This window comes from Pleurodeles waltl, chromosome 7 (assembly GCF_031143425.1).
Source record: "Pleurodeles waltl isolate 20211129_DDA chromosome 7, aPleWal1.hap1.20221129, whole genome shotgun sequence".
Taxonomy (NCBI): Eukaryota; Metazoa; Chordata; class Amphibia; order Caudata; family Salamandridae; genus Pleurodeles; species Pleurodeles waltl.
The window spans coordinates 697405243-697477331 of record NC_090446.1 but is presented as its reverse complement, the minus strand read 5'-3'; the positions used below and the strand labels follow the sequence as shown (position 1 = coordinate 697477331).

Here is a 72089-nt window from a genome sequence, read left to right as displayed (position 1 = left end):
GGAAAGAGAAGAAATCTCTATTTCCAGCGGGTGGGAGCACTTTGGCAGCTCCCATCTGCTAGAACCTGAGTGTTTTCTTTTGCTTGATGGGAGCTGTCAAAGCTTCTGCCAAGAAAAAGCAAACAGCTTTGTCCCAAAGGTGGGCACCCTGGGACATAGCAGGAGCCAGCCCTGAGGGGTTGGTGGTCCCCAGGGCCATTACTAGTTCCAATGGGGGGGGCCGTGTGGCCCCCTCCCTTACTTTTTAGGGCCGGCCCCGGAGCGATGGTTGTCCCCAGGGCCGTACATGGCCCAGGAGTTGGGCAGCGCTGCCCCTCTCCCATTGTTTTAAAAGTATTTGGCCCCAGGGAGGTGGTGGTCTCTGGGTCCCTGGGGGGTCCACAGGACCCTCCATTACAGTTTTTTTAGCCCTGGGGAGGTGGTGGTCCCAGGGGCTTACAGAGCCTAAGGAGAGTGGCCCCGTGCGCTCCCCACCTTTTTTTAAAAATAAAGTCCATTGGAGGTGGTGGTCGCCGGGGCTCCAAGAGCCTCAGAAGGAGGGCCCTGTGTGCCTGCCTCCATTTTCTAAACAATGTCCCCGGGACCTGGCCCACAGGGAGCTTAAGTAAAAGAAGCATTGGAGACCGCTCTTGTTTTTTTAAAAATTTTGCTGCAAATTTCACAAATTCATAGCAGAACTTTTTTTTTAAATGCTTTTTTGCCCTGCCAGGGTCCCTCTTTGACCCCTAGACCTAGGCTAGATGGTCACAGTACCAGGCCATGAAAATAAAGAAGGAGGGGGCTGTGTGGTCCCGTCTCATAGCCATTAATGGCCCTGGTGACCCCATCTCCCAGGGCCAGCTCCAGCTATGTCCCGCAGGACATAGAGGTTCCCCTACCCGCACTGGTGCAGGCAGGAAAATCTGTGTTTGCTCTTACTTGGCAGGAGCAATTTCAAAGCTCCCACCAAACAAGAACAAACACTAAGTTTGCTTCCAATAGGCAAGAACATGAAAAATGCTCCCACTCACTGGGAGCAGACTTTTCATCTGTTTCCCTGCGTGCACTGAAGTGGGCAGGGAAACAGATGTAAACATTGTCCCTGCATTTTTTGTGGCTCCCTGTGGGCGAGAGCAATGGTGACTGCTGCCGAAGGCATGGATACAGCAGGGGGCGCAGGGGCATTGGGCTCAACCTCAATAAAGATGCTGTGTGTGCCCTGGGTGGGTTCCAGGGCACCCAACCGTTCCTGGCTGTGCACTGGGGGATGGGGTCGCCGGAGGGGGAAACTGGCCTAGGGAGGGGGGCTGCATGCCCTCCTCCCCTTCATAATATGGCCAGGCCCCAGGAGATGGGGTCCCCAGGGCCAACATTGCCCGGGAAGGAGGACTGCATGCCGTGTGGGGTTGGCTGTATGCAGGGGGCTTGGCTGCGTGCCATGTGGGATTGGCTGTATGCAGGGGGCTGGCTACAGGGCATAACTATATCTATACCTCGGGCCCTTAGGTAACTATAACTTGTGCCCTTGCCATGCGCTGCTATTACCCCACATATTACATTGATCATGACATCTTCCATGAAATCATTCATAGTATCACTACAACATTTAAGTGAAATTATGTATGAGAAAGCTGTGCATGGCAGGGGCGCGAGTTATAGTTACCTTAGGGTATGAGTTATAGTTACTTGAGATGACTATAACTGCTAAAATTCTGTGGTTGTGTCTGTGTAAAATCTGAACCATACTATTACATCCCTGTAACCTTTGTTTTATTTAGTTAATATATATGTATCTATATATGTATATATATACATAAATATATATATATATATATATACATATATATATATATATATATATATATATATAACACCTACTAGGGGTCGCCAATTAACGTCTTCGAGGAAATTGTTTACATAAATTGCGTCCCAAGCATGTCTTGTTATTTAGTGTTTGGAAACAGACTTATGTCAGGGGTCCGAGCAGATCTGTATAAATGCACCTCACTTAGACAGATCGTCAGAGGGATTCTGAGCGGATGCCATCGCTGCTATCGATGCTGCATGTCACCTTGACGCTGACCCAGCCTTAGTGTCCCGAAGGAGTCTGAATTAAAGACCTCATTCCAAGGTAACGAGGGCTGGGGGCTCTTCTCATGGACATGGCATTGGCAGATTATGCTTAACACACTCTATAAGGTTAGAGATTAAGTTCACATTATTAGGGCATATTTTACATCTCATGTTATTTCATGTTATTGTAAGATGGTTGGGGTCTTTGTATTAATGACTCTTGTCTTCACCATTCTGTTTCTTGCACTGTTCATTATCCTAATCATTGCAACCCATGCAACTTATCGTAGATTGCAGTTTTGTTAAATAAAACCTATTGAAAACTTTACTGCAACTTCTTCATTGCCTGTGTTTGATTGAGACATGTTGTTAATGTGAGAAAAGGGTAATTTTCAGTTTAACCACAACACTCCCTGAGATGTCACACTCTTGAGTCCATGCGTAAATGCTGCCACAAATCACCTTTTACTCTTTAGGTTTTAGGTGAAGTGCTGCTTGTGAGCTGGGAGGTTTGAGACGACAGTTGCGACTTGTTGTAGGACTGGCTTAGTCATCTACAAACATAAGGACTGTCATCCTTAAACCAGCAGTCTCCCCTAGAGCAAGAGTCAAACTACGACAGGATTACCACACCCCGGGGCTATGCTTGTTGGAGCGGAGCCACGCGGCCCTCCTCGTACAGCCACTGATGGCACTGGAGACCTCCACCCTCCTGCAGCCGGCTCCTGCTATGTCTTGGGGTGCCTACCCCGGGACATAGCTGTTTGCTTTTGCTTGGTGGGAGCTTTGACAGCTCCTGCCAAGCGAAAGCAAAGCATGGTTTCTGCAAAAGAGAGCTGTCAAACAGCTCTCCCTTGCAGAAAGCGGAGTTTTCATCTGTCTCCCCTGCACGCAAATATGCGTGCAGGGAAGACAGATGAAAACATTGCTCCCACAAGCAGAGAGCTGCTACTTAAAGTAGCTCCCTGCCTGTGGGAGCAATGCCGGCTCCCACAGGACGTGGGGAGCCGGCTAGGACCATGGGGGCATTGAGGCTCTCCCTCTGTCCTGTAACACTGTCTCTCTCTCTTAGAGAGCAAGAGATAGTCTTTGCAATTGTCTTTCCATGCAAAGACTATAACAAAAGTTACCCGTGGCATAAATGTTAAGGTCACAGACTCACACTGAAAGTTGAGGGTTCTAGGCTGGGTGTGTTTGTGGTCATTCCCATATTTGAATGCATTTTAAACTTTAAAAGTTTAAGGTTCATACTGAAAGGTGATCTCACTCATTTTAATTGACAAATACATTTTTCTGTTGTATTGGTCCAGAAAATCTTATTCTGAGGATATCATTCACCAGAGCCTAAGAATACTCCCTCTCTCTCTCCCTCTCAATTTCTTTCTCTCTCTCTCAATGTCTCTTTTTCTGTCTCTTTCTCCCACTCCCACTCCCTCTCACACCCTCACGCACCCACTCAGACTCTCACACACCCAGTCAAAGGCCTATTGAAACCCTCATGCACCTACTCACAGACTCACTGACACTCACACACCCAGTCAAAGATCCATTGAGACCCACATGCACCCACTTATAGTCTCACACACACATTGACACCCCCACTAAGACACTGATGCACCCACTCTCACACCCAGACAGACACTCTCACAGCCACTGTCACCCCCAGATACACCCTCTCACACCTATTGTCACACCCAGAGAGACAGGCCGCGGCCAACTCCCACTGCACACGACCAAAGGGCTGGTTGGCTGCAGCGTCTGGCAGGCCTTACAGCCAACCGCTGCTGATGCGGTGGTTGGATGAACTTATGTTAATGAAAATTATTTTATGTTAGAAAAACCACAGAAATTCACTGAAAAAAACAAAGACTTCAGGGACGTGATAGTTAGGAAACAGAATTTTTAGAAAAATAGAAATTCACTTAAAACACCAAAGGTTACATGGACGTTATAGTTAGGCTCACATTTTAAATGCACAAAACCACAGAAATTCACTTGTTATAGTTATATTTATCTCAAGTAACTGTACCTCATGCTCTAAGGTAACTATAACACTTGCCCTCACCATGCACTGCTAATTACCCCACAAATTACGGCACTCATGACATCTTTGATAACATCACTGATAATATCAATGTAATATTTGCAGTAAAAAACTGTGCATGTTCTTGTTTATATGTGGACCACGGGGGGAGTCTGAAGGCCCTGCCTCCCCTGCATTAATTTACCGTTTGTCCCCAGAGAGGTGGTGGTCCCTAGGGCTGTGGGGGGCCACAAGCCCCCCCCCCCTTTATTAGTTAATTAGCCTCAGGGAGGTGGCCGTCCCTGTAGCATGAATAAACCCAGGAGGGGGTCCTTGTGTGTCCCCTCCTTATGTTTTTACATGCCCCCGGGACCTGGCCGTTCAAATAACTATAACTCATGTCCTAAAGTAACTATAACTTGTGCCTTCCCTATGCACAGTTTTTTCTTCGATAATTTGACTGCTAATGTGTCATTTATATTTTAAATGACATTACAGAAATTACCATGAGTGCTGTAATATCTGGGGTAATTAGCAGTGCATGGCAAGAGTGCAAGTTTGTTACCTTAGGGCACGAGTTATAGTCACTTAAAATAACTCTAACTATAACTGCTGAACTTCTATGGTTTTTACGAGTAAATTCAGAACCTAACTGTAATGTCCCTGTAACCTTTGATTTTTTCAGTGAATTTCAGTTTTTTTAATTCTATTTCATAACTATGTGAAGGTATTTTAATTACTATACGTTAATCCAACCACCGCCACACACGGCCTTCAGCCATTCGTGGTGGGGGTTCACCGCAGGGCCTGGCCTGTGGCCAGGCCCTTATGCCAACCCCTATAACAACCCAACCCTGCGTAGCACACGGCCTATGGCTGTGTGCAGAGGGAGTTGACCACAGGGCCTGACCTGTGGCCAGGCCCCGTGGCTCCTCCCTATAATCACCCAACCCGGCATTGTTTCTTGCCCCTTGTTTCTGCCTTTCTTGCCCTCTGTTTGTGCGTCTCTGTCCTTTTTTGCCCTTTGTTTCGGATTCTCTGCCCATTTTTTGACCTCTGTTTCTGCCTTTCTGCTCATTTCTTACCTTATCTTTCTATCTCTCTGCCAGTTTGTTGCCATCTCTTTCTGCCTCTCTGTCCATTTTCCTGCTCATTTCTAGCCCTCTGTTTGTGCCTCTCTGCTGATTTCTTTCCCTCTGTTTGTGTCTCTCTGTCCGTATTCTGCTTGTTTCTTTCCCTCTGTTTTTGCCTTTCCCCTCGTTTTAGGATCATTTTTTGCACTTTGTTTCTGTGTTTCTACTTGTTTGTTGCCTTCTGTTCATGCCTTTCTGCTCATTTCTTGACTGTTTTTTTGTTCCTTTCTGCTTCTTTCTTAACGTTTGGTTTTGCCTTTCTGTCATTTTTTTGCGTTTTGTTCCTACCTTTCTTCTCGTTTTTTTTTGGGGGGGGACCGGGGGGGGAGCCTGAAGGCCATGCAGGCCCCCGCATGAATTTACTGTTTAGCCCTGGGAGGTGGCAGACCCTGGGCTGCGGAGGGGTGCAGGCGGCCCCCCGCCTTAATTAGTTAATGAGCCCTGGTAAGATGGCAGTCCCTGGGGCATGGATAAGCCCAGGATGGGGTTCCTGTGAAGCCACTCTTAATTTTTTTTATGCCCCCCGGAGCTGGCCCACCCAGGGGCTTTCTGAAAAGAAGCGCACAAGCCCGCACTTTTTATTTTTATTTTCACTGTAGACTCGCTACCCTGTCACAAATTCACTGTAAAAAAAAATTTAGTGGTAGGTTTTTGCCCTGTGTGGGTCCCTCTTGTACCCCAACGCCTATCAGAGCTAAGGCGTCCCGCTGTCCCTACCCTGGCCCCTTTACTCAATTTTTACCCATGAACTCATGAATAAATCAATGTGTGTGGATCTCTGAGTGAGTGTATGTTTATTATAAATTGGGGTCTGGATCCCCAAATCCTCCCTGAATTCACCCGAATCTACCTGCATCAGTGAGGATCGGGGGAGGGTCTGAGGAGGATCTGCAGCTCCTTGTGTGTTTAAAAAAAAGGTTTTGGGAAAATTTCTTGCCCATGGGGGTCCCTCACCGATCCCTCCATTAGTCCTAATGGGTCAGAGAACCTCTACCCTGACCCTTTCTATCACTTTTTATCTTTATTTTCCACACTGGGACCGAGTTTCGATAAACAAAATGGCAGCCGCAACCTTCCTCTCAGGTTGCGGCCAGTCAATCACATCACTGCTGTTGGCACGTGGATTCACAAATCCGAAGAGGATCCACTTCCCTATATAAACAAATTTGAATTTTCTTTATTATCTCAAAAACCGCTGAATGGATTTCACCAGTTCACAAAAAGGTTGCTTTCTGGACCAAGCATTAGCTTTCTGCCAAATTTGGTGTAAATCCATCTAGCAGTTCGGCTGCTATTCCTGTTAAAAATCCCTATAGAAATTAGCATGAAGAAAACACGTTTTGGGACCCGCAAAATGCGGTCGCAAATGGTGTCGCAGTTACCATCCACTTCAAGTGGATGGTAACCCACTCGCAAATTGGAAGGGGTCCCCATGGGACTCCTTCCACTTTGTGAATGGACCCACAAATATTTTTTCAGGGTAGGTAGTGGTCCAAGGGACCACTACCTGCCCTGAAAAAAAACAAAACTAAAGGTTTTCCTTTAAGGAAAACGGGCTACACTTAAAAAAAAAAAAAAACTGCTTTATTGAAAGCAGTCACGAACATGGAGGTCTGCTGACGACAGCAGGCCTCCATGTTTGCGAGTGCCTAGACTCGGTATGGGGCCGCAATTTGCGACCCACCTCATTAATATTAATGAGGTGGGTCTTTGCGACCCCATACCGACTCGCAGAAGGTGTCTGAGACACCTTTCTGCATAACATTTTGCGAGTTTCAAATTGCGAGTTGCTAGTACTCGCAATTTGCAAGTCGCAAAATGTTATTTTGCTACATCTGGCCCTAGGTCCTAACTATAACTACCTAATGGTGACCGCCAATAAGTAATATATGTGTGTATATATATATATATATATATATATATATATATATATCAAACAAAACCCTTTCAGGGATAGAGCGACGCATAAATTATGCAAAAAACAAAGGAGAACTCTGGGAAGTTCCCAATTTTGGGTGGAGAGCTGCTCTAGTAAGGAGCACCCTGCAACACCAGCGACACTCTAGATTTGCTCACCTCAAATGTCTGCTTATCTAGCAAAGTCTTTAAGCATAGGATTAGCACAGTGCTATCCTCGCCGAGCTAGATAGTGACAAAGTCTTTTGCCATTTGTACAGCAAAATCTTTAAGCATAGGATTGACATAGTGTCATCCTTGCCGAGCTGTAAAATGACAAAAGCCATTTACCACTCCAGGCACAGTATTACAGCTTTGGACTGGTTTTTTGCATATATATATATATATATATATACAAATATATATATATATATATATACTCAAAATATGTAGATGTATAGTTAACAATAGTAGATCTATATTGCCTATACATACTTTCAAGCTAACAATATTAAATCTCTATTACCTATACATGTTGTCAAGCCACACATATCTGGAGTAAAGAATAATATATATATATATATATATATATATATATATATATATATATATATATATATATATATACATACATACATATGTACTTATGCTTACCTTGGTGTTTAATGTATTTAGTTAATCAGAAATGAACGTAATGAATGAATAATTACCTTGACAATAAAGTTTTATTAGATATTCTCACTGCTGGTATTAATAGAAATTCTGGCTTTGTAGGTTGATATAGAAAACTTGTTAATGAAGTAGAACTCCATCAAAAGCACTAAATACCAAGCGCCTACAGACAGTTCAGCATGGGGGGCTCCTTCACTATGGCGTACACGTGTCACCTTCCCTCCCCCCCACCAGCAGCAGCTGGAGCTGCAAACCTTTAAAAAAGAAAACGATAATGAACAGTGTTTATTGTCGTTTTATTTTTAAATGGGCGGGGCTATGGGGGTGACGAGCAGTGAAGGGAGTGCGCAGAGCACTCCCCTCAGTGCGCATGTATGTTTGGCCGCATGTATGTTTGGCCGGCTGTCTTGGGCCGGCCAAACACACATGTGCACAAGGGCTCTCTCCAACTTAGCACTGTGTTGTCGGGTTGGAGAGAGTAAGCCCAGGCTCCCAGTGTGCGTTGGAGTGCCAAGCCAGGGTGCGCCAGCCAATCATAACGCTGCTCTGAGCAGCGTCATGATTGGCGCAGGCCAGGCCGGGAGCCTGTGCCTGGAGTGCGGCTGCGGCGAGCTTAAGGTAAGTCTAATTTTTTTAATATACATTTTTTTTTGTGATTTGCTCCCCCTCCCCTCCTCTGCCCCGCCACTTTGCCCAGTCGCCAGCCGTGACTGCAGTCCAGGCAAAATGTGTGCGTAAATAGCCAGCTCTTTTACCCTCGTCCATTGTATGTGGTACAATACAAAGGCATCATGGTTACACGTCATATCATGCACATATACGTGCTGCTAAGACCTCTCAGGGGCTATCCATCGCTTTGTTAAGCGGAACTTCGGGATTCTGTTTTCTGCCGCTCACTGGGATGGGCCCTTCAGGGTCTTCGCCTACCTATTCCTACCTCACACCTGGAAGAGTAGTAATTAAAGGAAATTCTGTGTCGTAGTTATCGTTGGTGCAGCAGGGGCGGTGGCACCAGTGCCCAGAGCCCTGAGGGGCCCTTTGAACCAATTTTAATTGTTATATTTTACCATCCCATCACTCATCAAAGTGGCCGTAATCCTTGCTTGCACCAGGGCCCGTAGCATTTTTGCTTAACTACTGATTCTGTGTGCGTGATTACAGGCAGGGGGAAACCTGTGTTCCACAACAATACTGCATTGACACTACAGGACTATGCGGCCAGTAGGAAGTGTGCACAGATGCGATCTGGGCCTAGCATGCCACGAAATGCCCCCATAGGCCAGTCTGTCTGTGTGCAGATTCCCCGGCGACACGTTTTGTGTTTTGTTGTCTCACTCGTTCGATTCCAAAGCGCACCGGATGGAGGAAAACAGGAGACGGATTTGTTGACCCATTGTGGCCGCTGAATGGAGCGCTTGCTTTTTCCAGCAGGGAGCTGGGCTCCACGGGGCACAGAGAAAGCTGGTATTGTGTCATAACTTGGCAAGACCAAGCGCGCTCCTATGCCCAAAGATGCCTATGAAAAAAAGAAAAGGCCGTGTCAGACAAAATCAACAGGGTGGCACAAAAGCTCGGACGGAAAAAGAATTCGAAGTGCGCTCTCCGACTGTTTGTCAAAAAAATTTTTTTCGCCTTCAAAATAAAGGCATGTACAAATTCAGCCATAGCAAAGAGAGAGAGAGAAAGGAAAACCGCTGAACCGGCTACCCTGTCAGACCAGACAGAGTGCAGAAAGTCAGTGGGTTTTTGTCAATGTGCCAACTCCTTGATTGTGTGTGAGAGACTAAGGGGAGGTAGGCCGCGTGCGTGTTTGTGTCGTGGAAGTGAGACCTCAGGGGGAATGATTCCGCTGTTCTGTGGACTTGAGGCTGGTGGGAATGGAGCTGCAATTAAGTGGCTTGGTTGTGGCTAATGGTGGGGCTGTCGAGTGGTGCGACTACGGGGAGGGTAGTGGTGTGGTGTGGGGAATTGTACTGCTAACTAGTGGTATAGCTTTAGGGAATGGTAGCGTTGTGGAATGGTGTGGCAGTGAGAGATATTAGTGCTGTACATTAGTGGCTGTGTGGAAAGGCACTTCTGTGGTGTGGTGGTGGGAAAGGGTAATACTGTGAGAAGTGGCGTGGCTGTGGAGAATGGCAGTGCTCTTGGACTGGTGCTGCTGTGAGAAATGATTATGGTGCTGAAAGACAGCATCAAAACCTAAGGCACCCAGAAAAATCAAGGGAGGTGAAGTACATGTGACACACGGAGATGTTGTGGCCTAGTGGTAAACTGTTTGCCTATCAAAGGATCCTGCATCCCAAACTCAACCAATAGTGTACTTCCAGAGGAGTCTCTTTATCTTCCAATGCCCAACATCTGTTTTCTTTCGGCTGACCCCTGCACAAAATGGAATAATCACTTATGTTTATTATTTCCTACATATCACATATGGCTTAGAAGCAGGGATGAATAGAATGTGATGATTCACTTAATTATCGACCCACATCTTAAAAGTTATCAAAATATTTTATGTTAGAAAAAATAAAAATGTTGTTCACAAGACATAATCAAGCGTTTCCCTAATTTCACAATTCATCGTAGTCTTATTCTCGAAGAAACCAGTATACAACGTGGCCGTCTGGAAAAACAATCACAAAAGTCAATTTCTCAGTGGCCAAGTCACACAACAAATAAGTCACACAGCTGAGGAAGAACCTGGAATGTCTAAGGCTCATCCAGAAGATCAAAGGTCTCACTTACAAAGCTTGCTATAGACAAAATGGTGTTTACGGCTGCCCCCACAACATTTGGACAAGAGCTATTTTTCCCCAATGATGGTTGGATAACTCCTTATTTATGATGTGTAATTCAAGTTCTCCATGGTCCACACTGCCCCACAATCAAAGGAGAAACACCATGTGTGGGAGATCTCTGAGTAAAGTGTGGCATGAGTGGAACATTGTAGGATGCAGTGCAGAATCCACAAGAGCAAAGGCTCCTGAGTTACTTGAACATCATTCGCAAAGCCAAAAAACAATATGCAGCCTCCATCACTGAGGCAAAAACCAAAGAAATATATTGATGAGGTGGAGTCCATCAAGAATGAAGTATGCGCTGCCCAAATTCTGGTGAAGAACTGTTAACATTCTTCAAAAGTCAAAAAATCCATGACATTTGGAAAAACTAAGGTGAACTCCTCAACATCTTCACCACACCAGATTTATTACCTACATTTGAAACTTCCTCTACAAATATTCCTCACAGGTAACGGCATGGGTTTAAGGGGAAATCATATTTATCAGGGCAAATTTACTGTTCACCCTTCTGCAAGGACTACATAACTTTCCTTGGAAGGAAATAATGTGGGTGCTGAATATGTTGTCAGGGACTTAAAGGCTGCTAAGATAAACCTAATGCTGAAACGACTCAAGAAGACTCCCAAAGTGCTGCTTAAATTCTTCATCCCCCTTTGCCCCAAGAAGATTCTGAAAGAACAGGCCAGACAAGAGCAAAAAGCTTCATGGCAGCTCACTCAAGCCATCCCATCTTCAGGTGGGTTCTAGACCAATAAGAGGCACTAATAGCATCCTGGTGGATATCAGCAAAGATCTTGTTGCCTCCGAAGACATGGTCCTGATTCTGCTTGACCTTTTGGTGAACCATGATACAGTAGACAACAACATACTTCTGTACCTCCCATAGAAGCCGCCAAGTAGTGCAATCAAGAATTGCCATTATGCACATCATTCCTAGAGCTAGAAAAATTGACATACGTAAAATGGACCAGTTCTAGCACCTTTCTGCACTGCTGAAAGGAAATTCCAGGTTTCCTCAATGCTACTACTGTGTCATAAATGACTGTTTACAAGCATGTCTCTACTGTAGCGGCAAGATGAGCAGGAGAATATACAGTGCTCCTCAACAAAACTGATGCACAATTTATTGGAAACTACCACAATACCAAAGAAAATGAAGTGAACTAAATGCTTGCCACTCTGATTGAGCCATGCTTCCGAAACGACTATCTTTTCAAAGACGTGTTATTTGCTCCTACATCTCAAATCCATTTTTCTGTAAAGAGGAATCTTAATGATTTTTTTTGGGTGAAGAACCTCTGTGTTCGATTCTTCCTCCACACTCTCTTGGCTGCTGAAATTGTTGCTTCTGAGGTTCTCGTTTATTTCACGCCTCATTCTATACTTTACATGCTCCTGACACCTTGAAGTCAAGTGTGATTCCAAGTGTCATGGACCCTAACTTTCAAGGCCTAAGCATTGCTGTTACAATTTTGCTACCAACTGTACAACTTTCATAATCCATTTAGGGGCATTTTTAGAAGAAAGTGGTGCATCAGTTCTGATGCGCCAGTTTTCTTGTGTTGCCTTTGCCCCACCTGACACCATGGTTGCGCCGTATTTACAATACGGTGCACCATGGCAATCGTTAGGACAATAACATTAATGTTGCTTTTCTGCACTTAAGTCAAACATTTTGGCGCTAGTGCAGCAAAGCACGGGTATGCCCATTGATTAAAATGAGTGCATCATTTTAACACCTGCTCTGAGCAGGCGTTTAAAATTATGGAAAAAAATGGCGCAGTGAAATGCTGTAAATTTCACTGCGCCATTTTTTCGGGCCCCCCTGCGTCGGGACGCCCACCTTGCATACATTATGCCTGATGCAGTCATAATGTGAGTCAAGGGGTTGCAAAGTGGCGCAATGCAAGCATTTTGCCATTTTGTAAATACAAAAGTCACCTTAGCGTAAAAATAATTATGTAATGGTGGCGTAAGGGGCTTGTAGATATGCCCCTTCATATTTAAATGAGAAAACACTAATGGAAAAATTGTGTCCCATGTGTTGAAGTTATCAGGCAAGCCTATGTATGTCTCTGTGTCGTAATCTATTTGCTAGTCATTTTTTGAGCCTTTTTCCTCACTCCTTGCCACTCCCCAACGTTGTTGCATCCTCTCACAACCTTTGTCCAATTCAATTACCCAGGTCCTTTCTTTCCTTTTCTGTCTCTTCTTTCATCTCTGCCATTGCTCCTCCTAAATAGAAAAAAGACTACAGCAACCGACTTTCATATCCAGTTTACTTTTTCAAGTTGCCTATACCTTTTTCCTCCAAATTAAATATCAACTCCGTTTTAATTGTGGATCTGGCTATATTTCATTTTTTTTTTATTCCACCTGCCCTCTCCTCGGATCTCAATATTGGGTCCGAGCAAATGTATTGTACATTTATAGTGTTTTAATGACAATTTGACTTTCTGACAATTACTTATCTCATCTCAATATGCACTCAAGAGCATCTCCTAATTTGAATTCAGTAAGATAATGACTCAGCAGGCGAAAATATCCACCTTCTGTGCAGGGTTCTTGCATTTTTAAAAGAACAGTGCCAGTATTCTGATGGACTAATGTCATCCTTAAGTTGGCTATAACATGTGCTTCTCAGTAAAGCTGTTTTAGTTTGATGGCCCAGTAAGGTTGCTTCTGTACAGTACTTCTGAACTTTAATTAGGGGTGGGAGACCACAACATCCTGTTAATTGGACAGCATTTATTATTTGTTTAATATCATGAATGCTTACTGTCCGATCAAAGGGTACGACATGCAGATTAAAATACAAATTCAAAATGAGCAGTGATCAACACTGTGGTGTTATTTTGGAGTAGCTAGGGATATTTAATTCTGCCCTTAACGAGCTGCTTCCAACTACGGTTACTGCTTCCAACATGGTGATTAAGTCAATCTGATTAGTAATGTTTTAATATGAATACTCTTTGTTTTTGCCGGGTTTAGTAGATGTGTGTTTAGGCTTATTTGCAGAAGTAGCTTATTTTAGCCTTAAGTTTAAAAGATAGTTTTAAAATAATCGGAATGGTCCTCTACTGGGACAACTTTCATGTGATGTCAATTGTTGAGACGTCATCAGATGATCAAAGATCTTGTTCTGAAGCTTCCTATAATGTCATTTCTGGTCAAAAGGTATATGATGCTACTTAGGCTAGATGTATGTTTTTGTTCAAATTTGCTATGTTACAGCTGAACAGGAAGCAAAAGATTCCCATGTTTAGGAGAAAGTAATATGGAAAAGCATTTGAAAAAAAGAGGAACCGGTGGAGTAAGATAAAAATGAGCTGTAATACGTGATGAATAAGGAAGTTTAAAGATTAGACAAATAGGTGAGCTAAGCATTCATTGAAGAGGGTCTCTGGAGTTTGTGAGAAGCTGCAACACATGCAATGAGAAAGACTGAAGATGTGAAAAAGCCATGGTGAGAATGAGTGATTGGCTGTGTTGAAAAGAAGAAAAGAATAGTCTTTGCATGATGCTTTCGAAATGTATAATCAAAAAGAAAGAACGAGGTACTGCAAGCAGAGGGAGACACAGGAAAAGAAGAGGGAGGAACGAAGATGGAGACACGAATGGAGCACCTTGGAAGTGAGCTGCAATGAAACAGTTTCAGTTTAAAGCAGCAAAGATGTGGGTAGCGGAGTGAATCCGGGAATTCAATGCAAAAAGACAGAAATAAGAGAAAGACCAGAAATATAGAGAGAATTGGGAATAATCTGCATAGCAGTTTGTGAGATGCTGATGTAGATGTTCAGTAGATGAGGGCGATGGCAGAACCGTGGGGATCACATACTGGAGAGGAAAGGATGAAGATTTTCACAGGTGATGAGCTGGACTAGAGAGGTCAGATGGAAGCCACGAGAGGAGAGAAACTGACAGGGCAAAGGAAGGCAACCGAGGAAGAATATTAGGATGGTCTATAGCACCGGTACTCAAAGTACGGCCCGCGGGCCGCCAGCGGCCCCACGGACCTAACTTGGCGGCCCGCGACCGCGAGACGCACACCAAACGCAATAAACAATGGCCGCCGTATGTAAACATAGAGGAGGGCCGCGGGAGCATGCTCCCGCGGCCCTCCTCTATGTTTACATACGGCGGCCATTGTTTATTGCGTTGCCCTGACGATCTGTGGAAGCCAAAGCCCCATAAAAGTCAGCGCTTGCAGCTAACTTTTACGGGGCTTTGGTCGTCTGCCTGCTGTCACCGGCTCCACGTCTGCTGCCCGCCTGCCTGCCTGCTGTTCCAGATTTGTGGCATCTTTACAGTGCTTTGAGTCAGGTAAGGCTCTTTGGTTATTTATTTATTTGTTTTTAATGTAGTGTGTGTTACTGGGGTAGGCGTGAGAGCAGATGGCGCTGTGTGTGTGCGCTGTGTGTGTGTGTTACTGGGGTAGGGGTGAGAGCAGATGGCGCTGTGTGCAGATGGCGCTGTGTGTGTTACTGGGGTAGGCGTGAGAGCAGATGGCGCTGTGTGTGTGCGCGCTGTGTGTGTTACTGGGGTGGGGTGAGAGCAGATGGCGCTGTGTGTGTGTGTTACTGGGGTAGGGGTGAGAGCAGATGGCGCTGTATGTGTGCGCGCTGTGTGTGTTACTGGGGTAGTGGCATTGTTTTGAAAAAGGGGGTGGGGTGGTTGTTCCCCCTCTAAGCCCCGCCCCCTCTAAGCCCCGCCCCCCGCTGTCACTTCAGTGCGGCCCTCGGCCGCAAACCATACTGCAATTTTGGCCCCCGAGAAAAAGTTTGTGAGTACCCATGGTCTATAGTGTCAAAAGCAGACCAAAGGTCCAAGAGGCTCAGGCGAGAGGACAATCTTTTGTGGTAAAGGGCAGTGAGGTGGTTAATGACAACAAGAAGGAAATAAATTATTACTGACCCCTGCTTTGTGGCTGAGGTAAACTGCCTCTGTGCACCAGAGTAGCCACTACATGCATATGGAAAAATGTCACATATGAGTCGCATATTTGGCATATCATGTTCGTTTTATGAAATTTAAAGATAGGTGACCCAAAGTAAGTATGGCACAGTTAGCTTTTTCATGTAGCATGTTGCTTTTCTTTCCACGCTGAAAAGATGGCATGTATCTATTCACACGTTTGGCTAGACATGAACAAAAAGGAATCACGGAATTGAGAGTCAACACCCATGATAAAATGAGGGTGCCTAAATAGGTGTCCTTAATACGATCTAAGAACTTGCTAGAACATATAGGAGATTTAACTATATGCTTGTTTCGTTTTAGATTATTATCTATTTAAAGGGTTGAAATATCTCTATTAATAAATTTACTTTTTTTTAATAGTCTTTATTGTTCAGAAAAATAACATAATAGTTGCCTTTGATCAATGCTTAAATTGTAAAAATCCTATTAAAGTATGTGTGAGTATGTATAGATACAAGACTTTTCCCGGATGAAGAGGGCGAGGTCTCTAATTGCATTTGCTAATGGTTCGTACAGAAAATATGATGTATAAATATCAGTGAGTTGCATTATCTGAGAAAGAAATATCCTTTTAACCACTGAATTAAACAGTTCGGATGTAAGGAGCCCTGGGTGAGATTCAGCCTGTACTGGAGTGGAATACACTAGTATTCCATTGTGTATACCAGCATTTCCCATCCCATCTCAGTAGGTTGGTCCATTTTTGATGTGGCCATTCTAGAACTCCTTGTCAAACTACTAATGGGACAGTATATGTACTACTCTGTATAGCTGCTGCCATTTTAAAGGGGCAGTACTTGTATTAGTCTTCGGGGCTGCATTCCTTTTAATGGACAGTACCACGACTTCTCAGCACGACTGCAACACTAATCGAACTGTACCTTAAGACTTCTTTCTTATACTGAAATACTTGTATTGGGCAGAGGCAGCACTTCTCGTCGGGAACGATGTGGTGTTGGTGGGGCAGAATTTTTATTTTTCTGTAGGGATGCTGTATTTTTGCCTAACCAAACTGTCAGTGGGACAATACCTTTAGTACTCTTCTTGTCTGCTACACTCTTAATGGACAGTACCATCACTTCATGACTGCCACAGCAGCCACAGTAACAGGACAGTACCTGAACTTTTTGTGATACTGCTGTACTCTTAATGGACAGTGCCATCTCGACTGACACTGTAGCTGGACAGTATGTGAACAGCTTTATATATACAGCGAACCAACGGGGCGCATGTTACTCGGGGATGGGGCGCCGGCAACTTCCGTTTCCTCTCCGAGTCGGACCAGGCAGGGCCTGTTCTGCTCTCTGCAGCCGCTCCAGCCAGTGTTCGACAACGACATCAATCAATACGCACTTTCAGTTGAAATGCCGAGAAACTTAGTGGGGAGGTAGGCCCGGCAGACAGGCGGGTGGGTGAAGGGACACATTACGCGGGAGAAACAATGACCCGAGGGGGGGAAACACATTGGTTAAGGGGCGCCTGGCTTTGCATGCGAGTGTCAGAGCAGGAAGTGTGATCTTAAAGGCAGCCGGAAACACGGCGAGCTCGTCACTCATCTCCTGCTCAGCAGGTACAGATGTACTCGTAATTACCCCTTCCCCGGAGGGCTGCAGGCGCAGGTGGGCCGGGCCGCGCGCTGCTGCCAGAGAGAGGCCGTAAGAGGGGCGTGTGGAGACAATCGGAATGTCACTTACTGAGGAAAACACAATAAAACGCGGAGCTCTCTTCCTGCTCGCGAGAGCTATATATTATGAAAATTACACTCCCCGGATGAAGTTTGTGGGGGAGGGGATGTACATATTGTTTTAGGGAAGTTTCGAAGGATGAAGAGACCCGCCGGGCTGCCTCGAAAACAGGCTGACTTTTGCCAGAGATGGCTAGTGACACAGACAGAGGGCTAGACTGATGGGTCATTTATACACACACTGAAGTTACCCCAAGATTGCTTCTGAACCCTTGAAAGTGATTAGTCCAGAGTGACTGGATGAAAAGTGAACCAGAAGACGACAAACGCAGAATGCTGAGGATCACAAACCCTTTTTGAAGCTGAGTTTTGGGAGCTCTGCACGTTTTATTTTTTCTGTATTATGAACAATGTATTTCTTTTGATTTCTTTTTCTAAATAGATGACGCTGTTTCAAAGTGTTTTCAAGATTAAACGGGTAACCTACGAAAAGACGTAAGCGACAGTGACTCCACGTATCTGTAAGGGCAGTCAAGTAGCCATTAAGAGATTTTATTACAAGCACGGAGGCTCCTATTATGCTTATTTTCTCTTGCTTTAATTCAAATAGCAGCCAAGAAACTACAAATCCCAGCAAACCCCGCTGGGAAACTACAAATAAATGAGTATGTCATACAGTATGTCATACAGAATGTAACCAATCAGATGCATAGAAGGGTATAAACATATTGGCTGATAGCAACAAGTCCTCTTTTCTTGCTGCTAGCAGTCAAAATAAGTACTATCTTTTACTCATTCACTAAAGTTTGTGTTGGTTATATATATTACCCTTTTTCTATTGTTACTCTGTGTTTCTATGCTTAATGTATGCTTTTTTAACTTGTTATAACCTTTTTCGGTTTCGCTTTTGTTAAATTTGCCGAATATTTCAATCTTTCGTATCGCGCCCCAACGTTCTATCCTGAACGCCTGGGGCGCGCGCGCGCGCGCGAGCTCTAATCCGCAGCGTTCTTCTGAACGCGAGCGGACGGAGTTTCACAGCTTCTGACAGCTCGTTCACTGAACGCGCGTCAGATCAGCTGTTCCCTCAGCTGACGCCTGCCGGCTGCTCTCCGCGGCTTTGTTTACCAACGGACACTCCTTCGGCAGCGCGCTTTTCGTCCTTTCGGCATTTCTTCCGTTTTCTCCTGGTTTTGTCAACACGCTAATATATAAATTATCGTATATAATCTACTGGGGGCTTCACAGACTTCGTTTTGGCAGTATACTCGCCCCTTATTTCAGGGTTATATTTTTTTCATTTAGTCAGATAATTTAATTACCCTGGTCAAGAGGAAATTCTTAATTTATTCATTTTAATATTCCATATATAACAATTTTTTCTGGGAATATGGAGAATTTTTCTGAAGAAGACGACGCTCAGCAATTCAAAGATGACTTGGACTCTTTTATTAAAGATTCTGTCCAGAAAGCGGTATCTTCTTCAATTTCTGGGTTTTCTAAAACATTTGAGGCTTCTATCAGGAAGTTAATCTCTTCTGCCTCGCCTTCTAAATCCAAAAAAAGAAAGGCAGACAAGGCTCAGGAGGAATCCGACTCTCCGGCAAAAAAGGTACCTAACCAGTCCCCTAGCACTTCCTTTCCTATACAGATCACTAATCTGGGAGACACTGATGATGATATGGGTGATTCAGATTCGGATAAAGATTCGGATAAGGAGGATCCAGACATAATGATCTGGCCAGGGCCTATGGAGAAGAGGCGTAAAACTTCTCTGAGTAAACTGGGAGAGTCTTCCTCTCAAACAAAATTGAAGAATACTTTATTGGATTTCGCGGGTCAACCAATGTTTGACCCATCCCTTATCCGTCACCCAAATTCCACTGAATGGACTCCCTGTGATCATGTCTCAGAATACGTACTGAAGAATTTACGTCAACCACTAGATAAATTAGTACGCAACAGACTTAAATCTGAGTGCCCCAGACCTTCCCTGCCAAACAACATCACCAATACTCCGGCCATTGATCCAAACATGATAATGTTTTTCACAAAATTTGGGAAAGATCCCAAAAAAGGTGTGGACAGAGCTTGGACCAACTGTCAGGACAGGTTGCTCGACATCTCTGGTCCGCTCACTAGAATTTTGGATCTAGCAGAAGAGGCTAGAATGGAGAGTAAAAAAGTGGATCCGGTTGTACTCTCAAATTGGGCCCAACGGGCGATATGTCTTCTTGGAAATGCTAACGCCTCTATGGCACAGGAAAGACGGAAAAGTCTACTCCTCAAAATCGACCCTAAACTTAATTCGCTCGCAACCAAGGAGACGGGTCCAGAAGCCAATGGTTTGCTGTTTGGAGACTCTTTCCTCAAAGAACTCAGCAAATATGTTCAAACTTTCACCTCAATGGACAAGGCGCAGTCTTCCATGAACAAAATCTTTCACTCCCGTGTTTTTGGAAGAGCCGGCAAAGGCAGGAGCCGCTTTGCCGGCCGTTACACCCAGAGGGGTGCGGTCAATCAGACCAGAGGCTCCTCTTCGTACCCTCAGGAGTACAAGCCACAGTTCTATCCACAAAGGTATCGCTCCTTCAGACGTGGCTTCAGATCCAGAGGCTCCCAAAACGCAGGTAAGCGTTCCTCCTTATGGCTCATTGTTGGTGGGAGGCCGGACAGCTATGTTTGTGACAAATTGGCGGTCCTTAACCGCAGATCCTTGGGTCCTTCAGACAATTTCAGGTTATCATATAGAACTCTATTCAATTCCTTTCCAACATCGTCCTCCAAAACCCTTAAAGTTTTCCGAACAACAAAACACTCTTCTTTCACGCGAGGTCCATTCCTTGATTCTCAAGCAGGCGATAGAGCCATGCGTCCCTCACCCTTCAGGCTTTACAAGCACTCTGTTTCTGGTGCAAAAGAAGAACAAGAAATTTCGTCCTGTGATAAACCTCAAGTTTTTCAACAAATTTGTCGTCTATCACCATTTCAAGATGGAAACTATTCTCCATCTTCGAGATTCGTTGTTAACAAACGATTGGATGGTCCGACTAGACTTACAAGATGCATATCTTTCCATTCCCATCCATCACTACTTCAGAAAGTTCCTACAATTCCAGTGGAACGGCCAATTTTATCGATTTACATGTCTTCCATTTGGTCTCTCCTCGGCTCCTTGGTGCTTTACCAAGGTGTTGAAGCCAGTCATAACTCATTTACGAGCTCAGGGAGTCAGAATTATCGTCTACTTAGACGACTTCCTTATCCTACACCAGGACAGGTCCACTCTCATACAGCATGTAAACATGTTAGTTTCTCTCCTTCAGGGATTAGGTTTTCTAATAAACAACGACAAATCCAACCTCATTCCATCTCATCACATGGAATTTTTGGGTTTCCTTATAAACTCTACCAAGGCTACTCTTCATCTTCCGGCCCAGAAAATTTCCCATATCAAGAAGGAAATACACTTGGTCCTCAGCAAATCACAACTTACGATCAAGAGTCTCGCCCGGATAATCGGTCTTTTAGCTTCATCCATTCAAGCTATTTTTCCAGGTCCCCTTCATTATCGAGCACTCCAGAGATTAAAAATCCGGCATCTCAGAGAAGGCTTTACTTACGAAGACCTAATTTTGCTGGATCACGAATCCCGGATCGAACTTCAATGGTGGCTCGATCATCTAGATGCTTGGAATGGCCGGGCAATATTCTCTACAGCACCAGATCTTGTTTTAGAATCCGATGCAAGTCGGACTGGTTGGGGCGCAAGATGCGCTCAGTTCTCGACTGGAGGTTTATGGTCAAGAGAGGAGTCATATCTGCACATAAATTGTTTAGAGATTCTTGCAGGTTCCTTTGCGATCCAAACCTTCGCCAAAGACAGGGTAAGCTGTTCTATTCTCCTCCGGATGGACAACCTTTCCGCGGTTCGTTACATAAATCATCTCGGGGGTACTCGGTCAAAACCCCTTGCCGAATTGGCAAAGAGTCTATGGGAATTCTGTCTCCAAAATCAAATTTCGCTCCGTGCAGAGTACCTTCCAGGAGAGATGAACACAATCGCAGATTGGTGTTCAAGATACCTTCAAGATTCCAGCGATTGGCATCTTCACCCCTCAATATTCAACGTTCTTTCTTCCAAATTCGGTCCCTTCTCGGTCGATCTTTTTGCTTCCCGTTTAAACACCCAGATCCCTCGGTTCTACAGCTGGCGACCAGACCCCCAAGCTTTCGCCACCAATGCTTTCCAACAGGACTGGTCCAATCAAACCAACTATGCTTTTCCTCCTTTCATAATGATTTCCAGAGTTTTGGCGCAGGTTCGACGTCAATCCACCAGAGTACTCTTGATTACCCCTCTCTGGCAGGGTCAGCCTTGGTTCCCGTTAGCTCTCGAACTTCTTATAGATCTCCCCGTTCTTCTTCCAAATTTTCCATCTCTGCTATTGAACCCTCAAGGTCATCCCCACGACCTGATACTCAGTCAATCCCTCCAGTTAGTTGCTTGGATGGTTTCGGGTCTGCCTGGAGAACCCCAGGAATTTCGCAGGAAGCTGCAAGCTTCATACGACAAGCCTGGGCTCCTGGCACAACCAAAGCTTACAAGTCAGCATGGTCAGCCTGGCATAATTGGTGTTTGCTCAGGGGTGCTAATCCCACTTCAGCGGATATAGTCCTAGTTGTTAATTTCTTAGCCTCTTTGGCAGCTCAAGGAAAGGCCTACAGAACGGTCAACATGTACAGGTCGGCAATTTCCGCGGAACATGACAGAGTAAACAATAAACCTGTCGGTGAACATCCTCTGATTTGCCGTTTATTGAAAGGAATCCGTTTCACTAAACCCCCTTTACCGAAGTACAATTACATGTGGGATGTTAATGTAATTTTACAATTTTTCTTATCTCAACCGTCCAATTCCCTTCTATCTCTAAAGTTGCTTTCTGCCAAATTAACCATGCTTCTTTGTTTGGTTTCCCTAAAACGTATTTCTGATGTTAGAGCTTTAGATGTCACCTCAGTCCAGTATACTCCTCAAGGTGTTTTCTTTCAGGTACAAAGACGAACAAAAACTAATTTAATGTCTGTGTTTTATCCTTATTTTCCTGAACATGTTAACTTATGTGTCGGAAATTGTTTGAAGGAATACATTTCTAGAACTAAGGATTTGAGGAAGTCCTCTGAAGCTCAACTCCTCGTCTCTTTCAGACCCCCTCATAAACCTGTAACCTCCACTACTTTAGCACGATGGGTGAAATGGATGATGGAATTAGCTGGCATTAACACTTCCACTTTTGGTGCCCATTCTACCAGAGGAGCTATGGCTTCCAAAGCTTTTTGGACAGGTTTGAGCTTGGGGGACATTCTCAAATCCGCTGATTGGTCTAATGTCTCAACCTTTAGAACCTTTTATTGCAAACCTGTGTCTCATGTAGCTAATTCAATAATTTCTATGCTTTGAACTAAGCATAATAGGAGCCTCCGTGCTTGTAATAAAATGGAGATTTTCTTAGCTTTAGTGAAAGAAAGTCTTGATTTTATTAAAACACGGAGGCGAGTATTATCCCACCGCTTTGGGTCTATTATTAACCCTCCCTTTACTCTCATTAGGTACAACTTCCACCACCAACCAGTCAGCCTAGGATCCTTTCCGCATCTTTCCAGGATAATCTGCAGGCTGCAACTTCCTCGACTCAAGAAACGTCTCTATTTCAAGACCTCTTCTTTCCCAAGTTGGATCAAAAGACTATTCATGTTATTTATCGTTTTGAGGCTCTATTTTCAGTTATATTGGCATGTATTATTTTGCTGTTGATAATACCTTTATTCAGAGTGTCTTAACTGCTCTGCAAGAAAAGAGGACTTGTTGCTATCAGCCAATATGTTTATACCCTTCTATGCATCTGATTGGTTACATTCTGTATGACATACTGTATGACATACTCATTTATTTGTAGTTTCCCAGCGGGGTTTGCTGGGATTTGTAGTTTCTTGGCTGCTATTTGAATTAAAGCAAGAGAAGATAAGCATAATACTCGCCTCCGTGTTTTAATAAAATCAAGACTTTCTTTCACTAAAGCTAAGAAAATCTCCATTTTCAGTTAGTCCTATTCGTCCTACAAACTGCACTAAACATACTGGGACTTTTAGGCTCCTGCTTATACGAAGGGCCACTGCCATTATGTGGCACTAATTTATGCGGCTTGGTTAACTAAATGATGTGGTAAGAAAAATCCAATTATGCAGCATAATGTGATACATTTTTTGTTAGTATTGCTTCATTATTCTGTAACGTTTACACATGGTAATAGTGACTGGGGAGAGGTTTCCCCTCTTGAGCTTAAGTACCAAATATTTGAATAAACAACTGAAAGATAACCAGTTAATGTTTGCGAATGGTTTCCACTGTGCATGACCAGGTTGCCAGGTGTTTTGTAACTTTTGATCCATTTGAGCTAGAAACAAAACTTCTTTTTTGTTAAAATCTGCAGATTATGCAGCAGGTGATGGATAATCTTATAGCTATGCGAAAAATGCCAAAGCAGCAGAATCACATAATTTCAGTGGCCTCGCTTATGTGCAAAAGATAAACTACAAATCCCAGCATGCTTGCTTAATGGTGTCAGATGAAGACTCAGGATTGAATAATAGCCTCCCTTGTGGCATAGGTCAGTTGAGAGTTGTATGTGTGACACAGATAGTGTTGGATTTTAAGCACTGATACTGACCGATCAACAATCATCCCTAGTATTCTCAAGAAAAGGTATATCAAGACATTTGCCTGTAACACTGGCAGTAAGATGAACCTCTTTTACTGTAGGCCTGTATGTTTTGATGAGAAATGTACCACCCCCTTGTAGAGATTGTGTGCATTTATCTGCATTTTCCTTTATATTTTAATCAAAGTTTCCACTGGGGCTGTTTTCAGGTTTGTTGTACCTTACACCAGAAGCTCGATCTTTGGCTGGACAAAACTTTGCTCCCAAGACCGGAAATCAAGGTGACACCATGCTACATATTAATCTCCCACTCACTCATCAGCTGAAGGAAAAAAAATCCTCACTGCCCTTGAGGTCAATATCCAGGAGGTGACGAGTCCAGTGATTGGTGCTGATTATGCATTGGATAGCAGAGATAACCCAGAGCTCCGGAGAGATTACAGGTGTAATGAGTCATTTATTGCAAGGAAGAGTCCTGCTCACCTCCTACATTGCTTGTCATGCTTCCTTAATTAGAGAAGACACCAAGTTCATCGAGTTCAGTGTCCTTTCGGTTGCCAGAAACTTAGCTGTTATTTGGTGGCCGATCCATAGGAAAGTATAAAAAATTAAAAAATAACCCTTGCCTTTCTTCTGCCAAACTTTGAAGTCAAAACATGTCTTCTGGGCTAGAAATACCACAGCCTGAAGTAGCAGAGAGGAAACATAGGGGCAGATTTATGAAAAGTGGCGCTGCGCCTAGTGGAGTGCCAATTTTCTTGTGCCCCCTTAGTGCCCCCCTAATGCCACCATGTGTGTGCCGTATTTAATATTTGGTGCACCATGGTGGTAATTAGGGCACTAGCATCAAAATGTTTGATGCTACTTAGGCGCTTTGCAGGATTAGCCTAAAAACAATTGACACTAATCCTGCAAAGCACCCAGAGGCCCATTGAAACCAATGGGAGCCTCCTTTTAACGCCAGAAAAAATGATGCAAAGAGATCTCTTAGAGCCATTTTTTTGGTCCCCCTAACGCCAGAACCCCGACCCCCTGTATACATTTATACATTATGCCTGGCACAGGCAGAATAAGACCAAAGGATTACAAAGTAGCGCAGTGCAAACATTGTGCCACTTTGTAAATCTGGTGGCACGTTTTAGTCCATCTAACGCCACATTAGCATAAAAAAATTACGCTAATGTGTCATTAAATGGCGCTAGGCCCTCTTCGATCTGGGCCATAGTGTTCACCATCTTCATGGCTTTTGAAAGTCTCATCGGACAGGCTTAAAAATGAAGGGTAAAATAGGTGTCACTGCCCAGAAGGACCACTTCCTACAAGAAAGATTTTCTTCTTGCAGTGAATAAACCACTCTCTTTACAGGCTTTTCAGAGGCAGGCTCATTCTGTCTCTTCTGCCTGTGTATGGATCACATATTTAGACTCAATTTTGCCAGTGTCCATACACGTCCTTGCACTCCTTTTATAAAAAAAAGGAGCTAACTGGTTGAGCCTTTCATCATGCCTTAAATCTTCCATTTGTCAACTAGCTGTGTTCACTATTTTTCAAAGTATCTGCAGCAAACTAATAATAATTTCACATTTTACAGCCATGAAATCAACATACTATAACTATGCCCTTCATCTGGGTATTGTGTCATTGATGAATGTCTTCACAAGACCGATTATCAATGCATCTGCAATGTTAACTTGTAAGTGTTAAGCTTTGCAAGCTTTTGTTTCGGACTGTGGACTCCGATATTGCTTGTACTCCATGAGAGGGAACAGACCTTCGTGGCTTGCTGGATCATCTAGTACTCAAATTAGTTTGTTCTTAGACTGTGTTTTTTTGCAACACAAATGCATCATCATGTATCTATCCACAACAAATCTCAGCTGTAACTGGCCTGTCCACCAAACATACCATACTTCACAACCAGCTACACAAGTAGGCATTAAAACTAGTTCAAGCCACAGAAATAGTCATGCCTGTATGGCTGGAGCTTTGAAGTTCACCATTTAAATCACAACAAAGATGGCACAAATGTTTGTGGAAGCCTACCAATCTGCTTTGTCCGAAACTGTCTCACGAAAACAAGTCTTATCTGAGGGCTTAAGGCCATTTTCTGCAGAGCAACACCAAAAGACAATTGAAACAGCCTAATGTATTCCAAATAAAGACTTGTCAGTGTTTAACTCAAGAAATATTTGTATGTTTTGAATATGGTTTCTTTTAAGTGGTACAGATGGACCTTTGGTAACTAAAGTGCTCAGTCTTTCAAGAGAACCACATAAGGTTCCGGTAACGGCATGGCAAATGTTCCTAACTTATCTGCTGACTTCTGAGGCCCTATGTAGGGCCCCACCAGTTGTATCACTTGGCGCCAATGAGACTGGTGAACTGAGTCACACAAAGCTATCTGAAAAAGTCCACAAAGTAGGTACCACAAAAGCCACAAAAAAGCATCAGTGACTAGAAACTGTCACAGAGGCTGGTCCAGCTAACCACCTGGAGCCAGCTCGCCCTACAGAATATCACCTCCATCACGAACTCGGTCCAAATCAGGATCACCAATCGACCCATTCCCTCACTACATCTTCAATCTAGGCGAAACCAGAGTCAGCTGTGTACTCACCACCTTGTTCAACACCTCAGTTGCCACGCCACCTTCCTCGAGGAATGAAAACAGCCAGAAGTCAGCACCCTACTAAAGAAACTATGGGCAGACCTGAGCAAATGACACAACTACCAACCGATTTCTCTGCTCCTGGCCAAAGTATTAGAAAAAACCATCAACCAACGAGTCTCCTCACATCTGGAACAGCACCTCCTATTCAACTCCTCCCAATGCAGATTTTGCATCAGCCACACCACTGAGACAGCCCTCATTGCAGCTACTGATGTCATCTGAGCCCTACTTGACTGAGGAGACTGTAACTCTGATCAAGCTAGACCTCTCAGCAGCCTTTGATATGGTCTTCCACCACATAGTCATCACAAGGCTGCAAAAAATAGGCATCAAAGAAGCTGCTCTCAGGTGGATTGCCTCTTTCTTCACCGGAAAAACGCAAAAGGTACGCCTTCTCCCCCTTCACCTCCAAACCCAAGGAAATCATCTGTGGATTACCACAAGGATACTGATTCAGCCCCACCCTCTTCAGCACTTATATGACACCTCTGCCCAGCATCGTTAAAACCCATGGACTCAACATTATATCCTACACTGACAACATGTAACTCATCCTCCCCATCTCCGAAGGCACCACCAATTCCAAAGACTAACTTGCACAACTGCATGACAGATGTCTCCAAGTGGGTGGACCTGCCTGAAACTCAGCACGGGTAAGATAGAGGTAAAGATATTCAGGAACAAAAGCTCCCCATAGAACACATCCTGGTGGCCGTCAGAACTCAGACCTACTCCTACCCCCACCAGCCACGCTAGGAACCTAGGCTTCATTCTAGGCAAGCTAATCATGATGACCCAGGTCATCTCCGTCTCCTCCTCCTGCTTCTTCATCTTCTGCATGCTTTGTAGGATATTCCAATGGCTACCCTAAAGCTCAAGACTCACCATTACCCAGGCCCTCAACTACAGCCAGCAATGCTCTCTACGTAGGGATTGCAGCGCACCTCCTCTGGTGACTACAGACCATACAGAACGCCATAGCCAGACTCATCCTGGATCTCTCTAGATAAACCAACTACCTTAGAAAACTGCACTGGATAAACAGAAAAGATGGCAGTTAAACTTCCTGACCCACGCATACACGGCCCAGCTAATCAACTTGACCCCGCCAGCGCCTGGATACTGTCACGGATGTCAAAAAGTGCTCTACAAATCTACTGATTTATTCTGGATTTGGCAGCAAATTTCCTTTGGTGGTGTGGGTCCGCTCTGCCAAGGGGCCAATAAAAATTCTCTTTGTTTTTCATTTGTGCCCCATAGCCTGTAAGACACCTCAATTAACAGGTCACAATAAATTTAATCACTCCTAGTCAGGGCTCAGCTAGCTTTAAAGTATACAGAGAAAAACCCACGGATATACAAAACAAACGCATCAAGCCTCCCAACTATTTTATGGCAAAGAAGGTTAATAGTGATGCAGGGTACTGTCATTTAAATATCGTTTCAAAATTATTGATTGACACAAATATATTCTCAACAGTATTGTGATGTCAAACATAACAGAATATTGAAGGGAAGAATATTGTTTTTTAAAGTATGATATACCTTTTTAAAATATAGATGTACTTACTATCATATTTTAATTATTTAGCTTTGGTTTATTAGTTCTTTTATGTTACAATTTTTTTTAGTGTAGTTTTGTTTTTCCTAATTTGGGAATATATTTAGGTTATATTATTTATTTTTTGCGAGGTTGTTGGGTTTGTAGGAGAATAGGGTGGGAAGTTAAAAAAAAAAAATTCAATTGATTACAACATTTTTTTATTCGTTTTAATTTGTTCATTTGATTATTAAGTATGCATGTTTTAAATTATTTAATAGGTAATTTCAAAATGTGGTAATCATTTCCTTTCCCAATTGTTGGTTGGTTAATTAGACGATTTGGTGAATTATTTGATTTGTTTTTAATAATTGGGAATTCATTTATTACACTGTTAGCTTTTTTGTATAGTAATTCATTTTATGGTAGTATTATTTTCGAAACCAATGTGTAGTTATTATTTTATTATTAATTGAATGGGTTTTTGTGGTTGTTGGAATTTTAGGGCGATAGATTGGGAAGTGTTTCAAACCTATTTTTTTTCCAATTTATATCTTCTTAATATACTTTTATGCAGAATTGTATATGTTTAGTGTTTTTATTTATTTATACGAATTAAATGTATAATATTAAAAATACATTTTATGTGTATGTGGAAATATATTGTATTGCTCTTTATCTCATATACGTGTATTTCATTTATTATTATTTCAGGATTGGGAAAAGGTAACCCAAGTTTACAAAAGAGAAAAATTACCCCGACTGTTGCTTACGCAAGAGTTGGAATAGTTCTAACCCTTTCACAGGCCAGCACTTTCCCTATGTTCCTTAAGCACTTTCCCTATGTTCCTTAAATTGGAGCAGGAACAGTAAATCTAACCCCTCCAAAGTCCAACACTTTCTCTACTGTTATTTACCTTTGAGTGGGAAAAGAAAATTTGACCCTTCTAAAGTCCAACACTTTCCCGACTGTTGCACAGATTGGAGTAGGAATAGTAAATGTAGCCTTTTCCAGACTGAAGCTCAGGTTGGAGTGGGAATAGTAAATCCGACTCTCCAAAGTCCAATACTTTCTCTAGTAAATTTGATGCCTCCAAGTCTAACTTTTATATCTAAGTTTATTTAAATGTTTTTTTTAGTTAATTTAAAAGGGTAGTTAAATGTAATTAATTATACTTTGTAGTAATATTATTTTAATAATTATATTCTATAGTTTTTCTTTGTGATTAATCAACTATTACTAGTATTGTTTCTTACAGTTTATGTTCAAATATAAGACTCAAACCCCATAGTAAACTTAATATTTTTTTTAAAATGCTTGTCCTGAAGACGGTGGCAGTAAAGGAACAGTGGCTACCAAAATGTGCTTTGACCATTCTTGCATATGATTCATTGTCTGATAATCAACTGTGTGCTATACATTTGGAATATGCACAGCAAACCACTGTTGAGCAGTGTATCTGAAATCTGTGACCCTTGGGTTTTTATATAGAGTATGATAGGGTGTGAATGAGTGCACAAATTCCATGAGGGCACGTGATATCACAGATATGTGAACAAACTGACTTTTGGAAATAAATAATGAAATACTGTACGAATAATACAATTTCAATATAAAAATGTATATCAAGCTGTATTCCAGATTCCACATGATTTTTCATTTTTTTTTGTTTGAGAATAAATTGAATATTGTTATTCTGTTGAGTAATGTGTTGTTATAGATGGTGTACTGATGGTGTTGTGTACAGATCGTGTACTTAAATAAAAGTAACATAGGCTGAATGGGAGGTTTCTTCTTTTTTTCATGGTTCAGTTACTCCACTCCCGAACTTATACACTTGTTGGGGTTACCTTCTGGTCATATACACTGGCTTGAAATGTTTTCCTTCTACAACAGGTGCCCTACAAAGTTAATGACTAGGTGTAATATATGCCTATCTCTTTTACCTGTGCGGTTATGCAGTCTGTTGGTTGTACTGCGAAGTTTTCTAGGGTCAGCTCATCATACGTGATGATCTCATTCTATCTGACAATTCACTTTCCATAGTTCTACAAAACCCACATGCCACATTATTTTTTGCTTAATAGTATCCATTCCATTGTAATGCAACTTCACTACCAACCTCAGCCTAGTCGAACTGGTAAAATGTGACAGAATTGAACACTGCCTTGATTTTTTGGCTGCGTATGCCGGTGGCTGTTTCCTCTACGATTGTGGCGCAGGGTCACCTGGCAGTAAGTGACAGTGAAGTCTAGTATCTCTTGAAAGCTAGGAGAGCTCTACAGTGGTCCACTGACTGAGTGATTTGTTAATGAAACATCGCCAAAGCATGCCATTTACAGAAAGCTTCATAGCATTGCAGGGATTCTAACCCAAAGACCTTCTGATGCTCATTCCGGTTTGCAACATCTTGTACTGTTCAGCTGTTAGCTGACGCTCACTGAAAGAGTAAGCAGGAGAGGCTCGTGGGGCTTTGAAATGGCAGTGCGATGCGTGCGGGGGAATTAATATATTTTTAAAAAAATACATTTACCTTGTCTCGCTGCTGCTGCAACTACCACACCGCTCCTCTCCTGCAGGCACAGGCTCCCAGCCTGCCCTGCGGCCAATTCTGCCGCTGCTCAGAGCAGGGATAGGATTGTCTGAGAGCGCCCAGCCAGACTGGGAGCCTGTGCCTGCTCTCTCCAGTCCGGCAACACAGTGTTGTGCTGGAGATAGCACAGTGTGCATGTGTGTTTGGCCGGCCCGAGAAAGCCAGTCAAACATACATGCGCACTGAAGGGAGTGCTCTGTGCACTCCCCTCCATGGCTATCATCCCCAATGCCCGCCCCTTTTACTACAAAACGATAATAAACATAGTTTATTATCGTTTTGTAGTAAAAGGTTTGCAGCTGCTGCTGGCGGGGGAAATGCTCCTCCACCATAGCGGAGGAGCCACCACTGAGAATAAGTAGTAGTTACTGGAACTACGAAGTCTGGGGCTGCGCTGGAAGTCAGAGAAAAGGGGTATGATGGAGTGGTGATTTTCCTTTGACATGTCACTTGACTGGCGATTTTCCTATGGCATGTCACTTGCAACATTCCACTTGATTCCACATCTCTGCAGTCTCTTATACTGAATTAGTACATCGTTGCTCGTCAGGACCGGACTGGCCATTCTGCCACTGTGTATTTATTTGGCAGGCTGCAATCTAGGGGAGCTGCTTTTACAGCTTGATGAGCTGTCATGACCCAAACATGAACCCATTGGTATCCTTTTTGTTACACTTTCCTGCTGTGTGGGGATGGCTTATACATTTTTGCTATAGCTGGTTTTGGTTTGCAGTCCAGTGCAATTGATTGTGTTACTTAAGGTGAGGTTTTTCTTTCTGCCACTTTATTGTATAGCTACTGTCTCACTTTATTAATGCGTTGAGAATCTTACTTCCTGTAGTTCTTAGCCCTCTATATTCTGTTTCACCTTTACCATGTTCAACAATGAGCTTTATTGTTCACTGCGTCTATTGTATACAACCTTCTGCTTATTTACTGTCCAAACTTCCTATCAGCCGCCACACAAGAACTATGGACATTGTCGTCTGAAATATTTTTGCTATTTGTCAAATTGTTTTTCTTTTGGTTTGGGCTTGGCAGCTCCTCCAAAAAATAAGTTTTACAAAATAATGATAAAACAAACTCTGATAAGGTCAAAAGATCGAAGCCAAGGGCAGACTTACTGCCTTTGCCGGTGCTTGTTTAATGTTTTAATCAGTGCTTGAAATACAAGTTTGACACAGTGGATAGACAAGTGTTTGTTGTTTAATGCACTAAGCTGCTGCCTTTTAAGTCTAAAGATTTTCTCGCTTCCATGTTCTTCTAACTACTCTTCTGCCTGTTCAACCTGCTCCATCCTCAAGTGTTCATTCGTCTATGTTGGTGTCTGATTGTCAGTAGCGGCTGGTGTCAGTGCTGAGTGGGGTGGGGGGGAGATATGGACGACACGAACAAAAAACAAACGGAGAAAACAAACCAAACATAAAAAACTTACCTGCTCCACTCCACTGCAGGCACAGGCTCCGAGACTGCCCTGCGGCCAATCCTGATGCTGCTCTCATGCTACCGGCAGCATGAGAGCAGTATCAGGATTGCCCGGAGGCCCCTCTATTTGGGAGCCTGTACTTGCTATCTCCAACCCAGCTAGCCAGCTCCGGTTGGAGACAGCTCAGTGCGCAGGTAGGTTTAGCCGTCTTGAGACAGCCGGCCAAACCCACATGCGCACTGATACAGTGCCAACCCTTCCCCTACATCCCCTCACTGCGATCGCCCCACCCCCAAGACTCCCACAGCCAAACTTGGAAAATAAAACTATGATAAACCTTTTTTTATTATCCTTTTCGTTTTTAAACTTAGGAGGCTGCTGGCAAGGGGGTGATGCTCCGCCATAGCGGAGGAGCCGCTGAATGTTCTCATTCTTCTTTCGCTTTACCGCTATGCACCTCATTGGTGAGGCCTTTTCAGGGCTACTGTTCCCAACTATAGAGGCCACACGTCCATAGACATGAAGACTTAATAAACATAGTGACGAAAATAATAGATCGGTTAGACCACCAACTTTTCTTACCAAATTCAAGCATATGCACACTGCAGGAAAGCAGGTACGTGGAAAACTATATGTTCAGATTTCCAGAGAAAACAAAGTGTACAAGAAGCCAATATTTCTGTTGGCCAGAGTACTGCTAAAAGTGTTACAATGACAAATGAAAGAGGGAGGCTCAAGAGTAATAGAAGAAAAAGCAAGCAGTGACAAACCAAATAGGTTTGGCCTTGAAAAACCTACAATATTGTTTCATTTTTGCAAACGTGCGGTAAACATTATACAAGTAAGCTTAATAACAAGTACAAAATATGCCACAGTAAAATGGTGGCATGCATGTGTTTGCAAGCAAATAATAATAAAATAAATAAATAATGAATAAAAAAAGACCATTGGGAAAAAAAAGACAAAGCAGAAAACGCCCAACCGCACCTGAAAATAAAGTAGACTCTTTTCTAGATGGGTGTGCACAAATGCACAAGCAAAACGCATTCCCTCGCTGTGAAGAGAGCCAGTAGGCGATGTGTGCTGTCCCTTGGCCACATGCCGTGGTGAGCAGAATCAAAATGTGAATGACATTTGATCAGACCAAGAGAGTGCTGACTGGAAGCCCTGTATATACACAACCGTATGTATGTATTTTATTAGGAATGTTATAGTAAACATGAAGCAACACACCTGCCTCTGGCCACACCTAACTACATGCTGTGATTGTGTGGTATAGTACAACAGCAGAAGTAACAGATTAGGGCCCTGATTTATACTTTTTGGTGCAAAACTGCACTAACGCAGTTTTGCACCAAAAAGTTTAGCACTGGCTTGTACCATTTCGGTGCACCAGCCGGGCACCATATTTATTGAATGGTGCAAGCCGGTGCAAAGGGTAGGCTAGCATTAAAATAATTACGTTAGTCAGGTGGGGCTGGCGGTGTGGAAGAAGGGGGTTTTGCACCAAAAAATGACGCTCAGCAGGTTAGAGTGAAAAAAAAAAGACTCTAACCTGCCTAGTCATTTTCTGAGGCAAAGCCATCCATACTACATGACTTAGAAAAGAAAGGAGTCATTCCCACCACCCCAATGGCCAGCACAGGGGACCAGGGTCCCCTGGGCATGGCCACTGCACCCAGTTCCATGTGGGGGGGGGGCATTTCAGGGCCCCCAATGGCACTTTAAGAAAAAAAAAATACTTATCTGTACCTACACCTATGCCTACCTGGGATGGGGTCCCTCATCCTCCGCTGTCCCTCTGGTGTGGGTGGAGGTGTCCCTGGGGCCTGGGGAGGGCACCTGTGGGCTTATTCCATGGTTTTCCACCATGGAAATAGGCCCACAGGTCCCCTAACGCCCACCCTGACCCAGCCTTTAAAAAATGGTGCAAATCAAGTGGGAGGATAAATAGGGCGCTAGGGCCTTAGTCATTTTTTGCCCGGGTACGCCTACCTTGCATCTAATTGATGCATGGTAGTTTTCCTCAGGCAAAAAATAACTTTAACTCCAATATTTTGGCACCAGACATGTCAAGCAGCAAAATATAAATATGGAGTTACATTTTCACCGGATTTGGGTAAAAAAAAATTACACAAATCCGGCGCAAACAGAGTATAAATATGTCCCTAAATAACGTAGAAAGGTCTTTGGCAGGCAAGCAAAGTCATTTGATATTACCTGCAGCGACAGTAAGGCCAAAGATGTAAACGGCCGTAACTATAATCTTATTTTGTAAATCTGTCGGGGGAAGGAGGGTGAGGACTCTTGCCCATCCTTTTCCTGTAGCTTACAACCTTTGAGTCGTGAGCTGCGGCCAGACATTCTTTCTTCAATTAACATTATTTTACTTTAAAAGTTTGTTACTTTCACATATCGCGTTTGGGACAGATGAGGAAAATTGGAGGAAAAGGTTTGTTAGCGATTCACATTTTCTCTTGACAGCACTGGTCCTCTTCCCACGGAAAAGACCTGAGGAAAAACTGCTGTGTAAGTGCAGGGATTGTACAATAGATGTATTGTAAAATGGTGTCTGCCCAGAATGCATATTCTCGGCATCCCTCGTATTAGTGGGTTGGTTTGCCCATAGGTGGTGATTTTAACAAACAAGCACTTGCAAAGCTAATAGTGTTGATGCTTGCACTTAAGCACGTACAAATCCAGGCATGCAGCATACAGTGAAAAACAAGGGAACAGGGCATGGATGAGCTAAAAAGTGAAATGTGCGATGACATAGTACACTTTTCAGCTATAAAATAACCCCTCATAGATTTAAATGGCGTTGGAAGGATACACCCATACTGGCGGCAGACTAAAAAGAGCGCTGTGGGCTGATCCAAGATGTGACTGTCAATGTCTCACACCAATGGTTGAAGATTCCTGAGTCAAAGAAACCAATGGCTGATCCTAAGCTCTTAAGTATGGATAGAATACAATTTGTTTGCCACAAACGGTGCAAGGGCCATTGCAAATCAAACCTGGAACTCCGCCATTACTTTTCTTTGAAATGTTCTCTCCTTGCCTTGTGTGGTAAGTAGGGACAACAATTTTTAAGCGATGTTTCCTGCTTTTCTGGCTCACAAGGCAGATATCCCGGGCAAGCCCGATAAAGCAGGGCTTCTGGAGGATGGAAAAACGTAGACAAAAGGTGTAGCCAGCAGGTATCCTGGAGCAGGGAGACATTTCTTGTGGAAGCACTTTCAATGAGCCATACTGTGAACCCCGACAGGCTGTTGTGGCAAAACAGGAAGTGAAGCACTGACTTCCTCCCTTCCACCTGCTATGCTACACTAAAAGCAGGAGCACGCACAATCTTCCTACCTCTTGCCCTAGTCTGGGGAGACAGCCGCATAATTAGTGCGAGGACGAGCAATCCTGGCCACTGCAAAGAAAATACGTAGAGGGGAAAAATATAACACAGTATGCTGTTTGCTTAAAGTACAACATCCACTGTATTTAACGACCCCTTGGTGATTTCAGTTCAGTAATCCTGAAAAATAATTGACCCAGATTGGAAGGCGCTTCTAGAGGCCATTGGGTCTCAGAACTCTCAGCGTTGGCTATTGTGTGTATCCCTATCTCTAATTTAATTTTGGTTGTGGCCAGGAGAATGTAATTCCTAGAGTGTAGTCACTCAGACCATGCAGTGGTTGTGTGTTGTAGGGCTCATTTTCCATGCCCTCCCTGTTCCACTGAACTCCTGTTATAGGTTTCCGCACAGAAATCTTCAAAGAGTTGGCTGGTCTTACACTTGCCATTAGGCCTGGTGGGAATGCATATACAAGGATGAGAGCTATGCCAATAGCTTTGCCACTGGGATGCTGCAAGCATGTCAGTGTATTCCAATTACTTAGAGAAACTTTCACAGGCTATGTTGTCCTAAATCCAGTTCAGTACTGCTCCCCGGAGGTTCAGATGCCATGACTGCTGGAATGCCGTGTAAGCAGCATTCGGCCTTGGTTAGAAGCCGGTTGCACACACAGGAATTGACATCAAGAAACATACTGATGTCTTAGGTGAATTTATAATGAGTTCCAAATAAACAGCAAAAAAACCTTTGTTCAATTTTATGTGACGTCTAAAGAAAAGGCCCTTTGTTCGGAAACAGTTCGAAAATGTCACAATTTTAATCTAAATGAAATTATAAAAATATAAACTTTTTTTATGAATTTGAAAAAATGTTTTAAACAACGTTATGAAATGTCCGCTGTTAGTATTTAGATCTTTTTAAGAACTCCACCCTCACCATTGCAGCAGTGCAGATTTAGTATTCCAGTTCCAGTTATTGCTGATGTGGATTCGGGGACCACCCCGTTCTCATAGTCAGCTATGGTTCTATTTGAAGTATTTTGTCGAACTAAAGGTTTCATAATTAAATGTTTTCTAACAGTTTAGAAGTGTATCCCTCTTACTATAAGACTACACATTTTTACAATCAAAATTTCCTGCAAAAAAAAAAAAACAATAGACATTTGATTTAAACAAATGTAACTTGTCTTTGCAAAACAAGGAAAACTGTGAAAGTCTTAAATAATGAAAAAGTCAAGAGCCATGAGTATATTTAACAATATATATTTATATATAATTCTAGATCAGTACATTCAGGTTTTAACTTGCTTCTTCACAAACCAGAAGAACTTTTACAATAGTAGACTTTCTAAAATAAATACTATTAAAATAGAGCTTCAAAATAAATATTCTATACATAAGAAACCTTCTGTTCGGCCATGTCTTGTTATCAGGGAGGAGGGGGTAGGGACAGAGGTGAAAACGCCAACAAAATGTTTGCATCAAACAGGTGCTACAAAGTTGCTTGTCATACATAGATCTGGAAAAATATAGGATACCATCTTCCCACCATATCTTTATACTTTAGTAAAGAATGAGGTCTCAAAAATGACCATAAATGCACTTTTTGTGCTGGTACCCATCACATCACAAAAGATCTGCTATTTTTACATGCAATGCTTGGAACACACATAGCTAAGAAAATTAAACTATGTTTCTTCAAAGACACTTGCAAGTGCCTCCTTTCCCTGGCTACCAGGTAAAGTCATTTTTCCACGTCACGGGTTGAAAGACGAGAACACATGGATTCCCTCCTGCCTCCAGGTTCCCATTCCCCTCAAGAAGAACAATGCCCAGGCTAGTATCCATCAAGTGGGCGAGTACCTTGAAATAAAACAATATATATAAACAAAAAAAAAACCAAGCAGCTTGCTCGATCCACCCCCAACCGCACTCTTGCCATAGTCTGCAGAGATGCCTAGCGGATCTCAAAAAAGTACACAATTCTTTCAAATTCAATACTGAAAACATTTTGCTGTGATCCTGCTGGTGAAATAAGCATCTTTCTGATTGATGTGTCAACCCAATCAGCATAAAAACGTCACTTTCATTATCTTAAATGAACCTACAGGCACCAATACTCTACAGGCTGCCCACACAAGGTGCACTTAGACCAATATAGCTTATTAAAACCACTGTGCTCATAGATGTTTATTGACTGTCAATTTATCAGTGGCATGTGATGCATGTAAAATACCTTTGCGTGTGGCATGCACAATGCCCTGTTGTGCTACCCTGATCTTCCATGGGCTAATGGAAACACATTGGTGCAATGACATCATCATCCCAGATTTAGAGGGAAATGCAGATATTTATCCACCAAATAATGGAATGTGACCTCACCAGAAAATTCTTACTGAAAAACCAAAATATTCTCCCACAAGGAGGGTCAAAAAGTTTCAATAAATTGCATCAGAAACATTTGTTGGCATTCGGGCAATAGTCATACAAAGCAGATGCAATTACAGACAATGCCAAAAATATCAATTTTGCAGTAGAGTGACCTCACAGAGGGCTAAAGGTGGGAACCATCCACTTACTTCACTTCTCTGCGTGAACCACTGTCTTGCTACATGAAGTTCATGCACATTTTAGGTTAGATATTACAAGACGTGATGTTATGATGAAAAACTAAATCTAACCTTGTCAAAGGTGCTACATAAAGACCATTACAACCTAGTGTTCAACATCAAGTGTGGCTAAGCATTGTCACATCCCAGACACAGATTCTCTTTGGCACACCCAAAGCAAGCATTTTTGCTCGCTGGTAAGTCTATTTACCCCTGTGCAGCGTGTGTAAAAAAATAATGTATTGTTCCAATAATTACTAATGTTCCCATCCCTTTGCAGGGGGTCACCTGTGAGCTGAGCAGAAATGTTTGGTTGTGCAGACCGTACAGGGAGCAGAAGACTGAGATGTGCTGTTCACCATAAACCATCAGTCAGGGCAGCGAGTTCTATAGCCCCACCCCTCCATAAGAACTGGAAAGACAACAAATGCTGCCTGTATTTTATCAACATCCTGAATACAGCAGCCACATTGAAGTTGTACTGTCATGGCGGTGTTTACAATGTATGAAACACTTAATTTGGTGAATCAGGCTTTAATTTTAAGGTTGCCACAATTGTCCAGCAGAAACGTCATCGTAAGCACTGGGAAAAGTAGGGCCAGCTCTTCCACATTGCACCTTGGATATTCCTCGTAAGCTCACGATCGCTCTCAAGGTGTATGTCGGACACTAGATTCATGTCAACTTAACTGCAGGTCCACATTTCCTATAAATGATCACATTTGTGGGGGGCAGTGGTTCACTGATAATAATAGTAGATAAGTTGAGGGGAGGGACTGACGGAGCCCCTAAACCCACCTGCGCCACACCTTTTAGAACATTCATGGTATGAGCTGTTGAGTCTAGCCAGAATATCCAAAAGGCAACGCATCACTCCTACTGACAGTGTGGTGCAGATGTAGTCTGATCTATGTAAGTTCACCCTGCCTTTTTCATCTTGAAAAAATATGTTTAAAATGGTTCTCACTTGCCTTCCACAAAAGACACACCCATTTAGGCTTGAGATATGGACGTGTGGCTAAGTGTACCCACTTCTGTTCAGAAGATGGCTACCAGGCAAATACCACTTGCTTTAAGAAACCGTCTGAATATGAGACACTGAGGTGCAAAGAAGTATGTGTGTGTGTGTGTGTATATGTATATATATATATATATATATATATACACGCAAATACACATTCACTCCTGCTGTGATATATACATGCTCATAGGTTAGAGGGTCAGTAACCCATTTTTACAAATGCTTCATCCCATTTTCTAAAATTACTTCATGGATAAAGCAACAAATATAAATAGAACAAATAAATAAGAATAGCTGGAAGTCTAAGGTAGGATAGAAAACAAAAGTTCCACATTTAAATTAAAGAACAATGAACTAGTGGTGTAAATAGGCCTTGATCAAGCCCACCCACCAAACATATAATTTTTAATGGAACAAGAAAAAAGAACCACCATGCGCTGGTGCACTCAGACGGACATGTAACTTGAACACGGACATGTTTTTCCGTGGGAGAAAATAAAGTCACACTTCCAAGCTATAAATGGTTAGAGGAAGAGATGAGGGGAATTTAAGGTCTAAACTGAGAGACTACCAGAAGGAGAACACAGGCCCCTACAGTAGGAGGTGTAGAAAGTTGCTAGTACATGTAGCCACCATCTATTGTTTTTCCGACAATATGGTAGGTGCTAGCCCCAGCGGTTGGTTCCCAACCTGATTGGCCAGGAGCCTTCAACAGCTTTGGCACACACCAGTTAAAAGTACCGATTTGCCCTGATGCATGGTTCAACTAAAGCTTGTGGCAGAGATGATGAGCACCTGCCCTGGATTGTTGGGATGGGGTTCCTACATTTTGTGAGACCAGACAGCATGCTGCTCTAGGACCACTCATTCGAGCATAAAACATTTAGCTACAAGAACGCTACCGGCCTTTGCACAATAAGTGAACCTGCCCGACCCCGCCCAGTGAATGATAAAGTCACTAAAATAGACATTTGTATTCTCTCTATATTTACAAAGATATAAACACGTATCTTACAGGATGCATTACTTTGAGCAGCAGCAGCAATAACGAATCAACAATGGAAGAGGCTTTCCACAAGAGTAAGCACGCCAATGCCTCCCCCAACTAGGATAAAAATATAAGCTTCTTCTAAAGGGTTATCTGGCTCCATCACGACAGATGTTCAACCCCGACGCTTTTGAATGCAGAAGCATGCACTTGTGCTCTGAAAGTGGAAGAAAATGGATACCCTCTTGCCCCATCTTAAAAAAAACAACTTAAAAATATAAGGGGCAAAGTCTTCTTTCATTGGCTGATATGCGCCTGAGAGAACCAGGAGACTGAGGTTAAAGAAAAAAGCGTGAAAATTCACCACAGGGACGCCTGGCTAAATGCAAGTGTTAACAAAAGAAGAGCAATGTGCAAGTTTAAGCAATTACCTTAAAAAAAAATCTAAACCAAAATAAAAAGGCATTTGGAAGAACATACTGGCGTTGTATTCAACTGGCCATTAGAAACAGATTGAACCAAAAAATAATATCCCAGCTGGTCTGCCTTTGGCAGCAATAGGACATCCATGAGAGAACTGAACAGAAAGTGGGGAAAAAATCTAAAATGATTTCAGGTAGCCAATAGGTTCATGACAACAGACCTAAAAGCCGACCTTACTGAATCTGCTGACCGACAACAGAGCTCGCACGTTTCCCAGTTCCATGGGGATAGTTCGACAGTTCAAGTTTTTCATTGCATTCTTATACTTGTAGCTTTGAATTTATAATGGAATGGGCAGGTCTACAAGTACTAGAAGGCAAGGAAAAACAGCTGCATCCGCTACTAATGCATCAAGGTGGAAGTTCTGACAGGACCGTGCCCCTGAGAAGGATCAGCCAGAGAAGGACATGTCAGGTAGCCTCGTGCGACTGGCGCTGCCTCACCCATGCCTTCAAGTGGGACTGCCGGAAGGTATCCGAACTCCAAGTAGGCCAGTCCACCTCTGAAAAGACTAGGAGAGCTTTGCTGTACAGCTCAAACACCCTCCACCAACAGTGCTTAGAGATTATTTTGGAGAAACATTATGTGATAAAAAAGCCCCTCAATGCTCGCTACCAGAACCCACCAAGAACAGCTGGCTAGACCAAACAGTAAAGACCTTTAGATATTCTGTGATGTGTTCTTAAGTGGTCCATAAGTGGCAGAATAATAAAAGAAAAGACAAGGGACTCCAAGTGTAGAAAGTCTGCAATACAAGTGTTTTGTCTGTTTTACCGTAGGAGGCAAAGGAGAGTACAACACAACCTTAAAACACTGGTTACATATACAACTGTATATATATATATCTTTATGTATGCTCCACATATAAAACTTGGCCTCTGCTGGATCAGAAAGGTTTGTCCGGTTTGTTTCCTTTGCCATCCGGTGCCTTGCAAATTACGCTGTTTGTGTTTTTGCACCTGCAGCCTGGCCGGCTGGCGTGGTCATAGCATTTCTGAGACAGCTTAATGCAGCCAGTGGCTGGCAAGTAACACAGCAAGCAGGGCAGCACTAAGGAAAGGGCACCCATGAAGGACCAGCGGGCACAGCAGTTCGACTGGCCGCAAGCACAGGGATGATCAGCACAGGACCCCTCATCATCCTCGTTGGTGCAGTGGTAGAACACACCCTTAACCAGGCACATGCAGGTAGAGTAGTTGACCAGGGACTGCGCAGAGCACAGGCACTCCTGGTTGCACACCCAGCAGGAGGGCAAAGTCCGGGGAGTCGTGCACTCCTTGCACTTGCACTTGCCACAGGCCTCACAGAGAAGAAAGTGTTTGTCCAACTCTGGGGACCCAGTGCCCTTCTGGTCCTGTGGCTTGCAATTGATCGCTTTGGGCTGTATCCGAACTGCTCTTGGAGAGGACTGTTCAACCACTGGAGGTGGTGCCATGTGGTCCAGAAGCCTCTGGTCTGAAGAGGTGCTGCTGCTGCTGCTAATGGAGCTAGGTCTCCCGCTGAACGAGATCCATGGGTGGGTGACATCACGGTCACACCTCTGCAGGTGCTGATTGATCAGCATGGGTTCATGGTGGCTTCGTGTGTGTTTTTGGCTGGCGAGTTGGACCAGCACTGGATTGTCAATGTAATCGTTTTCGATGTGGGTTGTTTTCACCTGGTCAATGGGAAGGATGGTGAGTGGATGCTGTAACCGGCCGTAGGGAATACGACTGTCCAACAAAGGTTGCACCATAGCTGAATTGGGTACTACCGTGATGTTGTGTGGCATCCGTGGCTCCATGTCTGTGATCACTGGGTAACGAGGCTTTATAAATCCTAAAAGGCAAAGCAAAAAAAGAAAATTACTAACTTGGAAAAGGCAACCAACGAGTATTTCATATAATGTAATGCAATGAGTAACTGTGGATTAAAACAATGCAACATCACCCTTCTAAAGGATGTTTAGTCTAGAAGAATCCATTTCTCATTATCAGTTCATTGACATAGGAAAGATTGTGGCTACAATGTAACAGTGTCTTACTACGCGTGTACTAATACTTGTTGGCCAGATAAGTCTAGCAAGATCAATTGTTGGAGGATACAGAATTGGACATAGAAGCATTGCAAAATTCCATCATGTTCCAACCCCTACCCCTCCCCCACAAGAGACCGTTCTTTTCCACAGCATTATGAATTTTAAAACAATGTCACATATGTTAATTTACCAAAACTCTTGCGACAATGGAAGAGGCTCCATGTTTGCTTGACCCCTTGATGACAGCAAAGGATTGACTATTTGAGCCACCCACACACGCTCACTAGTCTCATATTTGCTGCTGAGGGAGTCCGACTCCATTTCCTTTCTGCTCCTGCCAGTCTCTTATTGACCCTTAGGACCAGAAGGGCCAACACAGCAGAGGTGGCAGCTTCTACCCCTGGCTAAACCCAACAGACACTAATGGGTAATGCGGGTACGATGAGCATTGAATGTTTAACTCAAAAGGCCAAACAAGTTTAATTTTCATTTTTAAACAACAGGTACTCCGCTTCCACTGCCTTTCAGAAGGACTCCCCCCAGTCGTGTGGATGGTAATGCAAGTCTTTTTATAAAGTTCCAATCAACGCACCGGGTTGTAAGTCACCTTGTTGATTACAGTGGTTACTATACATCAGAATGCTAGAGGCAGTGACATCACACATCTTCTGACTCCGGAGGGTTGACTGCTTTCCCCACCAATAGCTCCTAAACTGGCTACTGCTTGCTGCTGTGGGGCAAGGGAAGGGCAAAGAGCTAAATTACAGAAACTAAATGGGGCTTATACACCTGTTCATGTTTTGTCCAGTCCTGTCGCTGCCTTCATGACCAGAGACCAGAGAAGCCACAGCAATTCCAGGGGTAGCAGCTGTTAGGCCCCAATCATTTCAGTGGTGAGAACTCCAAGGTGAGGGGGGAGCAAGCTGCTGGGTAAGGAGGGTCTCACGAAACTTTGATCCACCACCTTTGGAATCCCTACCTCAAACAGGAAATCCCCCCACGGGTGCTTCTAGTTACAGGCACCTGCCTTTTGAAAAACAAACATCTCCTTCCAATAACTGAAAAAACATGCAAACCACTAGAAAAATAAAACAACACATTTGACTGGATTTCCCCTTTAAGTGTCTAACCCAACCCTAACAAAAACAGAGCAGTTCTGCCTGCATATAAAGCATTGCTTACTGCTGTTTCCAATTTCGCTGAAAGCGGACAATTTTATGCTGGAACTCATCCAGAGATTCCACTGCAATGTAACACACGAGACCACAGGAAGTAACTAAAGTTAAATCAAAGAACGGAAACAGCTTGGTTCAAATTTAGAAAGCGCACATTGTTTTTCTATTAGATGTACCATTTCCTCACTGGCTGACCTTCACATTATGTATTAATTCTATTTAAATCAATTTAAAAAAAGAGAGCTAGAGAGAGAGTAAGAAGGACTCTGTGAAGGAGACATAGAAGGAGAAAGATTCACACAACCTTACAGGAAAAGAATGTTAATGGTAGTCAAGGCTATTGCTGTAAAACATTTGTTCAAAATTACAAATACTGAAAACAAATGTGAACTTCTGTCCAAGAAGAGGGCTCACGAGGTATTTGCAGGGGGTGAGTGCTCTGCCTCCTTATATACTGAAGGCAGCTATGCCGAAAAGGCCAATACAGTATTTTTGGTAAAGTGATTTCCTTGGAGAAAGCAATGCATCAATCAAAGTCGCAGCAATAATAGGTACCATGCAGCGTGAGAAAGACCTCCAGGTCTCTGTTCTCTTTCCAGTCAAAAGATGCAATGAACCAAAAATCGCAATCCATGAGTAGCTCAAGGACAAACATCCTTAGCTGTTGGGGCACTCTAGTGACAGCTTTAGGTGGATGCCATGTGCTCAACTGTGGTGGTGGAGAAGGGGTGCAGTAGGAAAGAGGACATCCCTTCTCGCAAACCTCTTCACCGACTGCACAATTAGGCTTTCAAGATACAGAATAGTGTGCCCCAAAAAATCTGTAAAGAGCGCTGTATATACCTATTGTCTGCAGTAACCTTACTCGAAACGCAATGGAGGTTGGTGTTGGGGCTGGCCACAGTGACTGGTGGCTTTATGGCTGACTACAGAGTTGTGAATAAATTAGCAGCACCAAAAACTCTAGATTGAAGAGTGCGCTGATGAGCTGGAGGTGGAAGGCTCCTTCAGAGAGCTAACCACTACCAGTTTCTAGCATTGTGTTTACGCTAGGCCTGGATGAAATTTCAACTGTGCCGGAGTAATCACAATAAGTTTGGTAATAGCACATTTAGCTGTTCATGCTTTATTGCATTTAGGGCTACTTTCTTAGTGTTAGCTGCATCCTCACACCCATTTTGGATGCAAGAGTGCCTTTCGAACTAGGAACCTATCTCTAAATGCGGGGAGTCCATTGGGGAAAACCCACCCCAAGTGCTCATTTAGTGAGCGTGAGTTGCTGCTGGAGCTGCTATTCATGTCCTGTTGCATTTAGTGCTATTTCTCAGTGCAAAATCCATCTTCGTGTACACTTTGGAAATGTGGGGGCATTTTTGTTTTAAGAAAAAGCGCTAAATGCAGAATTACTCTTCTTGTGTGATCTTGCTGAATTTGTGGGTAATTCTACATGATTACACTACATAGAATTATGTGAGTAACACACATTCCTAATTTACACCATGGAGGATATTGTGCTACACAGATAAGCAAATACGACTTGTACTGCACACCTGAATCACCTCTAGGCACTTCCAGCCTAAGAGAGATCCAGGTTTAGAAATACTACACTATTCAATCTGGTCTGGTTCCAGGTAATTCCGATGTTTGGCAGGTATGACTACCGAAGCACAGGGAGTTAAAGCAACTGCCTAGATGCAGCCTTCTTGAACCATCTCCTCCCACGCTAAGATCCCAGATGGCTTCTCAGCCAAGCAGGCTCACAACATGGCATTGGGGCCATATCAGACTAATGAAGTTATACTGTACTAGACTCGTCCTATCATCACATTCACCTCTCCTTCCCGCAGGCACCACTAAAATCATGGATTCCGCCTCCGTGCCGAATGCCTTCTTGTCATTCTCCTCCTATCCTATGTTCACTACTTCTGGTCAAAATTCGCAAGATTCCAGAAAGTACAGAGCATTCATCTATTTGTATGGTCAAGTGTGGGAAGCCAGGATTAGCACTCTGTATCCTGGTTCAAAATTCTGCAAACATAGAGCACACCCATCTGTAAAAGCTAGGTGTAGTTTGAGGCATTGAGCAGAAGCTGCTCTTCTGAACACCGAATAGTCACTGGGGTATGTTGATACAGGGATTACCACCAAGGATGCCCATTTCTTATATTATTCGCCAAAACGAGAAGAAAAGTAAGAATGGATTCACAAAACATGAGGCTTACTTGCGAGTTTAGCGCATAGCTTTGGAGGACAGAGACAAGAACTTAACATTTGCCCCAACTGGAAACAAATGCACAGATGGGTGCAAGTCCGGACCCATGTAGGGTCACAGAAAGGCCGGGAGGGGTCACAGAAAGGTCAAAATGTGGGTACAGTACGGTCAGAGCAGGGTCACTGTTATACTGTAAAAACTGCTGAGGAATTTTCAGCATAGCTATCTGATGCCTGTGGGCAAGCGAGTCACAATAAAACAACTCTTTTTTTAAGAAATGCTTTCTTTTGAAGAGTTTGGCGGGATCATTTAGAGGTGAAATTAAAGCTAGGTTACATAAATGTTTCAAACATCCATGAAATATACTAAACCGACATTTCCTTCTTTATTTGACCCCTGGAAAGGTAGAGCATCTTGTGGGCGGGGGCTAGTCTCTTCCGGGAAAAGCAGGACTCCCCTTGAGATTAGGGCTAGCCGCCCGTGGAAAGGCGTGGATCCTCGAGGATGGGGCTCATCTCCTTCGGGAGAGGCTGGGCTCCCACGGCGAAGGAGTTTTGTCTCCCAGGCAGACAGCAGAATCTCCAGCCCCCCGAAAAAGTAGAGGACTCGCCTGAAAAACAACATGGCGGGCACGGAATGGAGTCTTGTATTCACTGGGTACTTGGAGCTTGCGTCCCGGCAGTTATGCCGTCTGTGATACGAACCCGCGAAGTTGTGCTTGCGTGGGTGCGTGAGGGGCGCTCATATGTGTTTTTGGAAGTGGAACTGCCACTCACCAAAAGCTAAAGGCTTGTCCTCTCCCAGCCAACGCCAGGCATGTACGAAGAGCATCACAAAGCTTAGAGGGGAGCCTTAAATAGGACACACCGCCGCGGAATTCCAGCATCGTTTTAAAGCACTTCCTACAGGTCCAATGCAAAGCGTCCCGGTTGGATTTTTATGCAATCATTTAATACAGCCCCCGGTATTCCTTCGGAGTGTCCAAGGACTATAAATTAAGTACCAGTGTCTCCCCGATTTAAGAGTTAGGAATTAGTCTGCAAACGTAAACTGTATTTCCAAAAGTAGCTACACCCACTAAATAGTAGTTCACTGGAGTAAAACACCCAGTTCACAAAACAAAATACGATAGCAAAGTGCAAACTAAGTGGGATCTTACTTCCCTCACTCAGTAAATGAAGGCAAAGCGGGAGTACCAGGGGAGTGATTGTGGGCAGGCAATGCAAATGACAGCCGACCACCACGAGGAGGGAACCTGTCAATCAAAAAGACGACTGCAGAGGAAACGCAGTAGAAAAGTTAATTCATTCTACACTTGAAAAGTGTACTTTTGTAATGGGTCAGCATATCCTTTTTAGAAAAGAAATAAAATAATCCAAACTATTTTTTTTAGAAACGGAGAGCTTTGGACTTCCGAAGGTACGGACTTCCGAAGGTACATGCTGCAAATAAGGCACAATATAACACAACGAAAAGTTTCAGTTTGTTACAGAAAAGGACAACAATCGTGAATGAGTAGCAATGCATTTCCATACAGCTTTAAAAAAATCTAGCGCATAGAATTCAAAAGAGGATATCACATAGGTCAAATTTTTTTAAACAAACCTTGTTCAATTTTCGAATTAAATGAATGTAAAAATAAGAGCCCATATTTTGCAGACACTCTTCAATATTTGACATCTCCAGTTTCAAACTTATGCGAGTGTGTAAGAGAAGCTGGTATAGCACCCAGACCTATCAACAAGAGGGATTAAAGTGCTGATACAGATGATGTCAAGCCAGTTTCCAACTGTAATCTAGTACCACAGATACAAACTGGTTTCGGGCTTCAACTATGCGCCCCCAATTGGTTTTTTTTCCAATGAATATTGGGACCGGTCCACAAAGGTCTGGGAGAAAATTGATATTTTTTACTAAGTAAAATTTTCTTATGCATGTGTCCAATTACCAGTTTATAGACGTTCAACTCGGGTTATGTGATCATGTATTCACAACATATGCAATGTTAACTGGGAAGTAAAGGTAAGATTCTCGGACATCTGTATCTCTAAAACTTAGTGAATGCCCTATGGTTGACAATTTTTGGGGGGGTGCAATCATTTTTTTCTAATTGCAGCTCCTTACCCACTCCTAATGCAGCCGTGGGCGTGCTCTCATCTATGCAGAATGTACACACTTATTGCATACATGTAGCACTAACGTATACGTGTAAGCTGCACTTCTACTTTCTTTTGGGATCGTGCAGAATGTATTCATGTCCACATCTGATACCTTTTTACTAACAAAGGCTTCTGTGCACGAGAAGAAAGCGACCCGAATGAACCCTGAGGGTTTCTCCCCAGAGCTTCCCCGCGCTTGCGCTTCCATGCACTGTCAGCCGCTTCCAAGCAGTCATTGCTGGACTGGAAGCCCACATCAGCCCTGCCTACAGTATTTAAACCATCCCCACACTGCAGGAGGCAGTGACTAGAATGGGGCCATGGGGCGTTCATGGTTGGGTCACGACGGCCCGTCCAGTCTGAAGGCAGCCCCCTGGTCTGAGCTGCATCACTGAAGCCCATCCAGTCTGAAGGCAGCCCCCTGGTCTGAGCTGGATCACTGAGGCCCATCCAGTCTGAAAGCAGCCCCCCTGGTCTGGGCTGGATCACTGAAGCCCATCAAGTCTGAAGTCAGCCCCCTGGTCTGAGCTGCATCACTGAAGCCCATCCAGTCTGAAGGCAGCCCCCCGGTCTGAGCTGGATCACTGAGGCCCATCCAGTCTGAAAGCAGCCCCCCCCCCGGTCTGAGCTGGATCACTGAATCCCGTCCAGTCTGAAGGCAGCCCCCTGGTCTGAGCTGCATCACTGAAGCCCATCCAGTCTGAAGGCAGCCCCCCGGTCTGAGCTGGATCACTGAAGCCCGTCCAGTCTGAAGGCAGCCCCCTGGTCTGAGCTGGATCACTGAAGCCCGTCCAGTCTGAAAGCAGCCCCCTGGTCTGAGCTGGATCACTGAAGCCCGTCCAGTCTGAAAGCAGCCCCCCCCGGTCTGAGCTGGATCATGAAGCCCGTCCAGTCTGAAGGCAGCCCCCTGGTCTGAGCTGCATCACTGAAGCCCATCCAGTCTGAAGGCAGCCCCCCGGTCTGAGCTGGATCACTGAAGCCCGTCCAGTCTGAAGGCAGCCCCCTGGTCTGAGCTGCATCACTGAAGCCCATCCAGTCTGAAGGCAGCCCCCTGGTCTGATCTGGATCTCTGAAGCCCATCCAGTCTGAAGGCAGCCCCCTGGTCTGAGCTGGATCTCTGAAACCCATCCAGTCTGAAGGCAGCCCCCCTAGCCTGCAGGGACAATGAAGCAGTGGCAGAACGGGCAGTCCGGCCCTGCTTGAAGTTGGCCAGTGCTGCTTTTACAGGTGGCATGGGGTAAGCACGAAGCATGTAGAGGGGCGAGGACCCCTTTGCACAGAGCTTGAGACCAGAGGCCCTCCACATCCTCTTTTCCACTCGGCCTTTTGAGCTCCAGGCAGAATGGCATTTGTTGGCGTGAGTCAGACACACCTTGAACTGTCTAGCCACTCCAAGGACAAGTTACCACAGGCAACTGCCTCTCTGTTGCTTAAAAGGCACATGCTTCGTGAACGTTAATTTAACATTTTTTTTAAAGAATTCGTATCAAGAACAAAAAAAACATTTATTAGTTTGCACCAGCTTTTGTCTGAAACATTGGTCTAGAACAAGGTTCCCCAATCTTTTTATAATTTCTGTAAAATGAGGCATAACTCCAGGGAGGGGGAATATTTGAAGGAGGGACATTTATGAATATTCCTATGTATATACTGCCCTTAAACTTTCATTCTTTCACTTCTTTCACTGCCTTCTTCCCTGGTTTCCCTTTGCTATGTTGTAACTGGCACCAATTCTATGGCCATCTCATTGGTGGTATTCGGTAACCTGTATGACCTTCGTGTCACTGCTGTCACTTGCAAAGTGCTCTCATACCTTTCAGTGCTTGGCACTCCCTAAAGTGTTAAATAAAAACAAAATCTGTGAGGTGCCAGCGTCGCAGAAGCCCCTCATCACATTTTACAGCTGGATGTTCATCTTACTGGGTTAAATCACTGGTTCAACCTCAATAAACCAATACTGGATACCACAAGAGTTAGAGTGAATCATTTTCGGACAGGATCTGAGGCATGGGAGACGACCTTTCAGGAAGACTCGCACAGGCACAATATCCTGTTAAATGCAGTTTGTTCTAGAAGTGTCTTCATGGTTCTGCCGTCCATATTAGGTACAAAACCTTAGGGCCTGATTTAGAGCTTGGCAGAGGGGTACTCCATTACAGCGGTGACGTATATCCCATCCGCTGAAATATAAATCCCATAGCTGCCGAAATATAAATCCCATTATATCCTATGGGATTTATATTTTGGCGGCCAGGATATACAACACTATTGTAACGGAGTAACCCCTCTGCCAAGGTCTAAATCAGGCCGCTAGCTTCTACACTCCTACCAGGCACCTGGAACCCTAAGGTTAGATACTGCATGTGCTTAACTTCATTCCGGCTACTAAGGCACAAGGTGCTATATGCACGAACATGTTTTCCCATAGACACAGAACGGATAAAACCCTTTGAAACATTTGGCCCAAGGTATTTTACAAGTCACACTGCGCCATTAGTGAGTTGCCACAAGCTTAGCCTAAGCCAACACTGTGGAAACAACTTCAGCTCTTGATTCAAGAGCTCCAGCAGGTGGACGCTGCCAAATGGTGGTGAAACAGACCATACAAGACTATACAAGAATTGCCATTACTCACTTGGTGAAGTAAGTGGCTCTGCTGCTCTGAAACCCACACCTTTACGGTCAGATATATGGTCAGGCTCTCAGTACCCTACAACAAGCAGGATTCCATACCCTGGAGGTGGCTTGGGATTTTACTAGAATGCATCACACCCAGCAATCTGGCCATTGTGGCCACCCATGCAGGCATAGAGATGGTGCCATGCCATTACCATCAAAATGGTGCCATGCCAGGTTTTACCCACAGGAAGCACTGCCCAGGGCAAGGTCGCCATCTGCTAGGCTGGTGTGGTGAACTGTCCATGAACTCAGCTCAGGAACTATGACACATGTTCCGGATATCCAAATGAAATACATTTACATAATTCAAGTCTGTATGGAAGGAAGTAGTTTAACTAGCAGGCACCTTGAAAATCTGATATGGATCCAGTCCCCCTGGACAAGAGTAGGAGAGCCCTGCATTAATCATGCATCAATTTTGTTTATGTCTTAATGTTATCCACTCACACCGCTCAATAACGTATTCCCTTTCCAGTGGTATCTTTCACCACTCCACGCATTTGAGTGAGGTGGTGCAATGTGGCACACAAAACGCCACAAAACCACCGCGAATAGGATGTTATGATGTAGGTGGGGCCATACGAACTGGTGCTTCGGAAACGCGATAGGAGAGAGCTTAGGAGGCGCCACATAGGACATCTCTGGCCGAAATTCTGGAATCCTAGACGCATCCAGACAGATATACTGACTCTGAAAGTGGGGAAGGTACCAGTTGAAATGGCAGGTCTCTCTATATGTTGAGACTGGGGAAAGATATATATCTTAAGAAAGATGGAGGGAGGATCTTCAGGTATACACTTTCTATGACACTAATAACTGCGTAACTGTGCCTTGGGTCGAAAGGACCACTTTGCTTTCACATCGTTTAGACAATGCGTTTGTTTCTGGTAGTATACGTTAAACTGTGAAATATTACAGCCTTGTCCTAAATTCTAAACCGTTGCACACTACCAGAGTCGCCACAGTTGGAATCACAGGTTGTTTTTCCTTTCACTTTTTTTTATTTTTCCTCTTTCTTTCCATTTTTCTTTGCTTGTTGCCAGTGCCACATTGTTAACCTTGGCTATGCCCATGGAACTTTGGGCCATAAGTACGAACACATTTTCCCATAGACACAGAATGGGCAAAACTGCTTGATACATCTGGCCCTTCATTCCTCTCAATGAGCAAAAAGCTCTTACGCCTCCTGTACTAACAATTATTCCCACCGCTAGTCACTGGACACACGAGTCAATGCACAAAGTATGCACTTTTCATTATGACATGAAGACCTGACAGAACAGCTATGCTATGGACTAAGAAATGTACGCAAAGCAAAATGTGTTCAGAGAGTAGTATAACTAGATTTGGGAAATGGATGTGAGAGATCGTGAACCGCAAACAGCATGTATAGGAGTGTTAACGAGTAATACGAAAACATGTACAGAAATGCTTTATTATGTCACGTAAAAGGTTATGCAAATACACTGTGTACTATTGAGACATGCCAATAAAGATATAAAAAGAAAGAAAAACACTGCGAATAAATGAATAAAACGCAGGCAAGTTTAAAACAATAACAAGAAGCAATGCCCAAGTCTACAAATGATTGTAAACTCCGTACATCAGAAAGGTATTTGACAGAATTCCCGGCATTTGACAAGAAAATCCAGTCTGTGGCAATCACTTTTTTTTTGCGGAACTGCTTATTTGCCCCCAGGAAAAAGCATGAAAGAGGAATGCTGCTTCCAAAGGGCGCGCGCTGTAAAGGTCGCGTGACATGGCATTATTGTAAGAGGGACTTTCTTCAGCAAGCCGGATGAGGAAGCCAGTAAAGTAATCTCCTGGTCAAATTAGGAATGTACACCTTGAGGGAAAATATCCCTCGTCTCCTAGACAGCAGTCAGTGGAGGATGGGGGCGTGGGAGACTTTTTAAATGGGCGCCTCTCTTGCAGAGTGAACACAGAGCAAATGCCCAAGTTTAGTCTCTTCGCAGGAAGCTGGCACGGAACTTTTGTTCTTGCTGCAGAGAGACAGTGTGTGTCTAGCAAGTCAGGCGGCTACCTCCCTGCAAAACAGACTGGTCCCGTCATCCTTCTGAGGTCGATAACCACCGAGTTGACCTGATGGAATTATTGTGCCAAAGAAATCCGTACCTGCAAGTAGGTCCTCTGCAATGGATTCTATTGACTCCAGCTACTGTGCTATAGGTGTTTGGACACATTTTGGCAGCCACAGGGAACATCCCAGTTGCACCATGAAACTGGTTGGGTGTACTGGTTTCAGATTGTGATTCCTTTTTAGCCAGTAGCACGTTTGGGTGAACAGTATTCATAAACCTACAACTGATCGAGAAGAAACCTGGCATAGCCGACTAAAAAGAATTCTAACTCCCAGGGTGCTATTTAACCACCTTGGATTCCAAATAACAACACTTTTTATTCAGGGAGTTGTGGCATTGGGTCACTGAAATTAGACTTTAAAATGAATCTATTAATGACAGAAAGCCAGGTACTGGAAACATGGTTATCTCTGATGAGAGGGAGCATGTGGTTGTCAGGGTCAGTCTGGGGGACAATATAGGTTCGTGCACCACAGTAAAAGTGGGCCCCATTAGTGAGTTAGTTACGATAGCAGTGACCCATGCTTGCAAATTGGAGCTGTTTTGAACGTGTAAAGACACACAGTATGGGTGTTACGTAAGATATGGCGGGCTGACTGGATTTGAGCTTGTTGCAGGCAATATTTGTGTAATATCATGAAAATCAACAGTAAAAAGTAACCCAGTAAACATTAAAGTAGGCCCACAAACAGCCAAAAAAAGCCTACACACTCGCGCATCGGGCACTGCCTGGTGGCTCTGTAGGCCTGTCAAACCTCTCTGGTAACCCGAGCATGGCTAGCAATTCCACTTTCTTTTCTAGTATTCGGGCGTTGAGAGTTTAGTGTTAAAGCCTTGTAGCTGGATGGGGTGGTCCCCCCCCCATTATCTACAAACATACCCAGCAGCTTGGACGGTCACCTCGCGCCATATTGTCGCTGACACCTTTTCAAGTCTTGGGCTTTAATGTGACCGTAATGCATTCTGGGTGCTGACGTCTGGATTGCTTCCGTTCACCTAATTAGATTAACACTCCTTATAGCAAAAATGTGTGAGTGATGACATGGAGTGAGGTGATAATACCGACGGAGTCTGCGTTTGATAAAAAGTGAGGCCGGATGAATGTGTTATGTGTAACATGGGGCCATCTGCCAGCTACTTTTAAGCAACCCCATCTCCAGAGTCTATCTAGGCGCTATGACCCACCACCTATCTGCTAAATTTCCGATTTCACGAGCAACGCGTTCAGTCAGGTCTGTCTTTTGAACTTCCAGACCTACACATCACTAGGTACAACCACATTGGCACGCGAAATTAGGTGAATCTACACATAAATGTGATGTTGGACAAAACTCAAATATTCACGGCTGCGTGCACACACACACTTCCTTTTGTAAACGGCACCAAAAATCCAGTCATTTAAAGAACAAAAACAGAGGCACCATATTTGCAAAGACCCCATGTGCCTATGGAATCAAAAATACATTGCAGCAAGTTGCTACGGAGCAAATTGTCATTTGTGCAGTGAACAAATTCCTCACTTTCCCTGGTAGTAAACCCTCTAAGAACAAAAACCTCAAGAGATTGTCCCCGCCAACCCTCCCTCCACCTCATTCACGTCAAAGTACTTTTTATGGTAGAAAGAGGTGCACAAGGTCGGTGGTGCTGCCGAAAACAAGAAGTTAGATTTTTTTCTAAAACGAGTTAACACAAAAATAAAAACACGTGTCGCCCGACACCTAGTGCTCTGGGTGAATTTAGTTTTTTTAACTACTCACCACTACTCACTCACCACAAAAACTCACCACGGCACTAATTTTATCATCTTTGGAGGGGATAAATATTTAGATGGGCCTAGCAGAAGTGGATGACAGATCTCGCAGCAGGCACGCAACCCACCGAGTTACTTCTCAGTTGTGGCCATTCTGTGGTACCTCAACAGCGCGGGGTTAAGGCCTGCACCCGGCCTAACATCTCGCCAGCCGGTGACAGGACTTCCCAAGCTATAAAGAGTCCAGGGCTCCGCACAATCTAATTGCGAGCTTCCTGTGGAGATTATTTCGGGCCTCAGTTCAAGGCGGCTTCCTGTGGGTAAGTACATACAGGCGCATAACCCGCATGAAAGGCCTGGCCCCCGAGCCTTGTTTAATCAGGTGTCTGGGGCAGTGCGGCCTGCACAGCTGCTCGACAACTGCCAATCTGGCGGAGGGGGAGGGCGGGGGAAGGCGGCGGCCGGAAGCAGCTACTGTACGTCTTCACTCACCCCCCACCCCCCACTTACCTCCACCCCAATCCACCCCCCTCGGTGCTAGGGACCTGGGGTCAAGGGGATCTCTCAACATATTTAGAAACACCTTGTGGTGACATTGTAAGTGTGATGCAAAAACATCATAAAACCTTACATAAACAAACAACCAAGTGTGATAAGGCGTAGCTACAGGGCGGGTGTACCACGGCTTGTTGTAAAGCTGTCTGTCTCCCAAAGGTCAGAAGTTCAAACTCTGACGGGTCAGACCCGGCTCTTGAAGACTAGTAAATGTGTTTTACATTTTGCATAACTAGTTGGCTCGCAGCACATTTTTTTCGCAGTGCTAAGAAGCCAGTTACTTAATGCGGGTGCTAAGTATATGATAAGTAGACATTCACATATCGGGGTAGCCCCTTCACTCTTGCACGTCAATGAATCACTCCAAACACAACTCTTCAATAACGTTCTCGTTGAACAACGAGGAATCTCTCTGCGCGGGAAGCATATTCCACTCGGGAAGCATTGTGTTACAAGCAGTCTGTGTATTCGGTTCACTATGCAAGACTACAAGTACCAGAACGCAAAGAAAAAACTTGGACTAGTTCAGCTACTCCCCTGTTATGACTTGTACTTTCATGTTTCAGTTACAGACACCTGTCTAAAAGGACCAGGATATTTTGTGTTGATGGAAAAATACACAAAATAGCCTGAAAGTCATTCTCAAGCCATGGGCCCAGTTGACAGATATGAAGACCACTCTAGTAGGCCAAGACCCCCGTGTGTGTATACATAGATTTAATCATATTCATATATGTGCACACTTATACTACTTGTTGACACAGGGTCACAACACGGCACTTAGCAACAGCAGGTAAATTTCCAATAGGTTTGATTGAAAACTCCAAAAATGTATGACTTACATGTTATGCAAATCATGGTGGTTCATTCATCCATTCAGAATCCAACTAATCTCTCATAGGCACATAACTAGGGATACTTATCAGCTATGCCAGTTTGCACAGCAAGAAGGTAAGCACCATAAGGTAAGTGCCATGTTCATATAGAAACATAAATAGGTGAAAATTGCAAGACAGAGGGCATAGGGAGGCATGCTTGACACTAAAATTCAACGGTTGGGCCATTTGCTTCTCAGACTGCAGTGTATTATATTTAGGCGTGGTGCTTTCTGGACAGCTTCACTAAATCATAACAATTAAAAATACATTCATATATACAAATAGAGGTACTTTGGGTCAGCCCTCTTCATTCAGTGGTTTCTTCAACTGTCATTCACATTTTGCTTCTACCCACCATAGCATACAGCAAGGGGCAGTGAATCAGCACTGGTCATTTACACTGCGGGTGAAGGCATTTTTTTCGGACAACATGAGTGCATCTGCCTAAAAAATAAGTGCCAGGGATGGTGGACCAATACTTAACTATTTTTTATCTTTTTTTTCTTAGTCATTCTGGTGTCTTTAAACTACGTGTTCAGGTTACATTGATAGACATTTAATAGTTAATTTTATTTGCAAACAGTAATAATCATATTTCACAGTGATGTGCTATACTGGTTGTAAATAATCTACCTGTTAGGCAGCGCCTAGTAGTATTAGCATTATTTGCAATGGTTATTTTTTAATTTAAACAATGTATTGCACGCCTAGTGCTGCCTCGAGAGGGTCTTATTTTTTTCTTTCTGTGACATACTCTTCCAAAAGAAAAATAACTCAGCCAACACACCAACTCGCCAAGGTAAAGCATCTTAGCTTTGCCAATGCTTGTTCAATTTGTATTCCACATACGGCTAAAACTGTTCAACATATGTTAATAGTGGGATTTCAGTTCCTTTCAGAAATCTCAGTTGTTCGGAAAGTACCACACAAGAGATTAACGCACTGTAAGACAAACTGGGAATGTGAAAACAAGAATTCTTCTGCAATAACAATGCCAGCACTAAATACCAGCTCACAAACCAAGCCATAGTGGCAAGTGGAACTTGACGGTCAAAATACCTAACTAGTACTCTCACAATACTGGCGCTTCTCACGTTTCCAACCGATTGGACTTTCTACCTCCTAGTGGTGGAGCCAGAAACCGCTAGTCAAAAGCAAAGCCGCGGCCAGTTACTATTGCGCGTGCGCAATTGTGCGTGATTTGGGAGGGAGCCATACGCCTGCGGAAAAGGAGACGTAACCGCCCAGGCCTTGGCTGAATCCCGCGTGCAACAGTCATACCAAACAGCCGTGTTTATCGGTCTTGGTCGGTTAATCGAACAAATATTAACTGCATGAATCTGTACGCACCTCGAAGTTGCATTTGCCTCAAAAGTGGCCAACACCATTAGCTGCAACGATTTGAGTTTTGGATTCGGTGAATACGTTTCTTAACCTACATCCCAGTTAGGACAAGAAACTCATCTGGGCAACCATGGGCTACCATAACAGGTAAGACTGTACAACACGGAATCACATGGTGCAAGGTGTGACAAACATATTACATGAGCACAGCACTGGGCTAGGACTGTGCGGCTCAGGCAGTCACTCACATAGGCACGCATCATTTTAATCAGCTTGAATCCTTCATTCAACAACGCGCTTTTGCTCCGTGGAAATATTTAGACTTCTGCAGATTCAATACGAGACGTTTTCCTCATGTTGCACATATTCCTTGAATTGGTTGCATATGCAATATTTTTGAGTGCTGCGCATGTCTTCAGATTCAGATAGGTCGTCCAGCTCCTGTGAGGACCCACTGAGTGGACAAGAGATGGCAGCAGCAACAGACCTTACCATCACAAGGAAATCACATTTGTGATCATATAAATATTCCTGAGTGACACGACCAGCGAACTCAGCTGAAACCAGTTTATCAACTGAGCCATCCCACCAGACCAGTGAACACACATTTGTTCCAACTCCTTTAATCACTACAGAAGAATTTGTACACTTTTCAGGAACTCTCTTGTTACTGTGGTCTGGTGGGGTGCAGGGCTCGAGAGCACATCTGGGAGTTGGGCAAAATAGCTAGACTTTTCTTTCAAAAATACACCTTCATCTTGGTATAACAAATCAGTCTCGAGCGATCGCTGATAACAGACTTCATGGTAACAAAGGATCTCTACCACAAACCTCACTGCAATAAGGAGTTGCTGCCACAATCGAACTGCCACAACAGATTCCTGCTACAAACATGGGTCACAGAGATAGCTCAGTGACAAGGGATTGCTGCTCCAAACCTCACCACAGCAACAGATTGGTGCTGCATACCCGAGTCACAAGGATTTCCACTACATACCTCACAGTGACAAGGGATTGCTGCTAACAAACTTCAGTCACAGGGATGCTTATACATATCTCAGTGACAAGGGATTTCTGCAACAAACCTTGGTCACAAGTATTGCAGCTACGGATCCCACAGCCACGAGGAACTGCTGCCACAGAACCTCAGTCTTGAGGATAGTTGCTGAAGATTCTCAGTCACAAAGTATCACTGATACAAACTTCATGGTCACAAAAGATTGATGTTTCAAACCTCACCACATCGAGGAACTGTTGCTATAAGCCTCACTGCCTCCAGACTGCTGCCACAGCAGGGATTGCTACTACATATCTCAGTGACAGGGGATTGCAGCTACAAACCTCAGTCACAGGTATTGCTACTACATATCTCACAGTGACAAGGGATTGCTGCTACAAACCTCAGTCACACACAGGTATTGCTACTACATATCTCACAGTGACAAGGGATTGTGCTACAAACCTCAGTCACAGGTATTGCTACTACATATCTCACGGCGACAAGGGATTGATGCTACAAACCTCAGTCACAGGTATTGCTACTACATATCTCACAGTGACAAGGGATTGCTGCTACAAACCTCAGTCACACAGGTATTGCTACTACATATCTCAGTGACAAGGGATTGATGCTACAAACCTCAGTCACAGGTATTGCTACTACATATCTCACAGCTACAAGGGATTGCTGCTACAAACCTTAACACTTCAAGGGATTACTGCTCCAAACCTCAGTCACAGGTATTGCTACTACATATCTCGGTGACAAGGGATTGCTGCTACAAACCTCAGTCACACACACAGGTATTGCTACTACATATCTCAGTGACAAGGGATTGCTGCTACAAACCTCAGTCACAGGTATTGCTACTACATATCTCACAGTGACAAGGGATTGATGCTACAAACCTGAACACTTCAAGGGATTACTGTTCCAAACCTCAGTCACAGGTATTGCTACTACATATCTCACAGTGACAAGGGATTGATGCTACAAACCTGAACACTTCAAGGGATTACTGCTCCAAACCTCAGTCACAGGTATTGCTACTACATATCTCACAGTGACAAGGGATTGATGCTACAAACCTCAGTCACACACAGGTATTGCTACTACATATCTCACAGTGACAAGGGATTGATGCTACAAACCTCAGTCACAGGTATTGCTACTACATATCTCACAGTGACAAGGGATTGATGCTACAAACCTCAGTCACACACAGGTATTGCTACTACATATCTCACAGTGACAAGGGATTGATGCTACAAACCTCAGTCACACACAGGTATTGCTACTACATATCTCACAGTGACAAGGGATTGATGCTACAAACCTCAGTCACAGGTATTGCCACTACATATCTCACAGTGACAAGGGATTGATGCTACAAACCTCAGTCACACACAGGTATTGCTACTACATATCTCACAGTGACAAGGGATTGATGCTACAAACCTCAGTCACACACAGGTATTGCTACTACATATCTCACAGTGACAAGGGATTGATGCTACAAACCTCAGTCACAGGTATTGCCACTACATATCTCACAGTGACAAGGGATTGATGCTACAAACCTCAGTCACACACAGGTATTGCTACTACATATCTCACAGTGACAAGTGATTGCTGCTACAAACCTCAGTCACAGGTATTGCTACTACATATCTCACAGTGACAAGGGATTGATGCTACAAACCTCAGTCACACACAGGTATTGCTACTACATATCTCACAGCGACAAGCGATTGCTGCTACAAACCTCAGTCACACACAGGTATTGCTACTACATATCTCACAGTGACAAGTGATTGCTGCTACAAACCTCGGTCACACACAGGTATTGCTACTACATATCTCACAGTGACAAGTGATTGCTGCTACAAACCTCAGTCACACACAGGTATTGCTACTACATATCTCACAGTGACAAGGGATTGATGCTACAAACCTCAGTCACACACAGGTATTGCTACTACATATCTCACAGTGACAAGGGATTGATGCTACAAACCTCAGTCACACACAGGTATTGCCACTACATATCTCACAGTGACAAGGGATTGATGCTACAAACCTCAGTCACAGGTATTGCCACTACATATCTCACAGTGACAAGGGATTGATGCTACAAACCTCAGTCACACACAGGTATTGCTACTACATATCTCATGGAGACAAGGGATTGTGCTACAAACCTCAGTCACAGGTATTGCTACTACATATCTCACAGTGACAAGGGATTGCTGCTACAAACCTCAGTCACAGGTATTGCTACTACATATCTCACAGTGACAAGGGATTGATGCTACAAACCTCAGTCACAGGTATTGCTACTACATATCTCACAGTGACAAGGGATTGATGCTACAAACCTCAGTCACACACAGGTATTGCTACTACATATCTCACAGTGACAAGTGATTGCTGCTACAAACCTCAGTCACAGGTATTGCTACTACATATCTCACAGTGACAAGGGATTGATGCTACAAACCTCAGTCACACACAGGTATTGCTACTACATATCTCACAGCGACAAGGGATTGCTGCTACAAACCTCAGTCACACACAGGTATTGCTACTACATATCTCACAGTGACAAGTGATTGCTGCTACAAACCTCAGTCACACACAGGTATTGCTACTACATATCTCACAGTGACAAGTGATTGCTGCTACAAACCTCAGTCACACACAGGTATTGCTACTACATATCTCACAGTGACAAGGGATTGATGCTACAAACCTCAGTCACACACAGGTATTGCTACTACATATCTCACAGTGACAAGGGATTGATGCTACAAACCTCAGTCACACACAGGTATTGCCACTACATATCTCACAGTGACAAGGGATTGATGCTACAAACCTCAGTCACAGGTATTGCCACTACATATCTCACAGTGACAAGGGATTGATGCTACAAACCTCAGTCACACACAGGTATTGCTACTACATATCTCATGGAGACAAGGGATTGTGCTACAAACCTCAGTCACAGGTATTGCTACTACATATCTCACAGTGACAAGGGATTGATGCTACAAACCTCAGTCACACACAGGTATTGCTACTACATATCTCACAGCGACAAGGGATTGCTGCTACAAACCTCAGTCACACACAGGTATTGCTACTACATATCTCACAGCGACAAGTGATTGCTGCTACAAACCTCAGTCACACACAGGTATTGCTACTACATATCTCACAGCGACAAGGGATTGCTGCTACAAACCTCAGTCACACACAGGTATTGCTACTACATATCTCACAGTGACAAGGGATTGATGCTACAAACCTCAGTCACACACAGGTATTGCTACTACATATCTCACAGTGACAAGGGATTGATGCTACAAACCTCAGTCACACACAGGTATTGCTACTACATATCTCACAGTGACAAGGGATTGATGCTACAAACCTCAGTCACACACAGGTATTGCTACTACATATCTCACAGTGACAAGGGATTGATGCTACAAACCTCAGTCACACACAGGTATTGCTACTACATATCTCACAGTGACAAGGGATTGATGCTACAAACCTCAGTCACACACAGGTATTGCCACTACATATCTCACAGTGACAAGGGATTGATGCTACAAACCTCAGTCACAGGTATTGCCACTACATATCTCACAGTGACAAGGGATTGATGCTACAAACCTCAGTCACACACAGGTATTGCTACTACATATCTCATGGAGACAAGGGATTGTGCTACAAACCTCAGTCACAGGTATTGCTACTACATATCTCACAGTGACAAGGGATTGATGCTACAAACCTCAGTCACACACAGGTATTGCTACTACATATCTCACAGCGACAAGGGATTGCTGCTACAAACCTCAGTCACACACAGGTATTGCTACTACATATCTCACAGTGACAAGTGATTGCTGCTACAAACCTCAGTCACACACAGGTATTGCTACTACATATCTCACAGCGACAAGGGATTGCTGCTACAAACCTCAGTCACACACAGGTATTGCTACTACATATCTCACAGTGACAAGGGATTGATGCTACAAACCTCAGTCACACACAGGTATTGCTACTACATATCTCACAGTGACAAGGGATTGATGCTACAAACCTCAGTCACACACAGGTATTGCTACTACATATCTCACAGTGACAAGGGATTGCTGCTACAAACCTCAGTCACACACAGGTATTGCTACTACATATCTCACAGTGACAAGGGATTGATGCTACAAACCTCAGTCACAGGTATTGCTACTACATATCTCACGGCGACAAGGGATTGATGCTCCAAACCTCAGTCACAGGTATTGCCACTACATATCTCACAGTGACAAGGGATTGATGCTACAAACCTCAGTCACACACAGGTATTGCTACTACATATCTCACAGTGACAAGGGATTGATGCTACAAACCTCAGTCACACACAGGTATTGCTACTACATATCTCACAGTGACAAGGGATTGATGCTACAAACCTCAGTCACACACAGGTATTGCCACTACATATCTCACAGTGACAAGGGATTGATGCTACAAACCTCAGTCACAGGTATTGCCACTACATATCTCACAGTGACAAGGGATTGATGCTACAAACCTCAGTCACACACAGTATTGCTACTACATATCTCATGGAGACAAGGGATTGTGCTACAAACCTCAGTCACAGGTATTGCTACTACATATCTCACAGTGACAAGGGATTGATGCTACAAACCTCAGTCACACACAGGTATTGCTACTACATATCTCACAGCGACAAGGGATTGCTGCTACAAACCTCAGTCACACACAGGTATTGCTACTACATATCTCACAGTGACAAGTGATTGCTGCTACAAACCTCAGTCACACACAGGTATTGCTACTACATATCTCACAGCGACAAGGGATTGCTGCTACAAACCTCAGTCACACACAGGTATTGCTACTACATATCTCACAGTGACAAGGGATTGATGCTACAAACCTCAGTCACACACAGGTATTGCTACTACATATCTCACAGTGACAAGGGATTGATGCTACAAACCTCAGTCACACACAGGTATTGCTACTACATATCTCACAGTGACAAGGGATTGCTGCTACAAACCTCAGTCACACACAGGTATTGCTACTACATATCTCACAGTGACAAGGGATTGATGCTACAAACCTCAGTCACAGGTATTGCTACTACATATCTCACGGCGACAAGGGATTGATGCTCCAAACCTCAGTCACAGGTATTGCCACTACATATCTCACAGTGACAAGGGATTGATGCTACAAACCTCAGTCACACACAGGTATTGCTACTACATATCTCAGTGACAAGGGATTGATGCTACAATCTTAAACAACAAACCTCCATCGCAAGGGATTATTGCTGGTGCAATCATCACTGCCTCAGTGGCTGCTTTGGCCTTATAGCCTATCACAGTCACATTTCAAATATGATCACAACAGGGAGCGGTGATGGACAAACACTACTGTGCAGGGGCAGCGTACCCCTTTATCCAAAAACTATCCCAAAGATCTGTTTGCCATGAAGTTTCCTGCCCAGGCCCGCGTGGCGTCCAATCCTTGGCAGATGTGACTGGTGAAATCCAACACAGGAAGAGCATTCCTTGTTGCGAGAAATCTACCGCAGCCACGAATAGAAGATTAATTTGAAGTTAATGACAAGAGCGGAGCTACACATACATTTCAGAGTACGATCTATATATAAGCCATGACCAAAACAATCATTACATTTGGCTACATTAAGTTTGAAGGGGAATTGTTCTCTCCTCCAAATAAGTAGAAAGGTGCAGTGCAAGGGGGGTTTCTGCAGGCGATTATAGCAGCATACTGTCTCGGGACTGAGATGCACTCCCACGTATTGCATGTATTAAAAACTATACCCCATATATTTGGAGATTTTGTAGTAATGTTATTAATTTGGAGCACACTGTACCTAATTACAAGCCCAGCTTTCCTTATTACATCCACTTTTATGATTCGGGGTGGATTATCTATTGATTCCTGGTGCTTGCCCGTAAAGTGAGATGTTTTAAGTGCTGTGTGAATATAGCATTTGTGTTGCGTTAAAACGTAAGATATGTTGTCAGTTAGAACTGGAGGGATCTACCCATTTCCCTGCAGCAGTAATGAGTCAAACACCAGCAGAATCAGTCCTAGCGCATTGAAGGCAACCACATTTCAATTATTTAGGAATGACTACAAATAAATAAGGTGGGGCAAGCATAAGCTTCTGGAGTCACGTGGACAACTTGCTCGTAGGCCTCAATGCGATGGGGCCTCTCCGAGTCTCTGTCCTGGAGGCGGGACCCTCCATTGGAGGCCACAACTACCCCATACAAATTCCAAATCACTCGCCTCTTCCTGTGAAGACAACATCTGCTTCACTCACAAGATAACCAGCCCAGGGATCAGGCCCCTGGTCATGAGACCGAGCAGCCAAAACTGTTTGCCAAATAAAGGTATCCTTGCCGCGTCACCTGCAATTTTGAAGAAGCAAACTGCATTTGACAACAGATACAAACATTAGACGACAGCATTTGGTGAAAATTCTGTGCTGGAGAGTGCCAGGTGTCGAGGACTGGAGAAAACGCACAGGGGAAACACAAAGAGCAAATATACCGGCTGTTAAACAGTGCACAGTGCGATTGGACCTGCCTCTTGGGGTTATAACCGATGCTACCATTAACCCACTTTTTTACCAATTATAATAACGTTAAGAATGACTATCTAGCACACTCAAGAATGTGAGATTACCATAGCCACTCTAAGATTATGTGTTGCCATTACCAGACTCCTGTTAATATTGTCAATGTTGATTTATATAACACATAATCACAAGCGTTTACTCTTTAGTTTTAGGAATCAGTCTCCGAGATCAATAGTTCTAATGTTATCGACCTCAGAAGAATGATGTGCAGAGTTAGCCCTCTTAGGCTCCGACCCACAGGCTTCACTAGGGTCTCCAGAGCAAGCACGTTGACTCGGAGAGCTGTTCACCCAAACAGAACAGGCACTATTTTCTTTCGCCTCCAGGGAGGATGCATGCCTTATCGGCGTCTGTCTTTGCAATCCATGGGCCTTGCTGCAGGGCCTCCGCTTCCCCGATTTCCGGGCCTGCTAATGGTTTTTCAATATACCTGGTGTTCTTCCTTACCACTGTGACATTAAGAGAGGTGAGTGGAAAGAAGGGGGAGGGGAGTCCATTCTATATTCAGCAACTCTGCCTGGAAATGCATTAAACGACCCCTCTGCATCCTGTGAACGCACACAGTGACCCCGCCATCGATTGGCAGATCACTTCTGATGAAGACTATCTGTACGATTAAGAAAACCACAATGTGCCGTGTGATGTAGCTTGCATTAAAGTCGTTGGCATGGAAAGTCATCAGGCCTGGTACTTGGAGCCTAAAGTCTTAACATTCTGGTCGTGAATCCCCCCGTTTTACCAAATTGTCAGTCCCCGGACTGACTTCTGGTACCTTAGACTGTGCCATACCTGCGAGCGCCTAGAAGCTGGCTGTAAACTGGCAACAGACGCTACATGAACATTTGACATTATAACGCACAGCAAGTCTGTCTGCATCGACTACTTTTTGTAGGTCTCTTCCGAGCCTTGACAATGAGGTGAAACGGGGAGGTATGTTGTTTACGTTAAGCTTTATTTGTCAAGCAACGCAGGCTTTAATTATTCAAATGCTACTTCTAATAAATAACGTATACCAATTTCTCGAGAAATGCCTTCAATGTACACTGTTGATCTGACACTGCGGGGAAATAACCAACGCTTAAACTCAGAATGTCTTTAAACAAACAAAACTAAAAGTCAGGCCCAACCGTTTATCGTGCGACAGGTACCAGAAACCTTGTCATGGCGTCGGAAGGAAGGCGAGGGCCCTTCATGGAAATGTGTAGCCACGGTTCTAGTGTTCGTGTCACGGATATTTGCGGTTCGCAGATATTTTTCAACGACTAACCCGACAAATGAAAACCCTCTAGTGAAAACTGTGACATTTCCTTAGGAAGGCTACTACTGTACATAAATCACCAGCGAATCTAAGAACTGGTCTTAAAACCGTCAGAGGTAAAAACAAATGTAGACATTTTTTATGAAGTAAAACGGCTCTTCCACATAACCCATCGCAGCCCTGTCAGAGAAGGACGGAAACCTCTTCTAATGAGCATTAAAAACGAGCACAGATGCAGGCTGCGTCTGCCGCAGCCGCGAAGGCAGAAATAATACAGATTGTGCGTGAGATGGGGCCGTGTTTTTCCATTGACAGAAATGCAAATCGCTCCCAAGGCAACAAGGCAGCGAGCGGCGGCGGAGGAAGCGAGCGAGCCCCGCGGTCCCTGGGTGAGGAAGCCGGAGAGCGCGGCCAGGGCGCTGCTGCAGGCCCGGGGAGGCCGTCATGGGACGCGGGCGAAGCCAGGGACCCTCCACCGGGCACTCGGCCATGGCACCGCCTGGCGGTCAGCATCGTAGGCGAACCCCTGCGTTAGGGGTCTTCCCTTCGTACCTGGGAAAATAATCACTACTGTTTATGCGGTCGGGGCGTCCTGAAGTGTAGTGCCTCGTGCGCCCACTCGCATTGCAAGTGTCGCCCTCTAAGATGCGACCCAATGTTTCATACAGTCCATGAAAGCTAGGTGTAGGTGTGTGCCCTTGTCACAATGTGTGAGAATATTATGTACCCCACCTGACCCTATGACGTATGAGAGTCTCCCAGTCTTCAGATAATTTGCATGATCGGGGAAGAGCCCCCCGTAAACGTTTAATGGCAGATCAGCCAGTAATCATGCTTCTAGGCAGGCGGACACAGGAAGGGTATCCTTCATACATAACCTCGTTATTGCACATTGGTATCGTCCACACAGTGGAAGCACTACAATGCCAGTCATTGCTGCTCAGGTTGCATTTCAGCGGATGGAGACACTGGCCTGTTAAGTTGTGGTAAATGTTTCTAATGGATCCCCCCCAAATACCAATGCAGAGCAGCCTTGCTTAGGTGGCCAGTGGCTGGGAGGAGAGGATCCTACTGGTGTTTTTATGTAGCATTCTGTGGCGCTTACTTGCTGAGTGTGACTAGGTGCGGTGAGAGGGTTTTGTAAGGCACATATTGCTTCTAGACGCTACCTATCAACGCTAATATGTAAAAGCAGCCATGTAGTGAACAGTGTCTCTCGTACAGAAGAATGCTCAGTAGGTAGCTCGAGTCCCCAGCTGAAGTTCTTGGGACCTGTCTATGTTCACCTGGGCTGCCTCACGTTAAGAGAACATGTACAGTGCACGCGGCACTTCAAGTCACCTTTAAACATGAAGTTTATCCTTCAAAGAATTGGCGCTTAGGTGGTCAAAGCCCCCCTCACTGGGAAGGAAGGGAGCTGGGGGGCCTGCTGCCACTTTGTGCGCCAGTGATTCTGTGGATTAAGCAACAAGAGGACACTGCTCACAATCTGCCTCTAGGCTCTAGAGGTGGGCTCACTAACACAAGCAGGTGTGCAACGAAGGCAAACCAAAGAACTGACCCTAACTCAGCCCGAGAACCGGCTCGGTTAGTGAGTGTGTGGTAATTAGAGTTACTTATAGGTACTGTGTTTATTGGCAACGCCATCAACACAACTAGGCAGGTCGGCACCAGCTCCAACTGCCACTTGCAAGGAGCACGCGGAGAATATGGTGTGACAAGACAGTGTTCCCCGCTCCGTTGCAATACTGTAAGGCAATCTTGCTTCTTAACTATAGCACAGTGATAATACTGAACCAATATACCATTCTGAAAATGGCAACATTCACACATTCGCGTGTTCTTATAATCCACACATAAATAACAGCACAGAATAAACAGTACATTTACAGGTGGTCAGGGCAAGTGTAATTTTGCAACACTGCATTTAGGTTTACCTACCACAATATGCTGACATATTGTGGTAGCTCTATGGGTTTTCGCGTTGGCTAGTTATGTTACGCACGTTAATAAAGTACACGCTGCAAAGTAAATTATTTCTAGGCGCTAGAAACGACTGCTGACACAGTAGCCTATACACCGCTTCCTGTTTTTTGGTGCATAGGCATTTGATGGAAAAAATATGTACTTACCCTCGAGAGGGTAAGAAGGATCATTCCCGCTGATGCTAGCTTGTTTTCCCCAAAGATGGGCTTAGAGGTGCCCCTCGGCAAGCATAGGTCCTGCTGCACTTACTGTTGCTCCCACTGCAACCAGTAGTGCCCTTATAGCTCCTGGTGCGTCTGCCCCTGCTGCTGTCAGCTCCGAGTCCAGCCTGCAACTGCCTTGGGAAAAAATGTTTTTTTTTTTATGAATGGGAGGGTTGGAGGTTGATGGTGCGCATGCGCCAGTCGGTGGGGGAACTCATGAATGGGTGCCTGGGTCCAGGCTGCTGCGGGACTGTGCGCATGCGCCTATGCTCCGTGAATGAGAAGACCGGGCGACCTACAACGCATGAGCGCGGCTGCTTTTCAGCCGGAGTGTTTTCCATGAATGGGAAGGGAAGGAGGCGGTGTAGTGCGCATTCGCGGCCCTGCTTTTTTTATGAATGGGGGCCGGAAGCTGTCCCGCTGCGCCACAGGCAGTGGGTGTGTTTTTATGAATGGAGGACAGCTGAATAAACTGCACTGCGCATTGCCCCCCCCCCTCCACGTATCTCCTGGGAAGGGGGATGGGATCCAAGCTGCAATAAAGTGGGGGAGGGCTGGTGATCGAGTAAGATTGGGGGGGGGCAAAGGCGGAGGCGGGCAGGGTGGATACGAGGAGGGCAAAAGAAGTGTGTGATTGAGAGGGAGAGAAGGGGAGGACAGGGTTTTCGAGGCAATTTAAGGAGGGAACGCGAACTCGAGGGCTGGAAGAAAGGGCAGGATGAGAGGGAGGAAGTAGGCGACTGATCAGGCATTTGAGGAGAGAAGGGTGGTGGGTTTCGGGGGGAGATGGCAGTGTTCGGAGGTGGGAGGTTGTTTGGAAGAAAAATGTGTCGCTGTTGGGCACTACAGGGCTGCCAGAGAGATGGTGGTTAGTGAAGAATGAGACGTGGACCAAGGGTCCGGGAGGGGGACGGTGATAAATGTGTGGGAAGTAAGTGGGTTCGGTCGGCGAGAGGGAACGCGTTGGCGCAGATGGGTCTGAGGAAAAGGTAAGGGCAGGAGATTGAAGATGCAAGAGAAAAGTAAAAGATGTGATTGAGGAAGAAAAATGGGGAAGGGCAAGACAGTGTGAGGCGAAAGACGAGCCATGAAACCTGTGAGCAGAAAGCGCCCAGACGTTCCTCAGGTGAACATGAGCTTAACAAGTACGGGGGGAGGGGGAGGTGTTTAAGGGTATCCTGTCCTGGGCAGGGAATGCGATGAGTAAGGGGGTGTCAGTAGGGAGGAGGAGATGGGCGCCTCAAAAGCCAAGGGGTGTAAAGGTAGAAATATGAGGCGCATACAGGGCCTAAAGAGAGGAAGGGTTCTCATACAGAAGGGCTGAATTGTCCTTGACAATACCAAAGAACTGCGATACAGTCTCAACGCACACGTGTGACGGCCTGACTGGGACGGAGTGGGGTGTTATGAAGAAGGGGGTAGGGGGGTGATGAGTGTGTGAAGAGGCGGGTGCGGGATGACACGCTGAAGGCCTGGTATAGCAGCAGAGCTCTGTCGCCTCTCGCTGTCAAGGATTCGTCGTGGCGTGGGACAAACCTGCCATCAATGCATAAAGGAGGAGGGGTGCAGGGAGGGGTAATGGAGAAAAGGCGACCCCCGCCCCGCGAGCCAGAGCACGCGCAACTCGTACCGTGAAACCTGTCATAAAACCGCAAGGGGCAGCGGAAGTGAGGGGGCGGCGTGCAGCAGAAGGCTGGTGTGGGAGGCAGCTCCTCGGCCTACTCTTCCCCGGAGGGTGGGAGGCAGATTTACCTCAGAGCGTGTGTACCGAGGAGACGGTACATTCAGTCCTTCTGGGTGACACCTTGGAACCCAGGTCCAGATGAGGTTTACGTATTGTCTACCGAAAGGTAATCTATTAAGCAAACCCGGGCGACTCGCTGGTGGTGAGTTATAGGGCGCACTGGTTTTGGTCGAGATCCATGCTTCACGCAGTGGAGTGAGGCTCACACCCGGTTAACACGGTGTGGTGCCTGCTGCCGGTGGGTGCAACCACCCTTAGGTGGAGGAGGGGCCCATTGGAAGGCTGTTAGAGTGTGGAGGATGTGGGGCCTGCCAGGTGCTTTCCTGCAGGTATCGCTTTAGTTTCGAACAGGTCCATGCATGTCAGTGAGAAGCCAGTGCATGTGCCTGTGTGCCCTCCGCGCAGAGCCACTGCAGGTCCCTCATGGGCATCACTAAGTAGCCACTGCAGGTGCATATTGTGCCCGCGGTGCTTGCCAGCGAGGAGCTAGTGCAGGCCCACGCAGTGCCCTCAGAGTATGCCAATTCAGGTTAGCACAGTGCCCTCAGGGCATGACAGTGAGGAGCCAGTGCCTCAGTGCAAGCCAGTGAGAATCAAACACTGTCCACACAGTGCCCCAGTGAGAATCAAACACTGTCCACACAGTGCCCCAGTGAGAATCAAGCGCTGCACCCTGATTTCTTCTAGCAACCGCTCTGGTAAATGCCAAGGCTGACATTTTCCAGATGATACCATACTACGCTCGCTCTAAACATGCCCTTTGTTGGTTATGAAGGGGCTCTTTTGACTCCCTGGCATGGACCACACATGTTTCACAAGAGTGGATGGTGGTGTGCGTGTTGGGTGAGGCATGCCGCATGACTGATAGTGTTATAATAAGGTTGTGAAAAAAGATGCAGTTCATTTGTTTAGTCGTCTGATGGCAGCAGAGGGCAGAAAAGAACGTAAAATAAGTGTTCATTCGCTTCTCTACAAACGTCTAATCCTTTTGGGGCTGGCGTGGGTAGTTTGTGTGGCCTCCAAAACAGCAGCGACATAATTCATTTTTTTAACTTCACTTTTAACTTTTGCTGCAGACTTACACGAATTAGCCCATGCTAAATCATTATTGTACACACCGGTTAGGTATGGTTCTTTCTATTAAGCAATAGTTTACATTTACGTGTCCTGCAAGCAGCTGTTGAAAAAAGTATACATTCTAGCCATCCCATATTCTACACAATTCTTCGCTTGAGTTAAAGTCAATCCGGTGAACATATCAAACTTGAATTTCAGTTTCATCAGTAAGGGGCTCAGGCATAATAGGTATTTCCCCATTGTCAGTGTCAGTAAATGAGCGAATTTGGGGCCAGATGTAGAAAGGGTTTAACGCGTCGCAAACAGCGAAAATCGCTGTTTGCGACGCGCAAAACCCACATCGCGATGCCCATTCCCATTTTGCGAGTCGGTAACCTGGTTACCGACTCGCAAAACAGGAATGCGAGTCGCAAATGGGAAGGGGTGTTCCCGTTCCTATTTGCGAGTCGCAGCGCGATGCAGGATTGCTTTGTGACCGCGGTCGCAAAGCAATCGCAGTTACCACCAGGGTCACACTGGTGGTAACCCATTCGCAAAGGGGAAGGGGTCCCTATGGCCTTGAATTTTTTTTTTCAGAGCAGTC

At 44.5% G+C, this 72089-nt stretch overlaps 1 protein-coding gene across 2 annotated transcripts; it reads right to left on the bottom strand.

The window, feature by feature from the left end:
- Positions 1-36783: 36783 nt before the first annotated feature.
- SPRY4 (sprouty RTK signaling antagonist 4) lies at positions 36784-69039 on the bottom strand. Of its 2 annotated transcripts, none has more exons than XM_069244701.1 (2): positions 68629-69039; positions 36784-42455 (listed from the first exon to the last, which is right to left on the bottom strand). In XM_069244701.1, the coding sequence occupies exon 2, from the start codon at positions 42418-42420 to the stop codon at positions 41524-41526; it is 897 nt and encodes a 298-aa protein (XP_069100802.1). In that variant the 5' UTR covers positions 42421-42455; positions 68629-69039; the 3' UTR covers positions 36784-41523. The 2 variants fall into 2 exon arrangements, with proteins under 2 accessions (XP_069100802.1, XP_069100803.1); XM_069244702.1 differs by having other exon boundaries at positions 68732-69039.
- Between the last annotated feature and the right edge of the window lie 3050 nt (positions 69040-72089).

Coding starts and splice junctions, on each gene's coding strand:
- SPRY4 (XM_069244701.1), bottom strand. CDS start 42,420: ATGGAGCCACGGATGCCACACAACATCACGGTAGTACCCAATTCAGCT.